We start from the raw sequence: 72,089 nt of genomic DNA on the forward strand, positions 1-72,089 counted from the left end.
TACAGTTTTTTAAAGTGGAACTAAACTCACTTTTTTGCTACTAAATTGTGTGTATGGTCTTTGAATACCATTATCTACTTTTCCTAGTCATTTGCTTTTGCCATAAAGTTGGCAATTTTTGTGCTAAGTAGGTACATGCACAGTTTTCAGGTCAAAAATGCCTAGATTTAAGTGTGTGCTGCCTTTGCAATTTCAAGTAGTTTGTGACATTTCACAGGATTACAGCCAGGTGTTTCTGATTTCAAACACCTGGCTGCAAGGATGGAGTTTTAAGTGTGAATAGGTAGGTTAGAGTAATGACGCTGTTCCTTATAACTCTAGACCCTAACCCCACCTCTCTTTTCTTTAGTTCTCCAGTTACTGCCCAGTTTAGCAACTCTATTTGAAATGTGGTTGTGGGTGGAATTTAGGTGTTAAGCCCAAGTTTAATGGCCAAAAAGTATCCTCTTACAACCTCGAAGCATATAAAATGATTTAAACCCCTTAATAAATGATCATTTGTGGTGTTTCTAATCACAGGCTAACTAACCCATTACTTAATACTTTCATGCCTGCGCAGCAGCTTGTATATCTGAAGTCTCAGGTCTCAGTTTGTTGGAGGTGTCACATGGAGCAGTTAGCGATTCCGTTTTGAACTCTTTAGAAGCGTTAGCCAAAATGTTCCGGACGACTTCATCCGTCTCTGTGGCTTTATCGTGAGCATAAATCATGGCATTAAGTAACGTGCCGGGCTTTCTGGGAGATTGGATGGTTTTTGGTTGCAGCAGTGTGTCTCGTGCGCTGTTACATGCTGTTTTACTCTGATCAAGGTGCGTGTACTTTCCCCGGTCATGATAGCGTGTTAGATTACCCGGTGAGGATCTGTTCAGATGTGATGGCACTCGGAGCAACTAATGCGCTTGAGTGAAGTGCTTTGGGACTGGCTGCAATACTGTCAAAGCAAACTGGAGCCAGGTGCACTCAGGGAGTAGGATTTCAATATACTCTGCTTTAAGATGTACAGTCAGTTGGTATAATTGATTAGGTGAATAATTAGCAAATACAATTATTTGAATTATGCAATGAGTAGGCAGTACAAAATTATAGCAGACAGTGAGAGTTGCCATGCTTATATTATAAAAAAAAAAAAAAAAACATACAGTAATAAACATTCAAAATGACTGTGGGATGCTATTGTATCCTATGAAGAATGAATTAAGTCCAAAACAGTGGGCACATACTGGTGGCAGTGAAAACGGGAGTTGACTAGCAAAATGGCGTCTTGAAAATAAGAGATTAAGCATTGCTCAAACATGCATTTGCCTGGCAAATCCAGAATTATATCAGTCAAACACAGTGTCCAATTACATTCGTTTATTTCAGTGACACATACGCTTGAAGGAGCTCATTGCCCATCATTTATCAACAAAATTATATTTATCGCGCTGCAGACTACATAGACATACCATGCGTGTCCCTAATTGGCTAATCTACCTGTCAATCATGCCCATTTGAATTTGGGAAGATTCAGAGCCCAGTCAACCACAGCCCCTTTGCTGTGCTCTGAAGGCCTCTGATCTCCTCTGTTTCCTGATACTCAGACGCTCTCTAATTAGATGCAGACAGCACAGAGTTGTCCCCAAAAGCTACATTTCGAATAATCTGTACTGTGGCAAGACACATTTTGTCCAACAACATGGTAAAAAAAAACAGGTACAGGCACTTTAACAAACTTGTTTTACCACTAAGCTTCCCTAAGACTCAAGATGCACACATACTGATTTATTTGAAATCAAAGAAAATTGTTTTGGTCCAAGCACTGATCCCTGAGGGACCTTTACACAAATATAAAACAACCAGCTCTTTGGCTTTACCTCAGAGCCAAACACAGGAGATCCATCTATCAGAGGAATGTGCTCACATACAAAGAACTGGTACACAGATACTCTCCTTTATCAGGAATACAGTGAGATTTTGAGGAGCGGAAACCTCTCAGCTTCAACTTTATCGAGCGGCGTTTTCACACGTCTTATCTTTTACCCAGCATTCTATCTTTGTTTGCGCGTAGGTCGATCCCTTGGCTATTCTGTGACAGAGGGATGTCGAGAGGCAAGAATCAATTACCGTGAGAGAGCAGAGGAAACCGACGCCTAGCGGGATGGCAAGGCGCGAGTGGAGGAGCAGGCACATCGATCGTCCAGCTTCAATACAGGCCCAATGCACTGCCAAGGAGCCATCTTATTCTTGTGTGAGAGATGTATGTATGTGTTGTGTTTAAAACGGCACAGATAAGGGTGCTTTATTGGTGGCGGTTAGAAGGGGTTAAGGGTGAAATAAAAAAGCAAGTCTGGCTTGAGAGGATTTTTTCAGAAATGACTTAACTGATATGACAACTATAATGGGGAAGAATCTCCACTAGTTTTTGCCAAAAACAAAAAGAACATTAAAATGACTTATAATAAATAAATAAATACATGAATAAATAATAAAAGTAAATAAATAATAATAAATATAAGGTGAATTTGTTTGTATATTTCCAAGCACTTATTTGGATGCACAGATTTGATATCCTTATGTAAAATTTTTGCCAAAGGAATATGCTGTTAACAGTTTAAGCTCAACAGATGACTGAGGTTCAGACCAAATATCAAGGTCAAATATACATATTACATTTATTAGACATTTTAGATTAAATACAAAATAAATAAAACAAACTTGTATGACTCTAAACATCCATTAAAGGTGCTGTATGTGTTTTTTACTGTTTTAAAATGACTGATTATTCACCACAATAAGCTTTTCAACACTTTCAGAGACCAGAGCAGATTTTTGCGGTGACAATAAAGCTAACAGCAACTAGCATGCTAACACAAACTTCCTGGTTATTATTACGAGGTGCATAATGTACATTTTAATTTAATCTCTGAAAATGAACATGTAATTAAAGGTAATAGTTGAAAATAAAACATTGCTCTTCACAGTTATCTATCAATATCTGTTTATCAGCTATACAAGCAGTAAAATGTAGAAGTATAGACCTAAAAAGGTCAGTTTTCTGGTTGGAGTGACAAACTTCCATGTGACCTCTTTCAACATTTTAAAGAATTCTCCTGGATGAAGGAACTTGCACAGATAATCAAAGAGTGGTGACCAAGCTAAGGTAGGTCCTATTTGTTTGCTTGTATACTGCTAACTAAAGACTTTTTTTTTGTGTGTGTGTGTGTGTTACTTTTCTGAAATAGTGTCATATCTCAGAGCTGGTGTATTTTTGTTGGCTGTTTTAATTCATACTGACACAGGTACACAGGTGCATATGCATGCACTTCTGTCATAACTTGTGTGTAGTTGTAGCCAAAATATGGCAATGTGGACCAAATTACTACCACATTACAAACAGGTAATGTGGACAGGTGTCAGTTGCTCAAGGACACATTCACCCGGGTCAGAGTCCGATGTACAATGAGACATTAAACCATGCAACATTATTATTTATAAGAAAATTCTGTTGACTTGAGAGTAGTGATGCCAAAAAATATTTGTTTAGGTTATGACTATTGACTATAAGAAACACCAGGAATTTAGAGTCAAACTGTGAAATCCCACACAGTGGCAAAGTAACTTTCAAAGCCTCCAAATACTTTTATTACAGTAAAAATCCATTGATGTACTAACCAATCTTACCAGGTGTTTTGGATTGTCAGACTTCCAAGAAGCAGATGAAAGATGGAATATTTGAGTATCTGATTAATCCAGTTATCTGATATTTATTGCCGTTAAAGGTGCTGTACCTGATCACTCAAAACTGTGAAAAAGTAACTAGTTCACTTTAAATGGGTTGCAGTAATAATAAAAGTAATACATTTTATTCATAAGCGCCTTTCAAAATACCCAAGGACACTGTACAGACCAAGCTAAAAACATGTAAAAAACAAAACAAACACATAATACAATGACAAAGTGGGTGACAGTGTGAATGGTTATGTGGTGTAGGATTATCTGAACAGGTATGTTTTGAGTCATGATTTGAAGAGAGGAAGAGACTCCAAAGTTATTCCTCACTTACCTTAAGCATTCTGAGCATCCTAATTGTTCACTGCCATGAGTTGATAAGCTCTTCTCACAACTCTCAGAGATTAGAGCAGAGTTGCTTCATAGGTGAAACTAACAACAAGCATGATAGTGTTCAGGATTTAGTTGGGAGAGTGTTCGTCCTTTGATCCAAAGGTTGGTGATTCAAATCCCACTCTTGACATAAAATAACCCAAAAAAACCCATCATTGGTTGAGCAGTCAGATCCATGACCCACAGGTTGGTGGTGTAATTCTCGTTCCCACAGATGAATACCATGATGTGTTTTGGGCAAGACACTTAACCCGCCTTGCCCCTAGCATCTGAGTAGTTCTTAATATGACATAGCTAGGGTATCTGACACTTAATCCTAGATTCAAAATTATATTATTATTATTATTACTACTACTACTACTACTACAACTACTACTACTACTACTACTACTACTACTACTACTACTACTACTACTACTAATAATAATAATAATAATAATAATAATAATAATAACCATTATTATTAGTAGTAGTAGTATTATCTTATTTTTATTTTTTTTGAGGAAATGTGACTTTCTTACTGCCCTGTTTACCACACACATGTAAACCAGCCTCCTGCAGCCAGACCAATGGGCTTCATTCATCAGATATTGTCATGGCCTCAATACATGGACACAATAATGGAGACAATGAAAAACTGTAATGATGTTTCAGCAAAGCCCTTTCACAAAACATTTACAAAGCATAAAGTGATTCACAATAGGAAACCTCTCAGGTTTGCTATTGTAAACAGTATTAGGATTGTCAACCATCAAAATGCGCCAGGGTTAGATTACGTTAAGGTAATAATGGCGGATCCAGAAATCTTTTAGCAGGGTGGCCAGCTATAGCTCAAACAGGGGTGGCACACTAAAATAAAATAAAACAAACCAACCAACAAACTCTGGTCGGTTTCGTAACAAAAGGATTTCTCCTGGGTGGGTTGGCCCTCCGCAGGATAGTCGGTTGATGGGACTGCCACCTTACAGCGTACCGACACGCTGGGGTCTATGTTCGTCTGGAACCTACCCTGGAGACCGGCCCGCCAAGGGTGACCCTACCAGGAGCAAGCTCCCGACGGTATCGCTCTCCAAGGTCCCGGGAACACACAAGCCCCCTCGCCACGTCAAGGCCAGACCCAAGAGGGGGCCAGACCTCAGAGCTCGCACGCTCCAGCCCAGAGCATCCTGCCTGGCTGTGCAACGCCACACCCGCTGGTTTGGCCATGTTCTCCGCCTTTCTGCTGACCATCCCACGAGAGCCATCCTCCAGTTTGACCCAAAGGCGGCAGGCTGGAAACGACCACGAGGCAAGCCCCGCACCCGATGGCTTGACGTCATTGCGGGCGACCTCCAACAACTTGGAGTCACCATAGAGGACGCAGAGCAGCTGGCCCTAGACCACCAGCGTTGGAAAAAAACTGGTTCACCTGGTCGGCTCAACGCGTGGGGACGGGATGCCCCCCTCCCCTTTGCTGGAGCCTTAGATAGATAGATAGATAGATAGATAGATAGATAGATAGAGAACCAACAAACAAACAAAAGCATATTATATTTACTTTTCTAAACATCCATTAAAGGTGCTAATTTTTTACTTCAACACTTTCAAAGTTTCAAAGTTTTGCCATAAGAATAAGGCTAACAGCAACGAGCATGTTAACACGGACTTCTTGATTATTATCAGGCGCATAATGTAAATTTAAATTTAATCTCTGGAAATTAGCATGTAATCACAGGTAATAGCTGAAAATAAACCATTACTGTTCAAATTTATCTTATATGCAGTGAAATGTAGAAGTATAGATGTAAAAATGTCCATTTCTGGTTGAAGTGAGTGCAGGGTTTGGGGAAAATTTGACATGAGATTTTCTGCTTTTTGGTGAATTTTAGCTGTCTGGCCAGGTTAATGGGAGTAATGGTAGAGCCACAAATATAAATATATATTAAATAAACATATACATATATAAATATAAATTCTTAGTTCTTAACTAATCATCCACAGCAGGATTCTACTCAAACAGAAGTCTCAGTGCAGCTCAACAGGTAGGGTGATCAGATCCAGTGTCAGGGCAGTTTGTGGGGATTAATAGGCCTCAGGACAACAGTGTTTCTTCTCTGTGTCTGGCAGCATCAGTGCAGTGTCCAGGGGGAGCTAGGTGAAGTCTGGACACACAACAAGAAAGCCTCTCCAAAGCTTCTCCTAAGCCTCTCACTTCGCACTGTTGTTGTGGTCAGTGATGATACGGGCCATTCCCTTGAAATGTTTCCACTGGAATGTCTTCTCCCATAATTCGTGTAGAAAGTCTGTTGCATTGTCATAAAAAGTCTGTAGCATTTCAGCTAGCTGGCTATAATAGCTATCTCCAATCAGGGGCATCATAGATACAGAAAAAAAACTGATCAAATCAAATAATTATCAACTTCTGTCCTTTGAACTGTGCATGCTGCACTTTTTAGTTGGTCAAAATCTGAAACTGTAACATAAAAATGTGCAGTCCAAAAACTGCTCAGTTATCCAGCCAGTCAGACACAAGAGCAGCCAAACACGACCATGACACCTGATATGCATGAATCGCAACCGTGCAACACCAGAAATCTTGACGTTAAATGCATTTGCTTTTGACTCAGATGCCAGTTTGATATGCAAATTGTGCATCTAAAACAAAACACCAAAAGGTTTACAACCACAGCAATAACTTTGAACTATAGGCTTAGACCTCATGCAAATGTGCTCGGTAGGGTGATATCATCTGAAACCTGCCTTTTTTGATGCCTAATGTGAAAACAGAATTGTTTTAGCCATTAGCTGGACACATAATTCAATCTGGTAATGACTGAGCTGCATGAAGTGGGTAAGTAATTATCCAATATCATTTGTTTATAAAGTGATACAATGTATAAAGATAATCCAGACGTTTTTCATTTAGTCTGTGATTGTGTGAGAAGAGGGTTAAATCCTCAGACAGGAGAATTGAGCACAAGTGATGCAGAGTGCTTTATAATGGAGATGTGCTGATATGGAAAATGCATTTTAGTCACAGACAGAGAAAGATGATTTAAAAATGCTTCTGTCGCAGTCTTCTGGCACTTACATCTGCATTGTCATTTTGACCATGTCATTTTATAATTGAAATGTCATTTGTATTATAAAATATTATTGTTACTTATTGACAATATTAAACATGATATATCATGCTACTACAAATACCTTCAAAACCCATGAGCATTCCTACCTAAGTGGCTTTTCCAGTATTAAGTTTAGTTTAGTCTAGATGATAGAGGTGTTCCAGAGCAGATTATAGCCAAAGAGCTAGCTAGTTTCCATCTGTGGCCCCTGATTTACAGATATAAATTATAAATTGCAATTACACAAAACAACAATAATAAGAACAATTCATAATGTTCAATCAATGACCCATAAACACTCACATGCAGTACATAGAGAAACAATCTGGGACATTTCAACATTTATAAGTTGCATTTATTGTTTTATATATTTTATTAAATTGCCCAGAATATATGAATAAAATCTACATCAATAATAGCTATATTTCTATCAAACATCTGTACTGTGTTCAGAAAACTACTGTGGCCAGTCAGATTTGGTGTTGTTGTGAGTGTTACATGTTCAGAAATTTCATTTGCTTGGTTTGCAGACAGCAAGCAGAGGGCCCTGGTGTTGAAACTGACCAATTAGATTCTTGCTTTGCAGTTGATTGACAGGCAGAAACCCGGTGCATTGGTATAGTCTCATCCACCGCTTCTCACAGGCCTGAGCTGCTCCAGTAATGACTGGAGTGGCCACCAGCTGGTGCGTCACTGTTTTACTTGTATTAAAAGTTATTTGATGGCCAGCATCACCAGCGAAATCCACCTGAAGTAGGTGAATAAACTTTTAAGTGAATTAAGGGTTCTAACGGCAAAATGTGGCGTCTCCACCTCCCATTACTTATGTAAATGAAAATTTACATTGACAACAAAGTGATGCAAATGCAACAAGTGTGGTGCTTGTTATGCCATGCTATGTCTCTGCAGTCATTAAGATTATAGTTAATGAGATAACATACAGGAAAAACATGTGCCACTAGAGTTGTGTTCAGTTGTTGATGTGTGTGTTCATTCTGATTCATGTGGTTATATCAATCAGCTGATGGTTTCTGATGGGGAAGTATGTGGAGACCAGTGCTGTGTTTCTGACATGGTTTTTATGCATTTAAGCAGTAAGACTGCCAGCGCAGTTTCATTTCTTCATCTTATGAAACATCTAGAACAGGGGTCACCAACCTTTTTTAACCTGAAAGCTACTTTATGGGCACTGAGTCATACGAAGGGCTACCAGTTTGAGACGCTCTTCTGAAATAACACATTTTCTCAGTTTGCCTTTAGTTATACATTATTAATAATGATAAATGATAATCATCTATGTGAACACATTGATAATGTTGCAAGACACTGATCACATTATCAACAATGAGCAAGGAGGGGAACAGATATCAGTATTCAGCACTTTAACTTTACTAATCTTAGTAATTGTTAAATTTCCAGATGACACTTCTAATAGGAAAAGTGCCCCATTTTCACTATCCATTGACAAACCTTTTTAACAAAACATAAATAATATACATTGCACCATGTTTCATAAAGTTATCAATTATGTAATGTTAAAGAAAAATAAGGTTACATATTTTTAAATAAATCTCAGTTGCGTTGTGTGACTTTTTCACCGGTGTCGTGAAAAAAGCCTGTTGTTTACTCAAAGCTGCATTTAGCTCTGGGCTTGTTCTGTCCATAGTGCGCGTCCCTGTGGGGAGTGCGCGTCCCCGTGGGGAGTGTGCGTCCCCGTGGGTAGTTAGTGTGGAGTTTTGTGAGACGTAGTGAAGTGTCCCTCCACATTGTGCCATTTTGCCGTCAACACAGTCGCTCCGCAGATGAGATACGCGCAGGTTTCTTTTACAGTCTTAAATCGTTGTGAAAGTGATCTCTTTATTTTCTACCATGTTTTGGAGTAAGAAACTGCATTCATCGCATCCTCACAGCTCTCGCGAGTGAAGCGCTGGTTTTGTCACGCGCACAATACTGACCTTTGAAGTGAGTAGGTCAAAGTTCACCTTAACTTATCTAAACTTCACATATAATGAACATATGTTTAAGATATTGTCATTTTTAAATCTATATAAACAAAGGTGATTAAAAAAAATAGCAACGGAATCAAATTAAATTTTAGATGCAGCTCATTAGTGAGTTGTGCTATTTTTAGAACCGGTCTGCGGGCGACTCATGTGGTGCTTGGGAGCGACATGGCGCCCGTGGGCACAGGGTTGGTGACCCCTGATCTAGAACCTACAATTTCTACATCCCACAGTAACATCAGTCCATAGATTAAAAATAAATAAATAAATAAATACAATAGATACATTCCAAATATTAAATACATTCCACAAATTTCACAGTGTGCAGTATTGTTATCAATCACATTTCTTCTATTACAGGTCTTTCCTTTACCTTGAAAAACATGCATTCTCACAGTGAGCAAGATTGCTTCTCCACAGATGTGACTTTAAACTAATAGTGTCTCCATGGTTTAATGACATGCTGTGGTATATTCAGTCAAAACAATAACCTCTGTGGAGACAAGCAGGTGGCAGACCCTATAACAGAAAAAGATACATAGTGCATCTTTAATATTACAAAACCAAAAGATCTAACTATATAAATCATGATAAAAAATAAATAAATAAAAAACATGAAATTTTTTACTTCTCATTTCACATACATAGGTTTGATGAAGAAATGTTAAATGTATAAAAGAAAGGACAAGGCAGGTATACAACTGCAGTTGTCCATGGTGCTAATCAGTCAAGCTGTTAGGGGTGAGTATTGTATGCATGTTAAAGAGGGGGTATTTTACTTCTGTGGGGTATTAACGGCTAACACATGACATTTAGATCACCATGTTACCTTTAATTGCTTTTACTGCTCTGAGTCTCCCCTCCTTTTGCTCCATGCATTAAGTCACTCCCCCTTCAGAGTGCTATCACAACATAATCAGTGTGCATCCTGCTAATAAAACTAATGCACATCACATCAGGTTTTGTCAAGTTGTTGTGTATAGTTTTGTAGTAGTAGTAGTAGTAGTTTTTAACCATATGAGTGCAAGCATTTCAATAAATATATGTATAGAAAAGAGTTTCAAATAGTCTATTAAGCACAAACAGAACACTTCACATGGATGGATCTTTCCAATAAGCTGACAAAATACACAAAAAATGAAGAATGACCCCAACATGTCTAAAACTGACGAGGTCCAAATATCCAAAAAAATATGTCATATATTTTATTATTTATCATACGTGTAAGTAAACTGCAGAAGTTTCAAATTGATATATCTAGGTGAATAGGAAACTTTTTTTCCCCCTATTCATCTGCCTTAAACTCCTCTAGAAGACAAAGACAGAAGCATTTCAGAGCATGTTTGTACAGATATAAACTACAGGGTTAGCAGTTTTTTGCAAAATAAGACAGGAGATTTTGTTGCTTGTGAAGGATATTATGGTACTTCATGAAAAAAGTCTTTGCACTTTGCTAATTGCTAAAATCGAGCAGCCCTAGTGATAACCATCAAACAGTAATTCATATGCAGTTATTATACGCAGATCATAAAGTGTCAACATTTTGAAGCTGTTTTTCCCCATGAATCAACTGGAGATTTAAAAATACCTGTAGTTTATGGTAAGACTTTATTTTCTGGTTTATGATGATTCTCAGCTCGTAACAGAGTAATAACAGCCGTTAAAGTGCAACCTTGTGTCAGCCCAAGCAATCGGCTCCTCAGACAGCGCTGCGTCAGCCAATCAGGCGTGCCCGCTCGATACTGATCTCATTGTTAAAGACTGTGGACAGGAAAAGCCGGAGCTTCACTCAGCCAAAGACTCATTTAGAACTCTTCTGAGCTCTGGGCCAAAAATATAACAACTTTATACTGATATGGAAATTATTTTTATTTTTACAGCATATTGTAATGCTGTTCCTTCATCAGAACCATGCCTGAAGAGGTTTTATGTCATCCATGCATGTTTGAGTATTTTAGAGATTTCTCCCCCTCTTTAAAGTTGATTTGTAGTTTGGGTTCATGTGACATTGCAGAATTGTACAATGACTAAGGGTTAACACCACTGTTCCCTCCAAGCTGCGCGCGTGCACAATTGCGCACTGCTGACACGGTCTCCGCGCACAGAAAATCTGTGCTGCGCACAAAAAAAAAATCGAACCAGAGTTGAAAATAAAATAAACACACGACAATTCATTCTGCGCTATTTTTCGATGAGAGTCAGTGAGTGTGACCAGCGACGAGCTGCTCCAGCCAATTATGTGATTCACATACGTATTTGCGCAGCTTATCAACGTCATGGACAGGCGTCCTCATGAGCCGCTACCAGTGTTTTAGCCGACGTGGCCGACGTAGAGTGAAGACTCGCTTAATGATGCTAAGTGCTGTTTAACCCCTTAACCCCCTTAACGTTCCGACGGCCCGCCCTCGGGCAAAGATCCGCAAATTTTACGCACTGTTTTGCACGACGAAATGGACAAAACAAAGGAAGTACGCGACCGAGGACACTGTGGATGTTTGTACGAGTTAAACTAGAAGCATCTCGGACCCCGAGCGGTTCGTGGAACTGAGTGACGATCTCATGATGGACTCAGGAGCAGAGGACCTTGTGTTTTGATGGACTGGATGCTGTTCCTGATCGGTAAGCATGGTTTATTCTGCCTTGTCATTTTCATTGTATAAGTGGCTAAAGCACTTAATTAAAAGTCTTATAACAGAAATGTAAATACGGTAATTTGATTCTTTTAATAAACCATTTAACTTGGATGGATGCGATGCAGCATGACCACAGTGCACAGGTCTGATGCTGCTCACAGTGGTCCATGGGACCGCTCAGGGAGTTTGTGTGTTTGCTCAGACCCGTGAAAAATTAGAGGGAACATTGGTCAACACACACATCTTGCATCTTCTATCAGATTGAAAACACTCTGTTCCACCTTGTGATGTCATGTGGTAATGTAGGAAGTGCTCCACTGTGGTTTTATACTCCATACACCTTCACTAGAATCATTTGGATAATTTCAGCCCTGAAATTGCTAGTCTCTATGAAATAAAAGACAAAAGGTAGCTGATAACTTGAAAACTACCCCTTCATGACATCACAAGGTGGAGCAAAGTATTTTGGGTTTTGGAGATGTAGACAGATTATTAATAAAATGATTACTGAAATGCCTGAATGAAACTAAATACAACTCCAGGTATGTTTTTGAGGAGGTAGCAATGTTGTAAAGTGGCTTAAAGCTCACAATTTAGCTTAATATAGGACCTATAGGAACCTGGGAATGCTGAATCAGAACATAGTGTTATGTTACTGAGGTTATAGTGGTAGAATTACTCAAATTTTCAGTTAAAACTGCTCCCTATAATTTGGGCCAATTCAGCACAAGGCCAAGTTTTGTTGGTTGCATTTGGTCCCCAGCCTAGTATGGACACCCGTGAGTAATTAAGGAGACACAAAACACAAAAAAATCTTCAGTTTTTGTTGTGTTTTGGTTAGTTTGGTCTTATAGTATATTCTTGTGCAAACAAACAAATGCTCCACTCTGCACTGAAATATGTTTTAATATTTTATTTAATACATTTGTTATCATATGGAACATTGTTATTTCAAAGTCTGCTTTCTCAAAATGCATTTTTCTCCACTTCTCCACTCCAGTGCTCCTAAGAGGTTGCCCTAGCAGCACTGGTTGAAGGATGGGTCAAATGCAGAGAATGAGTTCAAGACCTTGTTGACCACTGGGCCTATCCACATACATACATACATACATACATACATACATACATACATACATACATACATACATACATACATACATACATACATACATAAATAAAAAGTTTCAACATCTCTGTGAACACAAATAAATCATGAATTTTGGTAGCCAGGTTCTAATACTAAAACCAGTGAACAAGGGGGTAGTAATAAGGGTAGTAATAAGGGTAACATGTTCAAATCTCAACTGCCAATTGTGTCCTTTAGCAAAAGACCTACCCAAGTTGCCTTCACTACATAATACTTTAATTTTTATTTTAATAAACTCAACTCCACTATTTTCCACTCCACTTTTTTCACTACTTCACTGTGCATATGGTATTTTAATAACATTATCTACTGGTCCTAATCATTTTTTTCGCAACTTTAGTGCAAACTAGGTTTGGAGCTTTCTAGTCAAAAATATATAAATCTAAGTGTGTGCTGCCTCCAGTGGCCACTGCCATTTCAAGTACTATGTGACATCAAGCAAGACTGTTTGAAGTGTGGATATCTATTAGACCAATCACAATGTTCCCTATACCCTAGACCCCACCTTTCCTCTCCCACTTCACTCTCTTTTTTAATCCTCCAGGTACCGAACAGTTTAGCATCTCTATTTGAAATGCGGTTATTGTTTAATATTTTTGCATCTTTGACTGTACACAATTCAATTCATCTCAGAAATAAACTCCAGTTTTACCAGCTCTGATTCCAATTCTGTGTATAAAACAGCAGACTGTTCCCATAATTCCTTAAAAAAAACATTTCTATAATGAAATAAAAGTTGAAACCACTTGTAACACCAACATTTGAGCGTTTGTCAGATCCTTCATTAGCTCTCTCTGCTGCGGCTGCTGCCCGAGCCCTCCGCACTTGCACTTATTACCAATTGAATCAAATCCGTTCCTAGTGACAGTTCCCAGCTACTTCCTGCATTCATTTGGAGCCCATTTACACATAGATTGGATGGCTCCGCGCACACCCAATACAATCTGCTTGCATTGAACGCAGACGGGAAAGAGAGCATATTATTATTGTAACTAACCAATGGAACGGCAACATCAACAAGACGGCTTTTCCAGGCGAGAGATCTGGACGGTGAGAGAGAGGGGAGTTGATGAAAACGCGGTAATCAGCTTCTTTGGGGAGCGTGTCTCTGAGCGTGAGAGCAGAGAGCAGACGATTTGTCGAGGTTTTGCCGCTCGGATGAAGATGTTCTAGAGGAGAGGGAGGATCCCAGAGATTAATGGCCTCATCATTAGCTGTCTTTGATTGCGAGAAATATGGCTGGAGACCTCCACCCAAAGGACCTAACCTGCAAACCCCCAACCAGAGGACCCGAACCCGCAGAACTCCAATCAGAACACCCAGCCAGGAGATATCCACTTAGAGGACCCAGTCCACAGACCTCCAGCCAGAGCACCCACCCAGCACACCTCCAACCAGAGGACCCAACCCACAGACCTCCAGCCAGAACACCCAGCTAGCAGACCTCCACACAGAAGACACAACCCGTAGACCTCCACCGAGAGGACCCAGCCCACAACCTTCCACCCAGAATACCCAACCCACAGACCTCTACCCAGAGGACCCCCATGTGATGTACCTTCATTCACATGTCCTTAAAAGAAAACAAACAGCAGCCATGCCAAAATACCACCAAAGTCCAGCTAGTGTTTCCTGCTAGCTGTTTTTAACATAACTTTATAAAAGTTTACATTGTTTTACACCTAAGACAAGCCCAAACCATTTTCCTAACCTTAACCATTTGTGCCTAATCTTAAAGATTACATTATGCAAAATGGACTCTTGTGAGCTATTAGCCATGTTCTAATGTTGTTATCTCCTCACAAACATACCTTGAGTTGTGATTTGTTTCATTCATTTTGAATAACCATTTATTACTAGTCTGTATACATCTCCAAGACTCAAAATGTTCTGTTCCACCATTATCCAAATGAGTCTAGTGAAGGTGTATTGAGTTTAAAGACACAATGGAGCACTTTTGTTATCACAATGTGTTTTCTTCTTTGAGAAAATAACTTGTAAAGAGGATCTCCTAGCCTAAATATGCAGTGTTTGTGTGTTAAAAATGTGTGAATGGACAAAACTCTAGGTATGTTTTGGATGAGGAAACAACATTATAACATTGATTAGAAAAGAGAGCAATATGGGCCCTTTAACCTGACACAGGGCCTATGGCAACACATTATTGGGCAAGCTATATAATATGTATTTGCATTTATGCAGGCTACATGTTGACAGTTAAAATAAGTATTATAAGTTTCAGGCTAGTTTTAGACGCTATGAGTTTCTCCTCCCTTTGCTCCCCACGCTCTACATTTGAATATGTTGTAGAAGTAAAATAGCCCCTTTTTAAAATCACATACAAATAAACATAAATAATTTTAATAAAATTAACTAACGCAGAATAAAACCTTTCAGTCATATGCACAGCTAAACAGAACCATTTTGAGCCTGTGATTTAAACATTGTTAAAGTAGAGGTTTGTCTCACATCTTCAGGAAAACTGTTCCAGGTTTTAGCTGTGTAAAACTGAAATGCTGATTCCCCATGTTTAGTCCTGAAGCCAGAACTAAGTTTTGCTAGTCACTCAAACACTGTTCTGCCATGTTGACCCTCTCTAATCTATGTGTACAGCAGTACTTTTCCCTATGGCTGCGTTTCTTATGTAAATAGCTTGCTCATGATAGTCTTCAGATGCCTTCCATTATTTTCAGCACGTAGCTCTTCCCCATTCCGCGCCTGTCGTCGTCTCCTACATCTCTAATTGTGCAGGGACGTTAGCTTCTCCTCTCAGCACGCGCTTCTGTTTGGAGAGCACCGCGCTATCCTTGGCTGGCTAATGCTCTGATGAATGACCTGCAAGCTAACATACACTTTTATCAGCATCGGCCCCATTAACTTCAAATGGAACTCATCTGTCAGTCACAGTCAGGCTATTTTTCCCCACAGATCAGAGCTATCATACGATGCCTCTGCACGGAGCAGACAGGTTGTAAGAGTAAATATCACTGCTGTTATTATGGTCATGTGTTATACATCCTAAATAGCTGAAAGTTTAAACTTGAGGTAGGATAACCAGTATTTTGGGTATGCACTGGACCAGATTTTTAGAACTTAATTTTCAAACTTAATCCTCAACTTCTTAATACATTTCTACTACCCTATTTCAATGCAAAGAGTTTATAAGTGCATTTTACAACTTTCAGAGGCCAGAGCAGAGTTTTGCAGTCAAGGGAAAAGCTAACCAAGTAATTATCAGACAATAAAATGCTTTACAATTAAATGTAGCCAGCACACAATTGTGTTAAATTTACTTTAAGAGCTACTTCTACAATATGTGCTAAGGCCATAACGATTTTGCACAACTACATGGACATAATCAGGTATAGTCACTTACGGGTTCAGTGGCCATTCAAAACCATCTGGTTCTGCTCGATTTCAGAGAGGCATGATGGGCAGGAAGATTAACCAATCAGAGGAACGCGTGGTCCATTCATGTCAAAACAAACAGGGCAACTTACAAGTAAAAAAAAGTGAAAAAAAGCAAAAACAAAACACACACACAGAGAACTAAGAAACAGTATAACACATAAGACATAAACACATAAGATTGGTGCAATCTTATGTATCTCAGGTAAAACCAAAAACTTACATATTTTGTTCTGAATGATAGGAGGATTTGGAAAGGAGATGTCTTCTGCATTTAAGAAACATGTGATACAAATTAGCAGCTGTAGTCGGACCGTCTCAAGTTACGATTCACACTTTATGGTCTTGTTCCAGACCCTTTTGCATTTGAACAGAATGTAGAAGGGACTGGCTGGTCAGAATTATAAGACTTTTGTACTGGTGTATAGTTAATAGCTCTGTAATCTTAAAAAATCACAACAATCCTCCATATCCTGATTTTTAAAAAAGGCATTTCTTTGTAATGAGTACAGCAGAGCATCCTCTACATCAATAGACATTCTCTGCTCATATTATGGAAGAAGTTTAGAAGTTCTGCTCTAGACAGTGTGAGTTTGGCTGGAGCTCTCAGTGCTTGCTGTATTTGCATCAGCAGAACAGTAAAGGGAGACAGACAAATGTGGCTAACGGCAGCTGTTACTATTTATTCTGATGGTGCGTTGGGTTTTAAAAGAGAGGAGCTTTTTCAATTAAAGGAACAGTATGTACCCTGCACTCACTCTCTCTCTCTCTCTCTCTCTCTCTCTCTCTCTCTCTCTCTCTCTCTCTCTCTCTCTCTCTCTCTCTCTCTCTCTCTCTCTCTCTCTCTCTCTCTCTCTCTCTCTCTCTCTCTCTCTCTCTCTCTCTCTCTCTCTCTATATATATATATATATATATATATATATATATATATATATATATATATATACATATACAATTACAATCACAACTGAACCTGGGTTGCCAGTGCCTTAACCTGTAGATAGAGGACACGTACAAATTTTTTTTTGTTCATTCTCAGTATAGGGACAGGCCTCGTGTGAAAGCTCAGAACCTCCAGAAATGAACTCAGCACAGGCTGCACTAGCACTGATTAATGATTGGCTGCAGATGCTGGAGTTTAGACAATGAGGATTCAGATCAGAGAGAGTCCTTTTAAGTTTGAACCAACTGTATTCAGTTCACAGTTTTTGGTAGAAATCTTTAGTTGCAGATGGCCAGACATTGGGTTAAACTTTCAAGCTGCACTTAACTAGAGTTAACTAGTGAGAGCTTATCGAGCATTCCTGTCTGAGTCATCAATGTGGCCTTGACATTTGGGCGTCTAACAGAAAAACAGACCAATCAGTAGGAGATTAACCTTTCATTGCTTTAGACATCTCCATTACAGATTAGTACTTAATGAGACCTTATGAGAGACCAGAAACACCAACAAGTTAGTCAGTAGAAAAATATAGAGAATCAACTTGCTTATTGCTACCAAAACAAAAATAAATAAATAAATAAATAATGAATAAAAATGGAATTCTGGGTACTGTGTAATTTTTCTGGTATGGTCTGCCATTTGCTTCACATCTCTACAAACGCAGTTACTTCGACTAGTAGTACCTTTGCTTGTTATCTGCATTAAATCTCATGCTGTGGAACATTCCAGACAAAGGAATGTTAATAACATCTCCATAAAATGTTAACCCCCGAGATTGCAAACCCTATACCAGAAACGTTTAAGAACTTGGATCTATAGCCCCCACTTGTACTTTGTGTTAGTTTTTTGTCTCTGTTTAATTGAATGTCACAAAATGTATACATTTATTTCTCCTTAAAGTGATAGTATGTAATTTTTTTGAAGGTGGAAAGTCAACTGCATGATTCCATGGAAGTAGAAAGTTAAAACATTGCTTCGGAACATCCTCCATGGAGATAGATCAATTTTAAGCCATACTCTGGAACTATAGTGAAAACAACAACATGTGAATGGAAACAAGCAGAAAAAGGCCATCCTTCAGGTCAAATATGAATCATAATAAGGTTTGTGAAGATGCAAGCCTGCGCACAGTAAGGACATGTTTTGGCAAAAAAAAAAAAAAAAAAAAAAAAAAAAAAAAAAAATATATATATATATATATATATATAATATATATATATATATATATATAGCTTTAAATGCTATATACCAGCAACCAATTGATGAAAAACACAAAAAAATGTTAAAGCCTGTGGTATGCCCTGCTTCCTATGCCCATAGCCTCACAGTAGTGCAGCATGTTCTGACTGATGACTCACTGGTAATACTCAGGTTCACAGTTAGTTCACATGCTCCTCTTGGCGCAGGGGCAGGTCTGTATGTGACTGCTCCATCAGATCATGTCTTCAATCCTAACATCAGGATTATTGTCCATTACACACAGAATTAAGAGGTCTTAAGGAGTCTTATTTAATGTGTTGTTTGGGATTTTAAACTATGTATTGGTTGCCAGGGATCCAGAATACACACTTATTCAATAGTTTATGAAGATGTGAGTCTTGTCACCAGTGAATCTTCCCAAATTCAGTTGTGAGGCGTGATTGACATTGATTGATTAGCAAATCAGGGACACGCATGGTCCAACAGTATCAAAACAAATAGGGCTGCTTATCAGTAAAAAAGAAAGTAAAATATATCACAGGGGCCTATCAAAAATGTCTGCAGATCTGGGGTGAGAGAAATCATTTTGTTAATAAATTATGGGTGACCAATGAACTCCTTTGCTTCACAAGCCTCACAAAACAAATCTGATTGCATGATCACTCTTGGTCAGACTCGTGATGCAATGGAGGGAGTGGTGACCAGACTGATATCAATCTGTATAAAAAATGCAGTCAGTCAGTCTGGATTTGCAAATCTCTTGGTCTTGTCATTCCATCTTTAAAATAATTGTATTTGCATTGAAATTGGAAAAGAAGTAATAAGGAAGACATTCCTGTTTCCAGCAGATGGTACAAGGACTCGTCCTCTGCTACAACACTTAGGCCCACTGCACTAGAGGATTAGAAAAAAAACAAAAAAAACATAAGAACATAAGGCGATGATTATTTTTCTCACACTTGTATCAAGGACAGTGAACCACACACTTGATGTTTTCAGGAAACATGAGAGGTGAGTGGCCATGTTGTTCTTATTTAGAGCTAAAATGAAACAAAAAGCAGAGCAGTGTATTCCCTCCGCAGTGTGATCTGGAGGTAAGGGGCCCATTAAGCTTACAGTTTGTGTCCTCCGCTATTTCTGTTGACACCACCAGGCAACTGTTTCTGGTGCAAACTGGCTGCTATCATTTACTGTTTTAAAGCTGATCACAAATACATATAAAAATGTTACCTTGCAATTTGGGGTTTTGGAGCTGTGGCACGCCAAATGTTGCTATCATAGAAGTTTCATTTAGCATTAACATCAAACCAGTGGAGATTTTAAGTTACTAAATACTAAACTTGGCGTTTATTCATAAGTATACTGACATAATAAATTGATAGATGAATTTACCAGTAGTGACCCAGCAGCTTATTGCGTTGTTCCACTGCACTTTTGTTTACTTTTTAATGTTGTTTTGGCTAATGCATCTCTATGGACGTTTTGCTGTACTGCCAGAGACGCATTTCAATGGAAACTGACATTTTTTGGCACTCCATCCCGAGCTCTATAAAACCGAAAGAGCCTTATGATATGATGTGTCCTAGCCAGCACTTCTCTTTATAGAGTTACTGCATTTTATTTTGGATTAAACAATGCTAATGTTATTTCTTTGTTACTGCATTTGACTGCTTATGTCTGTGTTGTATTTTCAAAGAGCTGCCACAGTCTTTAAAGTGGGTTAAGGTCATAGCACGGCGTTTAAAAAAAGCCTTGATTCACTTGTGCAGCTGGGCCTCCAGCTGCCCATCATCTCTGTGACAGCCCTGACAGTCACGCATGACCACAGAACCCCAGGCCCCTCCACCAAAATATCTACAAGCTCTCAAATAGTCCCTGCCTCCCCAGGGGCCACTGCAGCTGTGAGAGCCAGAGAGAGGCTGGCCCCCAGGAGAAGACAGGCTTCAAATCTGTGTACTAGTGCTTATTATGACAAGGACCACACTACTGACTGGTCTGCTTATTTTTTATGCTAATTGTTTGTTTGGATCTAACTGAAACTGATAGGGAATAATGTGGCATTTTTAGCTATATGAGTTTATATGTTATATGGTGATGGAATTATAAGTATATAATACTAATAATACTACTACTAATAATACTGATAACAATAATAATAACCTAAAGGTGTATGTGTGTGTATATATATATATATATATATATATATATATATATATATATATATATATATATATATATATATATATATATATATATATATATATATATATATACATATATATATCCTCCTCACCCTCCACGGGTGGTCTCATCCCCTTTTTTCTGCACAGTACTGTACTGTGCGGAACCCTCTGTACTGTCCTAGTACTGTTCTTTTCTGGACTGAGATGTCTGATGTTTTTCCTGGGATCTGCTGTAGCCACTCCTCCAGTTTGGGGGTTACTGCCCCGAGTGCTCTGATGACCACTGGCACCACTGATACCTTCACCTTCCAGGCCTTCTTCAGCTCTTCTTTGAGCCCCTGCTACTTCTCTAGTTTCTCATGTTTCTTATTCCTGATGTTCCCATCACTTGGTACTGCGATGTCCACCACAACGGCTTTGCTCTGTTGTTCGCCATCACCATTCTGTCAATCTGTATCTGGAAGTCCCACAGGATCTTGGCTCGATCATTCTCCACTGCCTCTGGAGGTGTTTCCCACCTTGACCACTGGGTTTCCAGTCCGTACTCTGCACAGATGTTTCTGTACACTATGCCCACCACTTGGTTATGCCGCTTCATGCATGCTTTCCCTGCCAGCATCTTACACCCTGCAGTTATGTGCTGGATTTGGCCTCTTTGCACAGTCTACACCTTGGGTCTTGTCTGGTATTGTAGATCTGGACCTCTCTCGCTCTGGTGCTCAAGGCCTGCTCCTGTGCAGCCAGGATGAGTGCCTCTGTGCTGTCCTTCAGTCCAGCTCTCTCAAGCCATTGGTAGGATTTCTTTACATCAGCCACTTCAGTTATGTTCCCGTGGTACATCCCATGCAAGGGCTTGTCCTTCCATGATGGTTCCTCCAGCACCTCTTCCTTTGCACTCCACTGTCTGACACATTCACTGAGCACATCATCTGTTGGGGCCTTGTCCTTGATATATTTATGGATCTTGGATGTTTCATCCTGGACTGTGGCTCTCACACTCACTAGTCCTTGGCCTCCTTCCCTACGGCTCACGCACAGGCTCAGGGTGCTGGATTTGGGATGGAACTCGCCATGCATGGTCAGGAGCTTTTGGGTCTTAACATCTGTGGTCTGTATCTCCTCCTTTGGCCAGCTTATGATTCCTGCTGGGTATCTGATTAATGGCAGGGCATAGCTGTTTATTGGCTGGGTCTTGTTCTTTCCATTGAGCTGACTTCTTAGGACTTGCCTTACTCATCTGAGGTATTTGGCCATGGCTGATTTCCTTGTTTCCTCTTCAAGGTTGCCATTTGCTTGTGGGATACCAAGATACATGTAATTGTCCTCAATTTCTGCTGTTGTCCCTTCGTATCTTTGCCAATGCCCTTCTGCGCTGTGCTCATGTATTGATCCATGTGCCCACTTATCTTAGCCGCGATGCCTTGTGGAGAGACAGGTTATTGGCCGATAGTTGGATGGGGCTGTACCCTTTGAGGGATCCTTCTGGATCAGGATCATATGCCTTTTGGTTAGCCATTCAGGGTGAGTCCCAACCAGCAGCTAGTTCATTTGTGCTACCAGGCACTCATGGAGAGCAGTGAGTTTCTTTAGCCAGTAGGCGTATTTTGAGGTATTTGAGGTATTTTGAAGGTGTATGAAGTTTAAAAACACAGTGGAGCACTTCCTATGTCACCACATCACATCACAAGGTGGAACAGATAAATTAGCCTAAATATGCAGGGTTTATGCGTTTAACACATATGAAAGAAACAAAACATAATTCCAGGAATGTTTTTGATGAGGAAACAATACTATAACATAAAGTGGGACTGCCAATCTGCAGCATCAGCCCCTCTGACCATCACCAATCATTGTATGGACTTATCACATTCCCAGGTGGGTGAAGTGTTTTCCCTAAGGACACAACAATAGAACTCGATCCTAGCCGGAATCGATCCTCCATCCAGGTTGGTAACTGAGTGCTCTAACCACTGAGCCACTTTTCCTATTCTAATCATTGCCTGGCATTTAATGCATTTTGTTGAGGTGATACTTTTCTCTAAAAATGTCTTGACAAGCTGTACTATTCAATTCAAAAGATGAATTAAAAATACAAACTTTTTGATATTATTTCTTCCTGTGTGCGTGTGTATGTGTCTGCGTGTGTGCGCCACAATATTCATCTTTGTGACGGATTTAGTTTTAAGTGGTTAGGCCAAGCAATTACATAGATATAATACATAATCATAAATCTTGATTTTGATCAGATGTACGTGCCCTCAATCTAATTTTTGAAGTATAGGCTCTTATGACGTTATCTGCTGCAGCAAAACATTTTACTTAATTAAAACACAAACCCACAACACGATTTTTGTTATGCTGATAGAAAAAAAAAACTTGAAAAACATGCAATCACACTTTAAGTGGCTCGCCGCTTCCACTGGAGACAGCATTTCCAGTGTTTTTATGAAACCATTTTTCTTTTTTTCTTTCTTTTTTTTTTTTGTTGCACAAGGGTTGACAAAAAAGTACTGAAAATCAGTAAGACCACAAAGATAAGTATACACCCATGGACCATGATGGAACCTCTCTGGTCCACTGAAGGATTACACAGATATAAGGCCACATGAGAATAGAAAACAAAATACCACCATTTAATGTTGAACATCACATGCTATTGTCTATTTAATGATTGTATGTGTGTATGTTTTTCTTTTTATTATTATTATTATTATGGTATCAGAATTGGTATAGAGTCTATTCCTTAGCATCTATAATCATCCATAGTATAGCTTTAAGTGAACCTATCCCACAGTACATGAGAGTAGCGGAGTGTGACGGCATTAAAGCTAACATAAGGTCAGACCATCAGTAGAAGCCACAGAGAGAGTAGCTTGTATGTGCTAGCGAAGGCGTTAGCTGGTCGTAGCCCTGGACTCTGATTGGTCAAACGGAGCGTGCAGCAATACCACAGGCGCCGCTGGTCAATTACTGTCATATATACTACATGCATGAATGTATGGTATTAATATCCTTTTCACAATATTACTGTCCAGCTGGTATTAAGCGAATGAGTTATGGACATTTTAGAGGAGCCCCGTCATCAAGCACGTGTTAAGGCCAAGTCCACAGGGAGACATCCATCAGAGAAAGCCACATTCAGGGTCAATGTATGGATGTGGAATCGATGAAGCACACTTCACACAGTATTACGACAAAGTATGCGCTACTACTACTACCACTACCACCACTAAAAATTCATGCTATTGAGACCCAAGGACAAGAATTATTTAAAACAACAGCACACAGTAACAACCATAGACTGCATGTATACGTGGACATAGCTAGCTCATTTGTCACTGTGTTCCAAATAGGAAGTGTGCATAGTCGCAATTCGATTCCATCACCTTTGGCTCCAATTCACTTTCTATTGAAAAAGACATTGCCCCTGTATCTGTAACTGTGTCTGTCAGGCTTCTCATTCTGACCTTAAAATGTTTGCTTTAACCTGCTCTACATGATCCTGATGTATTTTGTGTGCTAATGATCACAGATGAATCTGTTGGCTTCTTACACAAAAGTTGGCCACAGATAGCGTTATTTTGATAAACAACTACCATGCCTTTAATAAGTGACAGTCCCCCTGCCGAACAAGCAATGCAATGGGAAGAGGCGCGCATCTTCAACAAACTTGCTCCTGATTGGCTCTTTATTTGCTAAATTATGTCAATTTCACTCTTAAGCCTCTTACACAATTTCTGATCACATCGAGTGCAGATGTGATTTGCCTCTGCTTCTGAGGCTAAACTGAGACAGATTTTTTCAATCTGATTTGTTCATTTCAGACACATGGAAACAGAGGAGTTCATCGGTCATCTATTGTTTTGTCACCAACAGAAGACTTTAGACCTTCACTTATCCATTCTGGACAAGTTTGGAAAGTAACTCTTGTAGAAAAAAAATAATAATAATAATAATATTAATAAAAAAGGGTAATTTCCATCTATTTATTTAATGATATAATAATAATAATAATAATAATAATAATAATAATAATAATAATAACAATACTAATAATAATAACATTAGCGGTGTTCCTTTAGCAATAAAAGCAAAACCTTATTTTATTTTTCATAATATAGTAAACACATTTTTTTTTTCCTATACCAGAGGATGTACACCTGGTTTGTAGCCCCAGCAGGTGCTGTGAGCATAAACATGAGGATCCATGTTTGCATGTTACAGATGGACAGCAGTGGTGAAAGACCAACATGACAATTTTATTATTTTAGTTAAAGTATGGATACAGTAGAAAAAAAAGGAAAAGTATCAAAGTAAAAATATTAAGCTAGACATTTATAAATGTACTTAAAGACTAAAAAGTAAAAGTTTTTCGCACAGATTTTGAGATCTAATAAATCTTCAAATGTTTGATTTTGGCAAAGATTTGTGCAGAATTTTGAAGCAACTGAATCAAGTTTTTATTTGTGCATTTTTGTTTGTTCAAACTATGAACTTGGTTTAAAAATAAACCCCTCAACCTTTTCAGCAGGTACAGTACATACTCTCAAATGTAGCAACGTAAAAGTAAAAAGTATCCACTGAAAAATGTATTCATTGATCAGTGGGTTTGTAGTTGCACTTAGTATGTTTCTTTCTTTTTTTGTTTTTTATGTATTTATTTATTTTTTGTTATTTATTTTTTTACATTTACTTTACCAGGCAAAACTTTTTTTTTTTTTTATTATTATTATTATTATTACTCATTCAGTCTGGGTGGTATATTTAAGACCAACTCCGGCTCCTCTTTCCTAACTTTTGGCTTTTTTCTCACTAAGAAAGCCAATGTGGTTGCTCAAATCACAACACATTTTTCATTTTGGAATAAATTCCCTTGGAGTTTATGGCAGCTCTTTTAAAGTATATATACTGTAAATGTCCATCGATTGTACTCCAAAACTGGAATCCTTTACCTCTTTTGAGGGTTCATATTGTGCTTGTATCTGTTTTATTGTTTTAATCTATCACACCTGTGGATTATAATTTGCACATTTTAAATTGCAATATTGATCTAAAATTACTTAATAAAAGAAGCAAGTCAGCTGCATTCCACAAAAGAAAACTGCAGTGCCCAGTGAGAACTGGCATCGTCGTAAGTTTCATCACAACAAAGAGCCCTGAAGTTGTCGACACCTCCAATGAACAGCTGTAGATCACACTAGCGAAATGCAGATTATATTATTATTTATTATATTTTATTTTATTTTCATTTTTACGAAAATGACTACGCAATTCTGCAGAATCCTACATGTATCACAAATTCAATTGAATTGAAGGATATATTGACTACAGGAGTGTAAAGATTACTCAAACATGCATAACTAACTAAATACATTTTTATTGGGTAAATGAAAAGGAGAAACAACCATACCATGGTTAAACGCTGTAAAAAGTCGATTTTGCAGAGTAGGTCTGCCCTAAAGTCTTTTCTTGCCAGGTAAAGACATTACAGTAAATGAGTCCAACAGTCCTAATAAGACTATAGTATATCAGCAGATTCCTTTAACAAAGATCATTTATTCTCCCATCATACCTTCTCTGAGTACAGCCTGGAGCTATTGCAGAGTCATTTAGGAAAATCACATTATTACCTCTTGTTCCTCTCTGTTTGTTTGAATTATTAACACAATGGTCAAATATTCCACTCCTCTAAATGAGTTCACTGCTGCTGTGAATTGGATCCAACAATTGGCACTTCACACCGCACAATCACCCATAATCAAAGGGCATTAGGTGGCTTTACAAAAACATCATGGTGTTATGTGGAACCAGTGTCATTACTCTAGCTGCCAAACTATTACTGTATGTGAGAATGACTCAAATCATGTGTTTTAAAAAGTGTTTTGTTTTAACAAGCTTGATAGATGTTTCAGTTACACTTGATTATAGTATGTATTTGGCATTGCAGATTATTGCATTATTTTCAGCAGCATTTAAAGAAGGTGTGTGTGTGTGTGTGTATATATATATATATATATATATATATATATATATATATATATATATATATATATATATATATATATATATATATATATATAATACTTTTGGGGGTAATTTTTCATTACCATACCAATACTCGATTATGGTCTAATCTTATAGTTGAAGACATTTAAATAAATATATGTAAATCAAAAAGGTTTTAAATAGGCTATAAAGGACAAAACAGCTGCTGGTTAAGATGTTTGACACAAAACAATGAAAACACGGCCCTAACATGGCTAAAATTAATCCCAGAGTAAAAAATTACGTATGCTAATTAGTAGCAACAACATCTGTTGAAAACATGTCTTCCAATGTGTAATTTTTAGAATTCTAAGTCAAGTCTCTCAGCTTGCTCTCTTTAGATTACAAGCTAACCAACAATCCTATGGTCCTTTAAACAGCAAACGCTACATTTCTTAAGTGGAACAGTCTGAGAAACAAGTCCATTTTGGGCAAAAAATCGGCTCATAGCAATGCAGCTGAAAGCACAATTAAACGGAATCAAGGGGCCATTTGACGTCCTCACAAAAACAGACATGTTTTTCTCTGGAGCTAGTGTTATTATAGAAGTGACAAGCAATTATATGAAAATGAGACCATTCCACAAAAGAGAATTAAAAATGGCTTTCACTTATTTCAGGGCAGAAAAAAGCTGATCTGTGCGAGAGCAGAAAACAAATCTCTCCCGTGCGACTGGAAATGCAAAAAAGTCTTTATTTGTTCAGGACTGTCTGCAGTTAAAACACGAAATGTGTTAAAGGGAGCTTTGCGTTGTCTCTCCAAATAAATCTCACTTACTTTTAACACAACAGGGCAAATTAACCTTTACTATGCAATGTGAATTTTAAAAAGGGTTGAAATTGATTGATAAAATTGATTTTCCGCTAGTTAATATTAACAAAGGGTTGTCAGATGAGAGTGACAGAGTGGTGCAAATCTGCTCTAGCCATGTGATCAGACTAATGTGTAAGACAGAGATGAGAAATAAATAAAGCCTTGAACAGTGCAGAGGGGCAATCTGTCATTAAAAGGAATTACATTTAAGAACATGGGTATAAATCTTGATAAAGGTGAGAATTAGGAAATGGTTAAGGTTTGGAAATGGTTAGGATTACGTAATGGTTCAAATTAGGATTAAGGAATGGTTAAAGTTAGGGTTATGAAATGGTTAAGGTTAGGATTTGGAAAGGGTTAAGGTTAGGGTTAGGAAATGGTTAAAGTTAGGCATAGAAATGGTTAAAAGATTATGCAATGGTTAGGGTTAGGAAATAGTTTAAATTAGGATTAAGAAATGGTTAAGGTTAGGATTTGGTTAAGGTTGGAGCAGGGTTAGAAATTTGACTCTGTGCTCAATAATGCTGTCATATATTAAAAAAACAAAACAAAAAAACACACCAAATATTGAATAAATTCAGATGAACACAGACATGTCTTTTCAAGAAGCTTTTTAGGCGATTTGATGTATGACGTTTGGTTGTGGCTGGAGATGCGACAGAAGGTGCGGGGATCAGACTCATATCCCTTTGTATAAAAAATAGTCTGGACAGTCTGGCAGGCAAGGAGAGGATAGGATTAGTGGGCAGAGATAAGAACTACAGCTACAGCAGGTGGAGATTAATGTATTGTAAAGAGAATCAGAGACTTGTTTGTGAAAATATCTCCCCCAGGGCCTCAGCACTGGTGGTGTGAAAAAGAGAAGATGGAGAGGCTGAGGAGGCTGCAGTGATCATCCAACTGACAGAAGTTAAAGAGGGGAGAAAAACGTCTGTAATCCCTCAGTCGTCCAGGTAGGTTCCACACATAGACTGTATATATATACAGACACAACTAACCTGCTAGCCAACATGTTCAAAATAGGAAGTGATCATGGGTGTGCTTCCAGCTCCATCGACGCTTGCTCTAATTCACTTTCTATTGAAAAGCTATCGCTCCTCTCAGCACAACTGCCGATGTGAGCTTCGTCATGTTGGTTTTAAAATGTTCATATTAACCTGATCTACATAATCCAGGTATTATTATTTTGCTATTTTGTTCGTGAATCAACATATGAACATTATTGGGCATTACCTTCAACAGTTTCACTCTGGATTGGTTCTTTAGTTGGTCCAAATTCATCTCTATAACTGCTAGCAACGATGAGCTTCATTTGGCCGGAGCCGATTGCTATGGGTGACGTAACACTCACTCAGTCCACTTCTTTATACAGTCTATGGTTCCATTACAAAAGAAAACTTGTCAGAATTCAATTTTCTTCTGTGAGGGGTAAGAGAGCATCTGAATGGCAAGATAAAAGTAGCATGCTGAGATTGCCGCAATTCAGCTCATTATCTTGGAAAACACAAAATGATAATGTGTCCGACATAATCTTTAAACCAGTATGCATCTGCACAGGACTGTTAGTGGGTCGTAATAGCAATATATGCACGGAATAATCCATTTTCTAATCCCATGCTTGGTTACACATGCATTACTTATAAGAAGTGCAGTGGAACATTACTCTTTCATAATATTTGAAACATTCATAATACAGCTGTGATAACATTAGTCAGCACACTCCAAACTTCTAATCATTTCAGCCCAACAATCCCTCCGTTCGAGTGCGTTTTGTGATTCCGGATGTGTTTGTCTCCGGTCCCATCTCCACCCGCATCACGTCGAATCACCGCTGGTTGCCAGAGTGGATGGCGCGCTCCAATAGAGGCGAGTTATTACAAGAGGAAGCACAGGGCTGTCTGAGGAGCCCATGATTATCTCTGCATGCGATTGGAGCATTGTGAGTGTGGCAGCGGCAATAGCACAAATATATCTGTTTTATCTTCCATCAGGCGGTGGTCAATAGAAGCGGGGCTGATGCAGGGGGAATGAAGGCGTAATGAACCAGGGATGAAGCGGCGGTTGCTTAGTTTGTGTTTGCACGGCCATTTTGATTTATGTGCTTTATAGACTTGTATAATAAAATACTGTAAGCACGGGCTCATAGAAGTTGGTGAGGTATATTTGCAAGGAATGCTGGTGGGTGGACACTACAAGGAACCATATGTAGTGTGCACGCTTACGGTTATTAAAAAAACCAAAAACAACTGAACCTAGGTTGCCAGCGCCTTAACCCACAAATTAAGGACACATACAATTTTTTTTCCTCATTCTCAGTATATGGACAGACAATGCCTCATGTGGGTAGATCAGAACATCCAGAATTCACTCACCGAGCTTCAGAGGCTGAACTAGCACTGATTCATGATTGGCTGCAGGTACTGAGGTTTAGGGAGTGACCATTCAGACCAGAGAGAGTCATTTTACGATTAAACCAACTGGATTTCAGCATTGAAACTGGCAACCCAAATGAGAGCCTCATTTAAGCCCCACTCTGCTTTCTGATTGAACATAAATCAATGGGACATCATGCCCAATGTGTTTGCATTACAATTGTTATCAGTGAAATCTATATTTGATTTGAACATATCTACCTCATATCTGGGGGAAACAGGTAGATCAAGTTTATGGAATTTAAAACAAAAATCTTACAGTTCCCTTAACTCAATGTCTTGTTTAAAAGAGCGCTAAACACTTCAAATTAGACATTTTTGAAATCTTTTGCATCTTTTTTCCCCTCCTTTTCTTTTACACAAATGTACCCAAAATTAACTCAAGAACATACAGTAGCAACAAGTGAGCAGAGCAGGCAGCAAGAATAAGTGTTTTCCACGAAAAAATACTTTGCATCTTATTTAGATACCACATTATTTCAAAAACTAAACATGGTCCCACCTTCAAATATAGATGATTTTAAACTAATCTTAGCGTTCTTCATTTCTTCAGGCACATAGTTATTGGGAAAAAAATAGGCATCAGAGTGTCAAACTAGCAAATTTTAAAATGTATATCTCATTTTACTAACTGCTACTACTTCTACTGACTACAGATGCTCAAGGTCACTTTACAATTTGGTGCATTGTAAAAGTAAAAGTTAAATCTGTCAACTGGAAATAAAAAGTTTTCACTCCTACAACTTGTTGTCCAGTTGACAAATTTAACTTTGGCTTTTACTATGGATCAGACCTGGGCGAGGGATTAGACCTACAACTTGTTGCATTATTCATTCACTCCACACTCGGTGGTGGTAAGCTACTATTATAGCCACAGCTGCCCTAAGGTTAACCTAAGTGAGGCTGCCAATCTGCGCCATCAGCCCCTCCAACCACTACCAACACTAACACACACACTACAATCATACTAGACAATGTCGCGGAGGATAAAAACTGTTTTATATGTAGAAGCAGACAGCACACAATAGTCTTGTTTTGGCCCTAGGAGATGCTTTTAGAATACATCTGTACTAGGGAAAAAGAAATTGTACTTTATTATTGGAAAAAAAAATACCAGATAAGAAGGGAAGTTTATCAGGTGAAGAAGCCCTTAACTACTTTTGTTTCTAAAGCAAAGAGTTTGGATTGAATTAACACGTATTGACTGGTTACTCTGTGATTGTTCTGTCTTCACATACTGCACTGTGGCATCTTTAGCTTTGCAAAGCAGACATTTCCTGTTAGTGGCTGTGGCCCTGGTTTGAACAGTGACACATTGAGATCCAATAGTGTGGCTTTGAACTGTCAAGTTTGTGGACAGACATATACTCATTTATTTGACCTCACTCAGGAGACAGTAAAAGGTGTCACTGTGTCAGTCACTGCAGATACAGCGTCTTTTGAATGTTTTGTTAGTTTTTTTTGTTTTTGTTTTTTTCCACATGACTTACACAGACTTATAAGAGGCTGTTATCAATGTAAACAATGGAAGCTCAAAACATGTTGAAAACTTAATTCATATTTAGTGTATTTAGTACAGCTCTGTTTCATATACTTGCCAGACATACTTCAGGTGTTAGGATAATTTTTAGGATGTTTTCACACTTAAAACCTTTGGTCTGTACTTTTGGACATTCCTCTTTGGTTTGGTCCAAAGTCCTGGTAACTACAGTAAAGTTACATATTGTGCTGCTTTATCACAGTGGAGAGCTGCAAAGACTCTTGGTTTCATCAAGTGTCACATTAGTAAAGTTAGGCTTCCAGATAAAATAACTGCAAACCACTCTGCCAAAATACAGCCTGCTGCTTGAGAGAAAAAATAAGCCTTATCTGTCCTAAAATCACCAAATGCATCACAATTAGTGTCAGTTAAGCTATTCTCCTTCCCAACCACAACAACAACGTAGTGCAAACTGTCACATCAGATAAAGCAAAATGTTCCATTTACCAAACGCACTCTTAAATGAGAACATATCGAACACATGCGCTCTAAATGACAGTGCTTACTCACTTATAGTGTAGGATGCCCCACTGAAATCACTGTACGCATGATGTAAGCTGACTTTAAGGTGTGACTCAGCCCTTAGAGTCCATTATATGTGACCTGTATGCTAATCAAAAATGCTAATCATTCCTTAGCAATTAATAAACATCTTGCTGCAAAGAAAGCAAATGTGTGTTTTAAAATGCAACTGTACTTTCGTACAGTGCCATTTATTATTGCATAAATACCTGCACCACAGCTGACAGTAAAGATTAGAACTCGGATATTTGAGCGTTTTATGTAGAAACTTGATTGTTCTGTCTTCACACACTTTTCCGCTAATAATAACTTTAACTTTACTAATAACAGCTTTATGTGTGCATAGCTCTATCTATACATTACATTATTCCATATCTGACCCTTATTTATGATGATTTAATAAATGACTCTCTTTAGGTCACTGTGAGTGAAAATAATAATAGTAAAAATAGATTACCAATTTAGTAGGTACTCATATTACCCTCATCTTATAATGGTCTGTCTGTGCTGGATATATGAAACTGTGTAACATTTGAAATCTATACCGAGGTCAATAACTGTTGAGTTGCTCCTGCTCCTGGTTCAGTGCACACAGTTAGCAGTGAGGCAGCAGTGATGGAGCTTCAAGTGGAACATGGAAGTTCTATGGATTAGCCCAGGGAAGGCGTAACAAGCATTGATTTGAAATTAATCATGCAGACAATTCCTTTCTGCGCTCAAAGCCAGATTGTACTACTACTACTACTACTACTACTATTATTATTATTATTATTATTATTATTATTATTATTATTATTATTATTATTATTATTATTATTATTATTAGTAGTAGTAGTAGTAGTAGTAGTAGTAGTAGTATATAGTATATATCGTATAGTATAGTATAGTACAGGGGTGCTCAGACTTTTTCAGTATGTGAGCTACTTTTAAAATGATCGTGTCTGAAAGATCTACCACCTAATACAAAAATGTTAAACATATATTTATTTGTAAATGTATTATGAATTCTTACATGTACAGTGCATTTTGATGTACCTTGCACAACGTCATGAGATAATACAGCACAGCACAACTGAACTTCTTACATGTTCATAATTACTTGAATGATGATTACTGCTCTGATGACTTGCACTGAATGGAATCAGTGAGGGATGCATAGTTCGGGCAGTAGCTTCTGACAGCCAGCCAGGAGGAAAATAGCATTTTTCGTTTGAAAGCGATAACAGAGCTAATCATGTTAATTACGGTTTTGTCTTTTTTTTATAGCCATAAAAATCATGCTAAACGAAGTATCCGAATTTACTGCATTTTTTCACACAACTACTTCTATTTTACACATCCATCTGTATTTTTTTATTTTACGCATCGAATAAATAACTGGGAAAATCCTCGCAGCACCCGCGCTCTCATTCCTCACCTTCGAGGGACAACAGAGGCAGATTACCGTAATGACGGTAACATATTTAAATAGCCCCATGTCTCCGCTTTGACACGCCGTTTGAATTTGAATGAGAGCACGACTAGTTGCGGAGTTACGCTGCTGGAAAGTCTGCAACCGCGCTCTATCGGCGACGATAGGATCCGACGCTATAGGGTTAAACTAACTCGCGCTTGTTTATGCGTGTGCAGCACCCATGATGTGACCTAGAGTCAGGTGTAATCTGACTGGTTGTCCTGTATATTAGTCATGTGACTGGATGGATGACGGGACGTGATCTACCCAAAATGCCTTCATCGACGTAATGAACACCCCTGGTATAGTATATAGTATAGTATATATCTTTATTGTCATTGCAACATGCCACATGTACAACGAAATTTTAAAAAGTGTCGAGCAGTTTAAGGTGCTAGGAAAACAGACCCCCTCACACATACATCATACATATCCCACCTATTACACAATCTCATACAAATAATAAATATATAAATATATACATATATTTAGTAAGTGCGGGTATGTTTATTAAGTGTGGTTACGATGGTAGGATAAAAACTGTCCTTCAACCTATTTGTCCTTGCTCTGATCAATCTGTATTTCCGACCCGACGGTAACAGTTCCAACAGAGAGTGCCCCGGGTGTGAGGTGTCCCCAAGGATGTGTTGGCCCTTTTTGAGACAGAACGAGCATTGAGCCGCAGCGACTATGCGCGCCGCCATGACATAGAATATATAAGTAGTGAATTAATTGATTTTACTATTGTGTCTTGAATACAAATATGCCCAGCCCTTTCATGGGACCATTGACAAAATGCAATAGGCCAGTTGCCAGACGTGCGTGTAACAAACACAAATGTACTCATTTAAACAAACTGCTGCTGCTTCTTCCAAGCTGTACAGAGAAATTATGCCAACTTCTAAACATTAGAATTAAACGGCCATTTCAACTTGTTGTCATGGTTACACCAGAACATATCACGGTATTGGATGCACATTGGATACACATCATGAAAAGGGCAATACCACAAAAAGTCACACAAACCATAGAGTCTGCCTTCTTCAGAGGTTAGAAAAATAAATAAAATAACCTCCCAGTTTCTAAGGAAGAATTCTTGTGTGCAGCTGGGCAATTAATAATCTTTGATTCCTGGTCATATTTGCTCTGACATAAAATTCAGTCTTTGATGTGTATTTTAATTGAATATATGTGCACAAGTTGGATTTAGCCAAGATCACATTCAGCCTCAGCTCTTCATGATCTGTAGGGATGTACCAATCCAGCTTTTTTCAATTCCAATACCGATTTCCATACTGTAGCTTTAAGTAACTGCCACTATCAACTGACATCAGTGCAGATGCAGAAAACAAAAATAAAATAAGACATAACTACTCGAAATGTGTTATATAACTTATATCTATTCTTCATGTAACGACAGAACAGCTTTCTATAGTAAAAAGTTAAAACATTATGAGACTGTCTGGGCCAACTATGGCCAGTAAACAGTGTTATTACATCAATTTATATGTCCAACCAGGATATTGCCTGAATCGATATTTGGAAGCCGATACCTGATCCAGCTAATTTTTTCGCCACAGATATTCTGTAACAGTATCGGATCGGTGCATTCCTAATAATTGGACACCAGTTTTGCTCTTATTCTGCTGATGCTGCATGCCAAACTGTTGGCATGAAATGTATTCTAAAGTTGCACTTCAGCAAAATGTCACACTTTCTTTGGATTGAGCCAGGGATCCAGCCTATGACCCTGCGCTGCCAAAACTGTAGTAGTAGTTTGCTGTTCATGTATTTTAAACTAGCATGGCCCTGTGCAATCATCACCTATAATTGTCTAATAAGAAAAAAAAGATGAATGTCCCTAAAAAAGTAGATCCAATCAGGAGTGAAGTTATTGAAGGCACATGCCTCTGCTAGTTTGAGAGGGCAAGAATTTAGCAATGAAGTGATCATTGCATAATCAGGCGTTGAAAATTCTCGATAAAAAGCCCAGACGTTACCGTCATTGCTACATATTGGACAAATTTAAAATATTAAGCTTTGACAACTTGATCAGGTTCTCTGATATTCGCCTGGTACATAAAATCTTGCATGACGCAGCCCCACCCCCACTAAAGACCTATGTACAGCCTCGCTCTCAACTAACTAGCAGAGTGTTAAGGTCTGTGTATAGGGGTGACTGCAATGTTCCTATAAGAAAGTCCGCTTTTTCTCAATCTGCCTTCTCTTTTAAAGCCATCAAGGAATGGAACGGGCTTCCAGAAAATCTTAAGAACATAGCAGATTATCACAGTTTTTCAGGGGCTCTTAAAAACTGGCTTCTTGACCATCAGTCCTGCTCACACTAACAATACCAGACGGGTATTCGGCCATCAGATGTTACCCTCGTGGGTACCATCTGATGGCCACTAGATTACCAGATCATGAGTGTTATTGTACTGTTTTAGTGTCATTTTACTGTCTTGTTTACATTCACAATACCAATAAGGTACAGCGCTATCAGATGCTACCCTCGTGGGTATCATCTGATAGCGACTACACTGTATTTATTCTGTTATTTGTTGTTTATGTCCTGCACTTTAGTTCCTGTATTGTATTATATTGCTTATATTTTATATTGTATTGTATTTTTTACCTGTTCAGGGACTACAGACGGAAACTACCTTCGGCTTTAATCTGGTGCAAAGCATCTATTAATGTTTTTTTGCACACTGTCCCTTCAAATAAACTAATAATAATAAATAAATAAAGCTGTCGATCCACCTGTTGATAACATCAGCAGGTGCAACTTCTGGGAAAGCAGGCACCAGATAGGTGCCTATCTTGCTGTTTAATGTTCATATCTTCATTTAAAATAATAAAGTAAAAAACAAGTAAAAGTAAAGGTAGCAGGCCAGCTATGTCCATTTATAGATTCATTCTATGGGGTCAATGCATGTTGGTGAGTGGTGGCATTGTTTTATCCAGTGATATCCAAGTTGGGATGTAGGCATACCTAACACTATTTGTTTTTAGCTTTGCCATGCAGTTTAGCGTGAGGGTCGACTGTGAGTTCTGAGTGCGCCAGTGGCCTGCTGCAAACTCCGTAACTAATGAACTTATCCTATGTTGCCACGTTTCCTTAATCTTTCACGTATCTTTGTTATCTGTTTGTTATCTAATTGACTTATTGACTGTCAGGCTCCTGTGGTGGGCCTCTCTTTTCCCTGGATCTCTGTTTCTTCCCTCTCGTGGCTCAACAGGCTGCTGCAGCTGTAGATAGTGGATGGGGCGAGTGGGAGTGAAGTGGCAGAAGGATTCTGCCCCTGGCTAAACTGGACGAAGTGGTAGCTCTTAGTTCTTTTTAGGACATTTGTCTGCTTATTGTGTAATCTATATGGACATACAACTTTACAAATGTGCTGTAAAGAACACAATTTAAAGTGGAGGTATTATGTACATTTTTATTTTATTTTTTTTGTACCATGTTACACTGTTGTTCCCTCATCAAAAACATGTCTGAAGAGGTTTTAGATGTCATTCATGCATGTTTGATTATTTTAGTGATCTCTCCTGGGCCCAATTCAAAGCCCCCTCCCACACACCAATTATCCATAAATACACAAAAACATGGTACAAAACTGTGATGTGCAGTAGTTTCATTAGCAGGATGCTCTCTGATAGTGTGGTGATCGTGTCCTGAAGGGGCGACTTAATGTGGAGAACAAAGGGGGAGGGGATTCGAAGTATCCAAAATGAAAGTGAAGTGAAAGTCAAACATGTTAATATGGTGATTTCAGCAAATATAGCATTTTCAAAAGAATAAAAGAAAACATGGTGTTCTAATTTTTTTTTTGTGTGTGTGTGTGTGTGTGTTTGCGGTTAATACCCCATAAAAGTAAAATACCTCCTCTTTAAATTAAAAATAAATGTTGCTTTACTCTACTCTCTCTACAGTCCAAAGAAACTGTGTGTCCTTAACCTTCTGTGTGTGTGAGTGGATAGGGTAGAAAAATACACACACGCATACAATTTTTCTACCCTAGCCACCCACTTACACAAACAAACTCTTCCCTGTAATGTGTTCACAAGACAAACACAGTCAACATGTCTTCTTCCATAGGGTCTACCAGAGCTTTCTCTTTGGGGGACTAGCACTTAACCACTGCGCTGACAATCAATCAAGTTCTGTTTAACCTTTAAGTAGCCTACCCCTCCCAGTACCATTCCTCTGTATAGCCTATAAAATGACTCCATTCTTCTTCTTTGACACAAAAAATCATTCATTACTTTTGTCCAGTGGCATAATGGCTTGACTCTCCCCTATAGCAACAAGATCTCATGTTCAAGACTCAGACTGTGTGAATATGCATGTACCCCCTCCCAATATGTTTACTTTTTATCTGCTAAAACAGATCAAGCATAATTCAATAAATCCAACACGGACATGTTTAAAGAGGGGGTATAAATGCCAACACATAACATATGTAAATCACCATGTTACCTTTAACTGTTTTAAAAATGCTACATACACTGAAAACAACATATTGACAATTTTCATTTTGAGACTCTGAGCCTCCTCTTTACTCCCCCTTCAGAGTACAGTTGCACAGTTGTACAGTTTTGTATGAGGATTTTGTATATTTCTGGAGAATAGTCATGTGGATGATGTAGGCTTGTGGGCGGAGCATTGCACAAAATGTTACAGTTAACCATAAAGAGTGGTATAGGTTCAAGGGGAGATCGCTAAAAATTGATGAAGTAGCATTATAACATATTTTGCATAACACCCCTCTTTAATGACTGTGGAAAATTCAAGGACAAAAATATAAATAAATAAATAAATAAATAACAAAAACAAAACCATAACACCTGAGACCGGCAACTGGCAGACCCCTCCCTGTCAGAAAAGTTATGCACTGTACCTTTAAGAAAACTCTTTCATAGCATTGGGATTGTTCATAAAAGAACCTTGACCATAGCCTTAGTAAGCATAAAGCACTAAAGCAGAAGCAAGTTTGTAAGGAACTGTAGAGCAGTGTGCATTCTCCAGGCTCACTCCTCACGGCTCTTTGGCTAATCGAGGCTTCTCAAAGGTTAGCAGCGCGAGATGGACTGTCACCATAACTTGGCCATTTTATCTGCCGCCTGTCTGGAGCACATCCGGAGGGCTCTGAGAGGACTGATGCAACATTAGCCCAGCACACCGGCACTCTGCAACGCTCCATATGTAACACAATAAGGGAACGCTAAAGCACCAGTCGCGGCCAATTTCCCCTGACCTTTGGTGTGGCGGCATGCAGCCAGCTTTAGGGTCTATAATAGCGAGTGCTGCAGGAATAACAAAGCACCGCGGGGTCACTGCTCTGCCTGATCGTGCCCGGAGCAGAGCGGTTAGCAAACACGCACACCTCATTCACAACGAGGAAATGAGTACACGCTAACCTGGATGACTTCTCTGTAGGCTGGTTGGCTGCAGTTTTGTTAGGAGACTGCCAAACAGGTTTTTTAGACAGGTTTACCTTGAGAGGAAAGGCCCAGACACAGACGAAGTGCAATTGTTGAGTCACTGTATTTACACCATGGACAATCAATATCCAATTTACTAAACTTACTTTAAAGGAGCAACACACAAGTTAACACTTTGCTTTTTGAGTGGTTAAGAATGTTATTTAAGTCATTTTTGCACTCTCAATTCAACGCTATTCATATTTAAAGCCACATTATGTAAAATTCACGCAAAAAAAAAAAATACACCAAAATAAAAGGATGTTTTTCATTTAGGTTGTGTGTATTACACTAACAAAACGTGTGTCCTTACTGTGAATGGGCTTGCGTCTTCACAAACCTGGCTCTTATTTGGCCAGGTGTAGGGCCTACAGCTGATTGTTTCCATCAAAATGTTGTTCCTTTAGCTATAGTTTTCCAAATTATTGCATAACACCTATCTATGCCCATGGACAATGTTCTTAAGTATGGTTTTATCTTTCAAAAAAAAAAAACATATTTTGAAGTAAGTCAAACCTTAAAGTGGACATATTAGGTTAGACATTTTTTTCTGAGGTTTTAACCGTGTAATAATGGTGTTCATTATTAGTCCACCCAAAGTTGTATTTTGAATGATTCATGTGTGTTTGAGTAATCCTATATTTTAGGTTTGAGTTCTCAGATAATGTCCCCGCCCACAGCCTTGTTCTTACATTTTGCATACGTGTAGTACCATGTAAATGTAGTAACATTCCAGGCAAAGTAACAACATCATGGAGACTGTGATGTACAGTTCACTTCTATAGTGAACCTTTATCAGGTTGATGAGGTGTAACACAGTATCTTTACCGGCCTGTACCTGATTGATCTTGGCCCAGTACATACATATTGTATATGCAACTCTTGAGGTATAAATAAGACCCCTGTGTTCTGTCTACATGTTATTATAAAGCATTGTATTCTCCAATAATGAGAAAGAGTGCACTGCTAGTATGCTAATTGTTGCTAAGCTGACCATCATGGTAAACTTAGCTGTGGAAAGTGTTTATAAACTCACCAAGGTAAAATTATTAATAATAATAATAAAAATGAATTAATACTATATATATATATATATATATATATATATATATATATATATATATATATATATATATGGTGCTCTGAATGCATATGGTAAGTGTGGAATAACTTTAAACCAGTGCACATCATTTCAAATGAACTAATTTTGTTTTTCAGCGCCTTGAAAACTCATTTTCACTTTTTTACGGTTCATAAGAAATTTCATAAACGTTTTATGATAGGTCTATTGTAGATGAAACTTCTCATTTTTCCAAGTTAATCAAACCAGACCAAAATGTACAAATTATGTGTTTTTGACAAAATGTTCTGAACTTGTAATGTCACTCCTTTTTGCATTCTGTTTTATTAGTCCAGCTTTAAGCTCACAGTGGTTTTGTGTCATAGATTATAACTATATAGCAGATGCACAATATGTCTTCTTTAAAGTGAATCTGGTATTTTCGAAGGATGGACACTAAAATGAGACAAAGTAAATCATATCTGAAAGAGCGGTGCAAGAAACACAAATGTTCAACTCATTTCATATGGTCAACATAAAGCTTTTGTCACTTGTAGACTTACTATGAAAATATTACTAAAGTAAGGGTAAAATTATGCTGCTAGACAAGTACGCTGAAAAGTACCATTTGTTTCAAAAGTTTTTCCTATAAATGTAACTGAGTACTACCCACCTCTGCTGATTGGCTCTAATGTATTCTCCACTACGCTTGTGTATGCTGTGACAGGCCAGTTGAAACTAATGAAGACTGACACAAGATGGCCGACGTGATCAACTGTCAGCTGTGCTAGAGTGAATCCTGTCCACGGCGTAGAGCAGGTTTTCTCTGTTTTCTCTCATAATGATGGTGTGGAGCGTGGTGCGCCTTTGTTCCACTGACAGCCACGCTCTTTGTAGCATAACCTTCTGAGCACAGCAATCGTGTGAGTAATTAAAAGATCCTCCATCAGGTGTTCAGAGACGTGTCATTTTTCTATAGGCAACAGCAGAGAAAACACAGGAAAGCACATACGCGGTATCATTGAACTACAATGGGGTTTTCAAATTTTAATTAGTTGTGGGTCAATGGATCTGACCGCTCAACCAATTATGTTTACGTCGAGAGCAGGATTTGAACCTGAAAAGTTCGGATCAGTGGACGAACACCAACATTTGTTTGTTATCCGAATGCTGTAAATTTGTATGTCCATGTTTTAGAGTGTATTAGTGTGAGACGTCAGCATGTGGCAGTTGTTTTTTTTGGATTTTGTCATTTTGTTTCATGAATTGCGTGGTTGTTGTGTGGCTGGTCTTGGCCTCACAGGGGACTAAGGATGGAACTGAGCTTCAGCTACAATCCTGCATATTTACAAGTATTTTTTTTTTTTTTTTTTTTTGTGTTGAATATGCATCATCTCTTTAATAAATGCATACAAAAAATACATAAAATATATGCAAATACCCTCTTCGCGTACATGTCAATGGTGCCATTATTAGCGTGTAGCCTTGTATACAAACCCAATCCTCATTAGGCCCCATACATCAGGCCCAGCTCCTGCTCCTATTACCGCACTTCCTGTCGGTGCCTGCAGGGGATTGTGGGAGTTGTATTGAAGTATCGAGCGGCAGATTCCCTCGGCTGCACAGGCTCGGTGTCAGGAGTGTTAAATGTCACATGTGGAGGTTGACAAATGAAGCTGGAATCAGCATCAATCCAGTGCGGTGCATTCAGGGACCTGCCGAATAATGACACTCACAACAACATCTGCTGGATTAGCTGCACAATAAGGTCATACTTACAAACCCAAAGTATGTAATGAAAAAAGAAAACTAGTTTAAGCTTACATACAAAATGATGCCAGTATATATTAAGTACTCTGTAATTAGCATTTATAAAGCGTGAATAAAAACGTAAAGTGCACATGATAGGGTTAGACTACAAATTTCACTAAAACACACATACACACATAACATTTGTTTAATGTTATCTAGTTTTATAATTTCTTGATAAATTTCTAGTTTTACTTCCTGGCAGCATAAATAACAAGATCTTTATTTTGTTAAATGGGGTTTTAAATTTTCAGAAAAATGTCTTCCTTGTGCATAAACTGTCTCTGCATTTTAGATGGCATTTTTAGTGTTTAGTGTTTTTTTGTTTTTTTTTCTCACAAATTGCCACTTAACTTAAAACTATGATAAATGTTGACCACAGATACTGTCCTGTCAAGCCAAGTCATAATTAGAAAAACATGAAAACCTGCCATATGCATTTGAGTAGGGAGTTAGGAGTTAGGGTTAGGATATTAATTAAGTCGTTTCCAAGCCTGAAACATTCTTAATGGAGTTCAACAGTCTCATCCTCTTTGAAGTCTACTCTGGTTCCGGAAGTAAATTTTCTATTCATTTTTTTCCATGGACTTTTCGAAAAATTCAAATATTAATAGTTCAAAGATATCATGGAGGCTAACCAGCTATGTGCTGACTAATATCCATAACACGGTTGTTTTAAGTTCAAAAGGCACATTTAAAATGCAAGATTCTGCAAAATGTTTTAATAACTTAGCAGTTTATGAAGTTTCAGAAACAGATTTTACATAAAATTATAGGTCTTTTGGTAATTTGTCACTGCACAGCTGATAAGCCCTGAGCAAGCTTTCAAACTTTTAATATAAATCTTTTTTGGAAAGTCTATGGGGGGAAAAAAAGAACAGGAAATTTACTTCCGGACCTAGGGGGCAGGCAGTCAAAGTTGAGCTCCATAAACCAATTGTTCATTATGAATTAAGTCTTTGGTCATGCTATATTAAGACTATTAAAAGTGTAGTTATAAAGTTTTACCAAAAAAAGCAACAAATTCAAAGTCGACAAAAGCAGCCACTGAGTACTATTGCACATCCAAGCATGAAGGGAAAACGCACCACCAAATAGCTTGACATTGAGTGGTTACTCTGAAATGATACTGAAGCCACAGAATACCATGGTAACCTCTTTGTATGGAATAAGAGCAGACTTGGCCTTGGGCTGGCCTGGCACTAGCCCCAAAGAGGTACAGTGTATTGACCTGATAACCCATCCATCTTCACCCACTTATCTGTGTCCGTGTGCTGCAGGCAAAAGCGCCCTGACCTCTCTCTCCTCGGCTCCTCTGCTCCTCATGTGTGATAGACTTTAAAGGAAACATCTTGTGTCTGCTATATAGTTATACTCTATGACACCCGTGGATCATTATGTTACAATTTGAATATTTTAAATCCCTATATTCATCTAACACGACTTAATAAAAGAAACAAGTCCATTTTCTTCTGAGTTAGAAAACTGCCGTGCCCAATGGACGCTAATGTTAAGGTAAATAACAAAGTCCATGCAGCTGTCGGCACGTTCTATGGATAACTGCATCATGATAGCGAGCTGCTGATTTAAAAAAAAAAATAAATAAATAAAAAATGAAGAAAAATGACTACACAACCGTGCTGGAAAAAAAGAACTAATTAATTTTAAACCGCAGTGGTCCGTGATAATTTATAAGCATGTTTCACAACTTTTAGAGGCCAGAGCGGAGTTTTTCTGTAATGCTAACAACACCTAGCATGCTAACACACACTTCCTGTGCAGACAATAAAACACTTTATATTTACAAGCAGTTCACAGTACACAGCAGACTTCTTATGACCTTTTGACCTTGTTACCTGTACTGGGGCTAGACACATTTTGATCCAATACATGGAAAAAGAAATTGAGTACAGGAACATAGATAACTGTTAATAATTGAAACAGATCCATTCACTTCCTGTTCAAAACTCCAAAGCTGGTATATCCTGCCTTCTTCATAGTGGCACTTCATTTATGGATTTCAGTATATGCAGACTGATTTCTCTGTATTTTTAAAACAGAGGGATATCAGTCTGGTCCCCATGACCTCTGTTAACCCCTCAAGCCGGGACAAACATGATTGCGCAGTCGGATTTGTTTTATTTCAGTGATATGTGAAATGAAGGAGCTCATTGGTCTCCTATGATTTACAAATAAAATAAAATTTCTCTCACCTCAGATTAACAGTCTGAGTCTAGTGCTTCGCTCATTGATTCTGCAAAAAATCTTCAGTGTTTTTCAGCCCCTTGTGATATTATTTTCCTTTATTTTTCAGCTAATCCACCTGTCAATCACGCCCACTTGAAAACAGGGAGACTCACCGTTGACCAGACTCACATCTTCCTAAAGTATTGAAGAAATGTGTATTCTGGATCCCAGGCAATTCTAAAGTGAATTAATGATTGAAACAGTTACTTTGACTTCCTGTTTGAAACTGCAAAGCTTGTAGGTCCCGCCTCTTCATAGTGGCATATCACTGTTACAAGCAGCAGATTTTCTACAGGTTTGACCTGGAGTCTGAATTATTTTAAATGATCACTAGTTCAAAGCAGTGGGTGGAGATAATATTCAGAGCACTCAAGCCGTGAATACTCAAACATGCATAAATCACTCAAAATCATCTCTGCGTAAATTTATGAGGGAACTGTTATATCATGGTTAAAAGCTCATAAAAAGTTAATTTTATACAAAGTGTCCCCTTTAACACTAGATTATTTACCCTAAACTCCCACTCTCTCCCACACTTCCATCAGTATGCACACTCCCTCTGGGCTATTCAGTCACAGCATAATGGCAAAGCTGACGACAACAATGCAACAACTGGAAACCTGAGCGATAGCCAGTTGTACTGAAATCAATTTTATGCAAATACAGAGCAATAACACCATGGGAACAGCCAGTGACAGAGCACCTTTCCGCAGACTCTTGACAGGGATTGGTTGAGACAGAAAAGTTGCTAGTAATTATTTCTGACCTTTGTTAATGTCCCATAGAGGGCTAGCAACACCACTAGTGTGGACTGTGCTCAGAAAAAGGTTTTTGTGGCTCTTGGTCTGAAAATACATAACTTAAAGGAACTGTATGTAACCTGCATTCTTACAGTTTAAAAAAAGGCACTACAATCACAACTGAACCTGTGGTGCCAGTGCCTTAACCTGCAGATAGAGGACACTTACAAGTTTTTCTCTCATTCTCAGCAAATGGACAGGCCTCATGTAAAAGCTCAGAACCTCCAGAATTCACTCACTGAGCTGCAGAGGTTGCACTAGCACTGATTTATAATTGGCTGCAGGTGTTGGGGTTTAGATAAGATCAGAAATAATCATTTTAGAAATAAACAAACTGGATTTCAGCTTTGTACCTGGCAACCCAAATGAGAGTATCATGTGAGGCTCATTCTGCTTTCTCATTAGATAATCATCTTGAGAACCAAAACACCAAATTTTAAGATAAACAACTTGGACATCATGTCCTACGTTGTTGTAATCAAGAATGAATCAGCATTAGAATTGTTACCAGTAAAAACTATATTTGACTTGAACATGCTTTCCTCATATCTGGACACTAGGCTTACTAGGTCATGATACAAAAAATTTCAAACCTGATTTTCATACACTCTTTATTTAGATAATAGAATGTGATTTTCAACATTAAATGACAGGACTTTATTTTATATTACCATGTGGCCTTATATCTGTGTAATCCCTCAATCATCCAGCTACGTTCCATAGTGGTCCATGGGTGTATACTAGTGTATGTGTCTTATACTTGCTCTGATACGGGTCAAGATCATTCTAAAGCTATTCAGGAAAGGTTCATTTCTGTCCTGAGAATGTTAATTTTTTAGAATCAATACTTGCTCAAATCTTTTCTATACTAGTTTTAATATCGGTCCGTATCTTATTTTCCATACTTTTCACAACCCTGCTGGGGAGACAGTTAGGTCCTGTTTATGAAATTTAAACCCAAAATCTTACATCTAGTTCCATTAGTCTGCCTCACATGTGCTAAACTCACTTTACACGTCAAGTCATATATAGTACATGTAAAGTCATATCACATGTGTTAGTTATTGCTCTCACATTGCCTGTCCCTTTGCCAAAGCCTCTCACCTCCAATCAAAGCAAATGAGTTTGGCTGCAGACCTTCATCCATAAGACCCTACCCCTCAGACCTCCACCAGGATGCACCTCCACCGACATGCTGCTACTCCCTCATTATCTTATTCTTTATAGGTGATTTAATTGCATTAGTTTATTATTAAATGAGTAAACACTCTAAAGAGATACAGCGATAATTTCTTCTTTTTGCGCTTATATTAACACTTAGTCCAGAAATGTAATATCCCCTTCTTTAAATGATCTCCTGAATTGGCCCTGTTCAACGTTTGCTATTTCACAGTGGGACATTGATTTGGCAGGTTTACGAGTGGGCATAACACTGGTTGGACACAGGCAGGCCAGGTGCACTTCAGGAGGGTGTGTGTGTGGGACATCAGCCTCATGCATTTGACTGTGGAGCAGTGAGTCACGGAGCCGGTGGAGTGCCCCTCACATCTGCTCATTCACCCAACAAGAGTCCTGTATTCAAATGAGATCAGCCTCCAGAAAGCTCCTCATAGGTGGGCCGCAATACAAAACACATCCATCATGACACCTGACACTTCACCCGCCACTTCACCTGCCACTTTTGTACTGCCTCGAACTGGGACCAGAATGAGAGGATGCAAGCAGCCTATATTTAGTCAACGATCCAAATTTAACTGCAAGAGGTTTGGTGAAGAGATTTTGACCTCTGCAGGTGGATACAATGATGAAGCAAAAGCCAGATTAATATTATTATGTAGCAATCCCAAACTTAGCTCAACATTAAAGCAGACCTATTATGCAAAATCGACCCTCAGCATTTAGCCTCTCAAAGTTGTATTACACCTAGTCATTTTGGTACAAATGAAAAAAGTAAAAGGTGTGATGTGCTTATGGTGACATCGGCTCCCATTGCGCACCGCAGTTTTCTAAGTCAGAGAACAGAGCATTTCTTTTACTAAGTCATTTTAGATGAATATTGCAATTTAAAATGTCCAATTTATAACATAATGATCCGGGTGTCATAAATTATAACTATATATCAGACACAAGCACAGCAGGTCTTCTTTAAAGGTGCAGTATGCAACTTTTATTGTGCAATTGGTCCTTTTAACTAAGTTATACTGTTCCCCTCTCATCAAAAACATATCTGGAGTATTTTTGTTTCATCTTTTTCTCTAATAGGATAGCATTCATAGGGACCAGGGCTTCATTTGATTGTTTTCTGGTCGTTCACTCCTGTTGCTGACAGCACAGGGAGCATCGACGCCTAAACTCCACTGAGGACTGGAAATATATAGTATAATGTCCAAATGCCGACATTCTTTTAAGTTAGAAAATGTGAAATACTTATTCCAAGGCAACCAAAAGCATGTTTCAAAGAGAATTAAAGCCACAAGAATATGATAATATATCATACTTTTGTTTAATTACAGATGTATAAAGAATTATTATAGATTAAATAACATGTATTCTTACTATGAGCTGGGTCAACTCTACCACCAGGCACTCAACTTGACTTGTTAATGATGAGGAAATTGTTGAAAGATAATTTTATTTGAGTGATATTGAAAATATTTCTTCTTTAACCTGTATTCACCAATATTCAAATGCCAATAAATGGCATGATTGTTCTAGTTACTTGAAAATTCATCAACTGTTTTGTTTTAAATTAACTTTTAAGAAATTTTTGCAGGCAAGAGTCACAAGCGCTGCACCACATTGTCCCAGTTATTCATTAAACTGTTAATGGATACCTATTGTGCAAAATTGACTTTTTAAGAACTTTAAAACATGTTATTATGGTTTTCCCTTCACATTTACCCTGTTGAAATTATATTCATTGTGATTCATTCATGTTTGAGTAACCTCATAATACTCTTGTATTCAAGAAGTCATTGCTCCGATCAACTCGTGTTTATACTACCTGTTTATACCACCACAGCACACGGCCACTGAAGGAAGGCACCGGGAGAACAAAGTGTGCACAGAAAGGACCTCCTTTTTGGGGGGAGGGGGGGGTTTAAAGTCGGTCTCCTCTCAGGCAGCAGGTTTGCAAAAGGAAGCCATGGGGCCCTCACCCCGATGCTAGTGCTTGGTTCAGCAGTTGTGTTCAAAAGGACACCTCATAATGAACAGTACACAGGGTCTATTCTGCTCGAGATTGATTAAACTAATACTAACAGTGCTTCTTTCCAGACACAATACAACTTTAGTTTGTCTGCTACAGTCTACATTGCTACACACTGGTACCTCTGCAAACATCTGTACTCAGGTAGGTTATTTTCAAATGCAGTTTTGTGAAAGTTTTTGACCATAAGACTTTACTAAGCATCTCTGCAGTATTGGCTCTGATCCTAATCTCATAACCATACCATAACTCTAAAACACACTACTACACTGCAAACATCTGGTGGCTGCCCAGCGTTCAGGAGAAGTAGTGTGGTCGCGCGTACCAAGTGAGCGCTCTGGCCAATCAGAGCCAGAGTAGCTAGAGAGAAGCAGATTTAAAAAAACAAACAAACAAATAAACAAACAAAAAACTTATTTTTAAGACGACTGAAGAATTTTGGACAGAGAAAAAATGTATGATCTGTAAATAGCTTCAAATAGTCACAAATCCGATCTTTGTGAAAGCTGTAAGTCTCTGTCAGCTGATCAAGAGCAGTTTGTGTTTACATTCCACAATTCCAGACTTGTGACAGGTTTAAGATAGCAATTAAAAGAAATGGATAGGGTGTTGCTAACTTAGAACTGTCTCGAGTTGGAAAAAGAGTGCAATGCAATCACAAACTGTTCATGTTCAGCTGACAGTCCATCAACAGCTTTCAAAAATGTCAAAGTTTGTGACAATTTGTACCTATTTTCAGATCATAAACTTTTTCTCAGCTTAAAATCTTTCAGTTGTCTTTAAAACTTAATCGTTAGCTTTGGCTCCACTCTAGCTCCGCTCTAGCTACTCTCATTCTCACTGCTCCCATTAATGTGCATGGTCGGTAGGCAGGAGAGCCCTATTTGATATGTGTAGAACACAATTCAGAGTCCTACACATATCAGTCAGGGCTCAATCTGGGATGGGTCTCGTTGAATGGAATCAGAAAAGGTGGAACGTCATGGCAATTATCTGAATCTGATTGGGTGAAGAATCACAACAGCGAAACAAGCAGAAAAATCAAACTGTTGTTCCATTCAGTTGAAAGAAGAGTATCTTCCCTGTCCACAAATGCAAGTCCTTACCTTCTGCACATTTTTCCCAAGCAAAACCGTCTGTATTTTCTGTCTGTCGAGTTGCCGTGTTTGTTTTGGTTTATTTGGGTGCTTCGCATTAGGCTTCCACACAACCTCAATGCTGCTCTGTGATTGGTCTATCCACCAACTTAACCTTACAGCAGGAGTCTCTCAACATGGATTCTCGTGAGTTTGTGAACGCGCTGATATTGCTGTGCAAGGTTAGCTAGCAATACTCTATCTACTTATTCTTACAGATCTATGGTGCTAGAGTTGTTGTTACCTTAACTGTGATGATAAAAGCTCTGGTCTATGAAAGTTGTGAAACGTACTCACAAACTCATTGCAGTGAGGTCTTGGGATGCTACGAATTAGGGACAAATCTGTAATGGTTAAGGTTAGGAGAGGAGTCACTGTCAACCTTTCTTAATGTTACGTTGAAAACAGTGTCCTCTGGGTGGTCTTCAGCCAGATCTCTCTAATAATATTAGTAATCAAGTAATAAGTACAAACTAAAACAGCATCAGAAAGTCTTCTTTATAGACTAAAAAAAAAGTTGCTGAACTTCATGGACCACAGTAGCTGGTCTTGTGTATCCTGAGGGCAGAAGCTCCATGGGGTTCTTGGACTGAGTTAGTCTGAACATGACCCTTAGCCGGGAATCATTCAGCTCTGCAGTCCCCTGTGCCTCCTGCGGCCTCCAGCCAAGTCTGCATATGGATATTTTTATAAACATATATTTTATCAGGCAAATGGGACCAGCTACACAACCCACACAAGCAAGGAGCACTCTGTAAATAAAATGTTGTGGCTGTTCATCTTAATGGCGATTTGTAGTAACTTTATAAAGCCCAGGTATTGTGAAATAGTGTCAGATAACATGAATAGCACTTAATGTCTTATTATTGTTATTTTTTTCAATACATTTTCATTAAGTGGCCTGTAATTTTTCCCCATGTATTTATAATGTGTCTTTCCCCAGTACAGATATATGTATCTGTATAAGCATCTCACGGGGTCAAAATAGTCTGATGTGTACTGGCTACATCTAAGGCAAAACTTCACTCTGGTCTCTAAATGTTGTGAAAAGAGCTTATAAACTAATTGAGGTAAATAATTAGGATGCTCTGAACACATAAGGTAAAGAGGAATAACTCTGGACCACTGCAAACCATTTAAAATGATCTAGTTCTGTTTCTCATAACTGTCAGATTGTCATTATTCTGATGAATGGTCTGACACCTGCTTATCTCCATGGAGATGTTATTCCTTTCTAGTGATGTGCATTCATTGAGATAAAAAAAGATGGCACAAACAGACCAAGATACAGGTCAGTTCTGTGGAGAGGCTACCTCACTGAGAGAAATTGTAAGTCATTGCATTATTGTTATTATTATTATTATTATTATTATTATTATTATTATTATTATTATTATTATTATTATTATTATTATTATTATTATTATTATTATTGTTATTATTGTAAGCTTTAAATACACAAAAGACATTTGGTTGTGTTTATTGCAAAAAACAAAACAAAACCAAAAAACATGTTTTTTCCCTCTGAGCGGGCTTGTACAACGGAGTATAAGGGTCACTTAAATAAAACAAAAAAAAAGTCGAAGCCAGAAAAAGTCGTGATATTACGAGAATAAAGTCATAATACTACGAGAATAAAGTCGTATTTTTGTGAAAATAAAGGCTGCTGTGTGTGAATGAGTGACCAGTGCATTTTGAAGAATTTGGAGCATTTTGTTCAGATATAGCAATTTCTTCCAAATCTGTCTGATTCCTTCGACTAAACAAACTCAAATGCTTGCAGTGTCCCTTCAGAGTACTTATACTAATAATAGTGTGGTGATGGTGGGCTAAAAGACACAGTATTTCATCATGCGTAAACCCCAGTTGAAAGTTTATCTGAACAAAATGCTCCAAATTCTCCATAATGCATAACGCACTGGTCACTCATTCACGTACAGCAGCCTATATTTTCACAAAAATACGACTTTATTCTCGTAATATTACAATTTTTTTCTCATAATATTATGCCTTTTTTCTCGTATCGTCCGCATATTTTTTATTTTACTTAAGTGACCCTTATACTCCGTCATAGGCTTGCATCTCCCCAAACTGAGTCTTAATTAGCCTCCTCCTGTTTGTTTCCATGGAAATGATGTTTCTTTGGCTACAGTCTTCCACAGTACGGTGTAAAATGTATATAGTAGTATGTAGAAGTATGATTTTAACTTTGTATGGAATCATTCAGGTGATGTGCCACCCCCAGAAAGTTTCAATGAGAAAACTTGGACAAAAGTGTATATAACTTATAATGTAAAACAAAAAAATCCCCTCTGTTTTACTTACTTTGTTGTCCCCACCATGAAAGTTGTCTTCTACATTTGACTCATTGTTCAGCCAGTACCAACCTGTCAGGAGCAGTGGGTGATTGCAGTGCAGTACATCAAAACTACTTGGGTAGCCAGGGTCTTCTTCAGGAGTATCAAGCTGTGCGCGTTTAGGTTGATGGGGGACCTGGAGTACCCCAAATCACCCAGACACAATGAGAACATGCAAACTCCTCACAGATGAAAAACGCTGAAAACTCAAAACAATACAAAATTATACTGAAATGTTTAAAATCTAAATCAATTATTCTAAATTCCGCTGTTCCAGTGTACAAAACCAAGAACAACCCAACCAAAAGCTAGCAAAAGCGTTCACCTTTTAACCTACCCCTAACATGTTTTTCTTTTCTGCCTCTTTGTGCTATGTGGCCTCAGAATCCTGTCACTGCCTGATGTTCTCCAGTGTAGCAGAAAACATGGCTATGTACATTCCTGTCTGCACCTGTCTGAACCCAAAAACAGCTTCCCTCCCCCCTCCGTGTGGACATGTCCTGCACGTGCGTGGACATGTGTGGACACCCGCTCCGTCCCGTGTCCCCCCTCAAGGTCAGCGGTCCATCTGGGGCTGATTTATCTGTGAGCACACAAGGTGACACAGGAGGCAGCAGCCGCGGATCACCCAGGCCTATATTTACCCTGAGCAGCCCAGTGTGAAGGCTCCTGTCTGGGCTTTATCAAGTGATCGGACAGGCGGGGACACGCCATGGAGACCTTATTTTTTATGGTGTAAAATATAACATAATATGGGTCATTATTCTACATTTTGTTAGTTGTCAACTGCAATAGTGAGCTAAAATGGCTTTGTCCATGTATTTAAGCAAACTGTGTCTGTCATCTCCAACATATTAGTGTCATATGAACCATGATGCACTCTGAGGACTTCAGGAACTGACCTCCTGCTGGTGCCCAAAGTCAGGACTAAATATGAGGAATCAGCTTTTCAGCTTTCTGCAGCTAAAACCTGTAACATTCTTCCTGAAGCTGTGAGACAGGCCTCTACTTTGACAATGTTTAAATCCAGGCTCAAAATAGTTCTGTTTAGCTGTGCAAATGAACAAAAAGGTTTTTATTCTGCACTCTTCTCTTTTAATGTTAATTTTATAATGATGATTATTTGTGATTATTTATGCTTTGATTAGTTTGTATTGTGATTTTAATGACTTTCTTATTCTGTAAAGCACTTTGAATTACTTTGTGTATGGATTGTGCTTTACAGATAAACTTGCCTTGCCTCTGTCTCTTGTCTCTTGTCTGTACAGATATATTGTATAAATAGCTCTTGAGGTCAAAATAAGTCCACTGTGTGCTATCTGTGTCTATATAGAAAGCTTTTTATTCTCTAGTGTGATGGAACTCCTCTCTGGCCTCTGAAAGTTGTGAAAAGAGCTTATATATGTATCGTGATGAATAATTAGGATGCTCATGTAGAATTTTTTTTTTTTTTTTTTTCGTGAACATTCTCAACACCTTACAGTAATGGACAGTTCTATTTTTCTTTAAGGTTCACAAAGGTTCCACTGTTGTGCGGGGGCCGTAATTAGTGTGACACCCTGCTGTACACATGCACAGCTGCCTCTGTCCCATCAGAACAGAGCAGCCTGTGTGCTGGTGAGTTGTGCTCCACATTGTCACCCTGAAAAATAGAGCTCGCACTTGTTTTGCTGAAATGATGCAAATATAAAGTTTAATTGACAATTATGTTACTATCAAAATGAATAATTATTTTTAGCCTATAAAAAACTTTTTTTTTTCCAATGCTGATTTTATTTTTGTCTTCATAGAGAATCCAAATCTTTTGCTATTGTTTTAAAGGTCATTAAATTTGCAAAAAAGAATCCTATCTCCTGTGACCGTTCTTTCTAAGTTACACTAAGAACACATAAGGTAAGTTAAAAAAAAAAAAAAAAAAAAAAAAAAAAAAATTTACATAATTGAAGAAAACATCCACGATTATGAATTACTTAGGCTTAATTAAATAAAATATGCATGATCACTGAAACATGTGAATGAAACAGTTTCAATTTAGTTTTAATCTTTTTGATGAAAACTATCTCAAAATATAAAAATCTTTTTATTTGATGAAATTAGCATGGGAATGAAACAAAAGACAAATCTGGTACCCAGAGTGAAAAGTGACTTTGAACCATTTAGGCTTGTTTGTTGTTACTAGTCCATTCTTAACAAGACAGATGGGAATTACAACTGAATCAAAACCACAGTTTTAACAAAAATTGAAACTTGAAAGGCCACAATTAAAAGATTACAAAAGCTTCCCATTGAAACCTTTTCTTTTGAAAGTTTTCTTTTTCCAGAGTGAAAAACAAACCCTGGAACAACCCTTTGTAACCTTTTGTTCAGCCATCACTCCACTATGTTTTCTGTGTGAGATGTGGCTTTAGACTCCTGTCAGTGGAAAAATGGCTCAAATGTAGCAGAAAAAAGCGCTGTGCATGCTCCCGAGTGACTTTAGAAAGTGACAGGATAAAACACAAATGCGGCAAAAAGGTCATATTTACATAGAATTAATGCTGATGGAATTCATGATGTTACTGGACTCCTTAACTTGTTTTGATACATTTTATGTTTTATTAGATCTAAATAAATGGGGACATATTTTGCTGTTGGCTCACTGTCCCAACTAGACTATCATCTAATTACACACATACTTAAAGCTTGAGATTTCATTAAGGATGGGTGATATATCGGTTCCAGTATCATATCGGCCAATATCTGTATTTGATACAAATATTTTTCCATTGCCCCATTCTCTATGTGTTATTACCAGTTTGTAATGATTTGTCTTTTTGAACAGACCCATGAGTAAAAATGGAAATAGAAAAAGGTTATATGGCTGTTGTTTACAATGTTTACACAACATCTAACTAATTATTGTATAATTAAATAAAATAAAAAAAAAAAAAATGTACAAATAAATACAGTTTATACTATTTTTAATTTTACTTCAACTTAATATACATTTGTCGACCTTATTATGGATTTTATAAGATAAATAATGGTACTGACAAATATCAGTTATCAGTCACAACAGCAGGCCACATATCAGCGTCAGCTCAAAAAATCCCTAGTTTTCATGTTAATGGCGCTATATTATTCTAAATCGACTCTTGTGAGCTTTAAGCCATGTTATAATGTTGTTACCTCATCAAAAACACATAACTCCAGGTTGTGTTTTATTTCATTCAGACATGTTTGAGTCACCTTTTATTAGTTTGTCTACATCTTCAAAGCTCAAAATGTTCTGTGATGTCATGAAGCGGTAGCTTTCAAGTTAACAGCTACCCTTTACTTTTAGATCAATAGAGATCTCTGTGTTATCCCTCAGTCGTGCAGGCCTGATCCTTAGTAAAAAACAAAAGTAAAGTCTGTCAATTTCGCTGCTCATCCAAGCCACTTCTTCAGTTCTTCAATCTGATCAGAACTGAAGAAGCAGCTTGGATGAGCAGCAAAAACATCTTCATTCCTACAACTTTTTGTTTAGTTGACAGACTTTACTTTTGGCTTTTACTATCAGTAGAGATCATCCAGGGATGAAAATATTCAAATGATTCTAGTGAAGGAGTATGGAGTTTAAAAACACAGTGGAACATGACATCACAGAGTGTCTTCTGTTTGAGAGAAGAACTCAGCCTGAATATGCAGGGTCTGTGTGCTAAATATGTGTGAATGAAACAAAACACAGCTCTGGCTGTTTTTGATGAGGAAACAGCATCATAACAGATAAAATATAACGTAACATGGGCCCTTGAAGAGAACCTTTACTTGTCCCACAATAGAGAAATGCCATTATAAATTCATGTTAGAAGTTGTCGCAGTATGTCAGGGTTACATCAGGTATTACCTATTGTTAAACAGTGCAGTGTGGATTGGTACAAGGCATCAAGTGCAGTATATATATATATATATATATATATATATATATATATATATATATATATATATATATATATATATATATATATATATATATATATATATATATATATATATATATAATATATATATATATATATATATATATATATATATATATATATATATATATATATATATATATATATTCATTTAGATTTTTTTTTCTTCAATATACAGTTGAAACCAGAAGTTTAGATACACTATATAAAAATACACGTATCCTTTTCTCACTGTCTGACATGAAATTAGACTAAACTTTTCCTGTTTTAAGGCAGTTAGGATTTGTGAGTTTCATGAGTACAGAATAAAAACCTTTCAGTCATATGCACAGCTAAAAATAACTGTTTTGAGCCTGGATTTAAACATTGTCAAAGTACAGGCCTGTCTCACATCTTCAGAGCTGCTTAAAGTCTATTCTCTGAACCACAGGAGCCAGTGCAGAGACCTGAGCACAGGAATTTGGAGGAAAAAGGGGGAAGCTTGCAAACCTGAGAACACCATCCCAACTGTGAAATATGGGGGTGGCAGCATCATGTTGTGGAGTTGTTTTGTTGGAGGAGGGACTGGTGCACTTCACAAAGTAGATGGCATTGAGGAAAGAACATTATGTGGAATTACTGAAGCAACATCTCAAGACATCAGCCAGGAAGTTAAAGCTAGGGCGCAAACAAGTCTTGGACAATAACCCAAAGCTTAGTGACAAAATGGTTATGAAGTGGCTTAAAGATAACAAAGTCAATGTTTTGGAGTTTTGGAGCCACCATAAATTTATAGGCAGACCTGAAAAGGCATGTGCGGGTAAGGTGGCCTACAAACGTGGCTTAGTTACACCAGTTCTGTAAGGAAGAGTGGGCCAAAATTCCTGCCAACTATTGTTAGAAGCTTGTGGAAGGATATCCAAAACATTTGATCCAACTTATACAGTTTAAAGGCAATGATACCAAATACTAATGAAATTTATGTAAACTTCTGACTTCTGAATTAATGAATTCTCTCATTATTCTGGCATTTGGCAAATAGAAATAATTTTGGCCATCTTAATTGACCTAAAAGAGGAAAGTTTAGTCTGATTTCATGTCAGACAGTCAGAAAAAAACAAAACATATGTGTCTTTTTACAAGTTAATAAGTACAAGTTATCTTCCTTGTATTTATTAATTTTGGCTATCTCAAATAGCAGGTTCAAAAATACCTTAAAAACATCTTAATTGTATGTTTGCTTATCTCTCCACAGATCTCGCCTGTATTTTGTACTAGTAGCGCCACCTTCTTGTCTCCATGGGAATAAATGCTTAATGCCATGCTGTGAAACATTACACACAAAGCAGTAACAACATATGCAGAAGACTTTTTGATGCAAAATACTTACCTTTAATCTTTCTATCATATCATAACATCAAAATCATGCCTGAAGAGGTTTTAGATGTCATCCATGCATGATACAAAGCTGTACACAATAACCTCACAAACCTGATATGTTGTGTAGTAGTTTCATTAGATGCATGCCGATTGTATTGTGATAGTGCTTTGAAGGGGAAGTGACTCAGCGCAGAGAGCAAAGGCAGGGAGACTCAGAGCATCAGAAACAAAAGTGAAACTTATAAAAGATGTTAATACGTTGTTTTCAGCAAATATAACATTTTTAAAACAATGAAAGGTAACATGTTGATCTACTAAATATGTTATGTGTTAGCAGTCAATACCACACAGTAAGTAAATGTACAATCCATTTTTTGGTGACCCAATTCTGGTAAGTATTAATAGGTAAAATGTGATGTACAAAATGTTGTTTGTCTTTTTTTTTTTAAGAAATGTAGCCCATTAGCAGTTAAAGTATTTAATTGTTGGCCCTTCTAGAAAGTTACTAACAAGTTGACTTTGTCTTTGTGTGGCTTGCAGTTTTTCCTCATGATGTGAATGTGTTGCACTCAGCAGTACTGTGGTATGACCTGATTACCATAAAAACACAGAGTAAAGTCAGTACCACTCCTGCAGAGGCTGTGTTTGCTTTGATTACGTGCACTACACGAGCAGCAGGTAGTGCAGTGTGAGAGTGGGGTCAAGGCTAATCCGCTAAGCTAACCCAGTGTGCTCCAGCAGCAGTAGAAGCCTCTGTTTAGGAGTTGTTCGGAGTAATGACCTTGGTGAACAAAGCCATCACGTTCCCCAGACAAAGATAGGCTGCTGTCTCTGAGATCTAAATGGGAGTCAAACATATTAGCTCTGCTTTTATGCATACAAACTACTAAAGACATGTTCAAGGTCCTTATGGAGAAGCTACTGTCGTAATGGCAGGTGCAGGTGCGGACCAAAGAGTGCAGACTCGGGGCAAGTTCACAGCGTTTATTCACAATTTGTGAAGAAATATAAGTCAATAGTTCATAAGTCACAAACGGGGAGCAGGGAGCGGGAGGCAGACCAGGCGGGTGTAGTGCAGAGCGGGGACGGGAAGCCAGGATCGGAGCGAGGACAGGAGCGGAACGAGACCAGGGCGAGCCGAGCAGGAGTAATCCAGAGAGCGGGACCCAGGGCGGGAGACGAGGAGCAAGCCGGAGACCAAGACGGGGCAGGAGGCGAAGACAAAGGGTGGACTGTACCGGAGCTGGGGTGCAATGAGCGGGAGAGCAGGAACCTGGAGAGTAGCAAAAATCCAATGAGCATCGAAAAGGTCACAATGATAAAATGCAAAAACGAAGCAGGAGTAGTCACGTTGACACGCGGACGGTCTGGCACCGAGTGTCTGAAGCTCGTCCATCTTAAGCTCCGCAGCAGGTGGAGGTGATTGCGCTGATGTGCTCCAGGTTACTATGGAACTTCTGGTGGTACTTTGGCTGGTAATTATACTGATACGTAGCGGTACCTTGGCTGGTACTTATATTGATACTTACTGATACATATTGTATAACTAATAGTGGTACTTTGTGGTACTTACAGTGGTACTTATAGTGGTACCAGAAGTGATACTTAGACTAATAACTACTGGTACTAGTACTGGTACTTACTGCAAATGTCATGTGAAGTGAATGGTATTAAAGAATATGGTGTTATTAGGCATATGAATCTTTGATTTCATTATAAGTTCATAGAAAATACACAAGGCAAAACATTGTGAAAACACAAACACTTTATTATGACAAATTTCACATTAATACAACAATCAGATTGAAAAGAAATTTCCAATAATGACAATAACAAATAAATTCTACGTTTTAAATGAACATGACAGTGATACATAACTATACTATTTAAAGCTTCCATAAACGTGTTACCGAGTAAGCTGCAAGTTTTGTTTACAGCCAAAGAGAGAACATACAATCTTAGAGAATATGAGAAATTCAAATTGCCTAAAGTTAGAACTACTCGAAAAAGTTTCTGTGTATCGGTGTGTGGTGTTAAACTTTGGAACAGTCTGGATATACACATCAAGCAATGCCATAGTATCAGTACTTTCAAGCATCGATATAAAAATATGATCTGGTCGCAGTATCTAGAGGAAGAGTCTTAATATAATTTCAGTAATCTTGTAATGCTGGCTTGTATCTGCCATTTCTCTACCATTGTTGGTATCTGTTGTCCATTACCATTGTTGGTATCTGTTGTCCATTACCATTGTTGGCATTTGTTGTCCATTACCATTGTTGGTATTGTTGTCCATTACCATTGTTGTATTTTGCTGTCCATTACTATTGTCGTATTTATTGTCCATTACTATTGCTGTATTGCTGTTCATTACCATTGTTGGTATTTACTGTCCGTTACCATTGTTGGTATTAATAACTTTCCTTACCATTGTTGGCACCTTATCCAATATGATGTAACACATAAGTTGCATGAGTTTAACTCATAGTCCCCAATGTAATCATGTAATACAATCATGAAAAGGAAGTAAAGTATGCTAAAATTAAGAAATAATAGCAGAGGGGGTGGGATTAAATAAGTTTTCTTCTTCCCACTCCTTTTTGGGCAATCGGAGATACTCTTTTTTTTGGTGTGTGTTTTGCTGTCTGTTTTTGTTTATTTTTCCTTGTCTCTTGTATCATGTTGATTGACATCGATTGTGGCTGCATAGGCTATGCAAGAGAAAAGATGTCTATTTGCCCAAGACAAATAAAAAAAAAAAAAAAATAAAAATAAAAAAAAACATACTGGTAACTATCAATACTTTAACTGCTATTTTAAAGTGAGACATTATGGTACTGGCACTAGTAATTAATGGTACTTACTGTAGTTTATACTGGTAATTACTGGAACTTTCCGTGGTACTTACTGCTGTATGTACTGGTAATTATCATAGTAGTTACCAGTGAGATCGGACTGTATTTTAAAGTAAGACATTATGGTAGTTGTGCTGGTAAATACTGGTACTATCTATAGTACTTACTGTAGTTTGTACTAGTAATTACTGGTACATTCCATAGTAGTTACTACTGTATGTACTGGTAATTACCCTAGTAGTTACCAGTGAGACCGGACTGTATTTTAAAGCGAGACATTATGGTAGTTACACTAGTAATTACTGGTACTTTCTGTTGTACTTACTACTATTTGTACTGGTAATTACCGTAGTAGTTACCAGTGAGACCGGACATATATTATATATATATATAAAGTCTATGTAATTGTTGTCATAAATCACCTTATTCACCTTATCACTTTATTTTGTCTCGAGCCTCTCTCTGATCCCCCATATCCACAAAGTGCCTATGTGTTCCAAAGGAAAAGCTAATTACCGTATTCTATTAAGAAGGAAGCCCAGACATCAAGAGCCTCTCTTCCACTCGATTACATTAGGATCTATAGCTTACTTCTCTTTTCAATTGTATATATATATAATTTTTTGTTTTCTGTCTTAACTTGATTAATTATTATTACTATAAATATTACTTAGACCAAAACTTTCAAACTGCTCACAGTTTTAAGCATCCTGTCTTTGCAGTAAACTCATGGTTCTCTATGTATAGCGCCCTGTGTCTTTCTCACCTTGTTTGCGTTTTCCTTGGCCTTATTTCTCTCAGATGTCCTCTCCTCCGCTCCATGTGTGGTCGGTCTGCAGAGGTAATCGGCTCGGAGCGGTCATTAAAGCTGCTCCCACCCCCACACCACACGGAGCACCCAGCTAACAGGCCGTGTCAGGCGCAGGAAGTGGGTGACACCAATGAGTCACCCAAGGGACCCCAGCGCGCTCCTCCTCTGCATGTCCGATACAGCTACATAAACAACGGCCCCCATCGCAGTTCCACATCAGAGGAATACAATAGGAATAGCTATGTTTGCATGAGTTGTTTTGATTGATGTTGTAAGACTGTGCAGTGTGGCATATTTCTATAGCATATTTGCTCCTGGCATTTTTTACATTACCCGTCAAGCATAAATGCATGACCTTGGTGTGTGACTTCATACCATTGTCCCAGTCTTATATCAGTTTAGGGCTTTGAACAATCTATATGTACAATAACTGGAGAACACATATTATGCAAATTGACTTTTTTCATCTTTTAACCATATAATTGTTAAAAGGCCAATATTACATTATGTTTTGATGCTATAATGTTGTTTCCTCATCAAAAACATACTAGGGGTTTTGTTTCATTCACAAACGCTGCATATTTCAAATAGAAAGCACTGTTCCACTTTTGTAATATCAAGTGGTATTACAGGTAGTGCTCCACTATGTTCTTAAACTCCATACACCTTCACTAAAATCGATTGGATGATTTTAGCCTTGGAACTGGTAATCTCTCCTGAACATAAGGTAAAAGGTAACTGTTAACTTAACTAAGCTACTATTACATGACATCACAAGGTGGAACAGAGCTTTTGAGATGTGAACAGACTAATAATAAAGGGTTGCTCAAACGTGTGAATGAAAGAAAACGCAACTTGAGACATATTTTTGAGGAGGTAACAACATTATAGCTTAAAGCCCACAGAAGTCAATTATGTGTAATACAGGACCTTTAAAGTGTTGTTTCCTCATCAAAAACAAAGTCGCAGTTGTATGTTTTCTTCATTCTGGCTTGTTTCATTAATCCATTCATCTAAAGTTGTCTTCTCTGAGCACTCAAAAATGCTCCATTCACATTTTACCCATGCAGTTGTGTCACAGATAAAACTCATTCCTTTTCCTATGTAATTTTTATGTCATAAAGCATCACCGGACTCATTCTATAGTCAAATTGTGTTCACAACAAAACATAACCCTATTAGCATAGCATTCATAGGGGATAAGTACCCAGTGTGTTTACTTTGCCACAGTTCATTCCTATCGCTGACAGCTGATCCAAATAATTGGATAAATAATATGTAATTTGTAAAGTATGTTTTCCGAATTCAGAGATTATTTTAAGTTAGAAAATGTTAAACACTCATCCCAAGGTAAACAGGAGCATGTTTAAAAAGGGAATAAAGCCACACGAATGGTATAATAGCCTAAGTGTAAACCAGAGTTGTGGCTGGTGTATTTGTGCATTCCTGGTCTCACATTTTATTATTTTATTACACCACCTTGGTCCGCTACATGAGTATAAAACGTGCAGTTTTTCACTTTCCCCATAATTTAAGTCCTCAGGAATGATGTGTGTCCACTAAGTGATTTTACTATACAGTATTTCCTCGCTATATCACGGTTCACTTTTCGCAGACTCACTGTTTCGCTGATTTTTTTTGTGTGCAATTTTGCATGCTTTTTTTTTTTTTTTTTTTTACAACGTATGAACGCGCATTCTGTTCTGTGTCCTGATTGACTATTAGACGTGCCCTGTCTCCTGTACAGTATAGAATGCGTTCAGCCAAATTTACATAAATGTTCAATGCTAGCAGTGTGACTCTGAAACACCGGGGCATCAAGAAGGCGTTGGATGCCTCCAAATTGGATACCTTTACATTTGAAGGCAGATGCCTCCGACGCACGTCACGGACATTCTGGACTCGCGTTGTGATCTGCGAGTGCCTTTGGATGTTTTGTTTTCCCTGTGTCTTTGTGAACGCTGCAGCCCAGGGTGAGAGAGTTACTTTAATGTATTTATTACATAAAACCTATCAACGGAGGTGATCAGCTCTGTGGCGGCGGGTCTGGGTCTGTGACTAGCCTTTACGCTAGCAGGTGCACCCAGGATAATTAAGTTGCTGCTAGTTTGTGGCTGATGTCTTTCTACTTGTTCCGGATAATGATGTTGCTTTGCCACTGGAGCACAGTCTCTGATTGGTTGACGCTGCGCGTCGAACGCCAAAAAGTTCAGCTTTTTCAACTTTTGGACGCGCAAACAAAGCGTCTGATGCCTGAACGCTCAAGACGCGCCACGTCAGCACCAGATTTGCACCACTCTGACACTTGAAGACACGAGTCCACTAGAGACTTTGCATGGAAAACTCAACATAAAGAAGGAGGAAAATAACATAAGGATGACATCAGCAATAAGTTTTAATAAGGATGCAAAAAGGGTTGTAACCATCGTGCGGATGGAGTCTGCTTTAGCTTTGTGGATCAGTGACTGCAGGAAAACGAACATTACGGGACATTACAGCGGAGCAACGAAGAGGCGTGTTTGTTTTTTCTGGTTATTTTTGGAACATAACTCCCGCAATAAACGAGGGAACACTGTATTCTGTGCCACTTCATTTTAATCTCCAAACCTCCAACAGCCCTTGGATCCAGCCATTTTGCCATCAGTAGAACTGGTGAGTTGATGAACATGTACTTTTACATTACTGATTTACTTTTTACCAAACAAATCACAGCACTGATCCTCGAGTACACCAGCATGCACAGGATACAGACTGTCTCAGACTGGAGGTACATAGATGCCCCCACAGTTACTTTGGGCTTCTCCTGTTGGCCCCTGTTTATATGTCCCGCTGCGAAGTGACACACAGCCTATGGGATGAGCAGACAGGATATCTTCTAAGCAACCATGGGCATCAAAACCTTCAAGTCTATTATTAGAGTCCTGGCTTTCACGATGACCTCTCACTGATGAGGTGGCAGCTGAAATGTGGAATCTTTGCATGGATTGAATCTTGTTGATGTATGTGAATGAGAAATTTGCCATTTCAGGGATAATGTAATTCACATTGCCTCAACAATAAGCCAGCAATCTAGAGTCTTCATGACACCATTGGTGTAGTTGATGTGCAAATTTGATTTCTGCCAAATGAATGGAACTGACTGAGAGTGCAGTGCCATCAATCGCCAGGTGAGGGTAGTGCATTCTCTAGAGAGCAGTGTCTCAGCATGTTGAATACAAAGAAGAAGAAATTACTACACATTTTTAAAATGTATGAAATCTGAAGTTTGGATCAGCAAATTTGAATATGAAGGACTCTCTGGAGATTGATTGAGAAGACAAAGTACACATTGACAGGCAACTTTTACATGTTTAGCACCGTCAAATGTTTTTTTTTTTTTTTTTATTTTTTTTTTTTTTACCATTTACAGTCTTAATTTCCTCATATGCCCTTGTGAGGTATACACATTATTTGTATTATGCAATTCCCACATAAGTCTGCACTGAGACTTCTGATTTCAAATGGACCTGGGGTGTGCTTTATTGGTGTGGGTCTGGTTTGGCTTGGCGTTTGTATCTGCACAAATGAAGCTTACTTAGCAGAACATTCACCAGAGTTTTAATCAGATCACGTGTGAATGGTAAATGGTCACATTGATATCTAGTCAAAGCGCTTTACATCAAGGAATCACTCATTCATTTGCACTCACATTCATACACTAATGTATGCTATAGACTGGATAAAAAAGTGGACTAAGTGAGTGTGACGTCACCCATAGTGTTTAGCTCGAGTCAAATGAAGCTCTTCGAGGCTAGAGATTGTAGGTGTGAATTTGTAGCCGAGTTCCATATTTGGAATTCCGACCGCGAGTATCATAGCAACCAAAGAACCAATCTGGAGCAAGGCTGTTATAGGCAATGCTCCTTCCACCGCTTGTTTGGCAGGGGGCAGGCTTAGCAACCTTGTTACCAAACCTGTTTCTAACGCTAGTGGGAGCAACCTCAGGGGAAGAAGGTAGCTGATTTGTCTCATATTAATGTTCATATTTTGAGTTACGGACACAACATAAAAAAAAGGGATCATGTAGAGCGGTTTAATACGGACATTTTAAGATCAAAATGATGAGACTGACAGCAGCAGTTACAGAGAGAGGGGTGACCATTTTCAAATGTAAAGTGAATTGGAGCCAGAGTCTATGGCAGGCATACCCAATGTCCGGCCCGGGGGCCAATTGCAGCCCGTGTACAAATTTCCACTGGCCCGCGGCCTCTGGAATAAAAATAATTATGTGTGGCCCGTTGCACTGTTGACCAACGTAAAATACATTTACAAGCAATATTATATTTCACCAAGGATGGCAGCAGATCCGGGCCGTGCTCCGAGGTCACACTCTTCCTGACTTTTAACGGCAATTGGATAAAGACAGGTTTAAAGAAATTTGAACATTTGCTAAGAAAATGCCGAGTTTGTTTAGTTCTCACCTGTTTTGCGTGTCCAAACCACCATCTTTGAGCCGGACCAGGCCTATTTACTACAGTCCAGATCTCAGTTTCAGTCCGGTCTCAGTTTGTTTGGTGAATAAATTTGAAAATCTCAGTGAATTAATTTGATTGTGATAATCAAAACCACAGATTAAATGTTCACTTTTTCATATTTATAATCTGTCTATAATTCATTTTGTTTTTGAAAGGTGAAAGCCAGTTGCAATAAAAAGTAAAAAAAAAAAAAATTAAATAGTTCATGTGCATTTAATATTAATGGTTCAAAGAATGATCAGGGTGAATGGTCGCCCCCGCACCTTTTCACCTCACCAAATCTGGCCCTCATTGCAAAAAGTTTGGACACCCCTGGTCTATGGAGTCGAAAGCGCGCCCATGATCACTTCCTATTTGGAATGCGGCGGGTAGCAGGTTAGCTATGTTCATGTATAAACAGACTGTGGCGTACGCAGACACTGGGGTGAGGTGTGTAACGTGTCTTGCCCAAGGATACAACAACAGCATTCATCTGTGGCAGCTGGAATCACACCACCAACCTGTGGGTCAGTGAATCTGACAGCTCAACCAATGTTTATGTTTATTTTCAAACCACTAACCTTCAGATCAGTGGACAAACGCTCTATCAACTGAGCTACTGTCACAGCCAAAGTCACACGTAATGTGCCAACATCTTACGCACTTTAGGTCTTCAGTGTAAACTGGATGTGCACCAGGTGAGGATGCTGAGAGTAAACAAGGACAGAGGGTTGTTTTGAAAATGACAGAGTAGCTGAGAGAAGTGACCGTGACGTGAAACAACTTATTATCCTCCTTCAGCCTGGCAGAGGAGCTGAGTCAAATATCCTTGATGGTTAAGTTAATGGAACTTAAAATGCAATGTTTCTGTCATTAAAGGGGGCATATCACACTATTTTCTGATCGATGTTATAAAGGAGTTTTTAACATCACAAACATACCTGGAGTTGTGTTTTGTTTCATTCACACATGTTTAACACACAAATCCTGCATATTTAGGCTATGTTCTTCTCTCAAACTGAAAACACTCTGCTCCACCTTGTGATGTCATGTGGTAATACATGAAGTGCTCTATTGTGTTTTTAAACTCCATATGCCTTCAATAGAATTATTATAATATTCAGCTCTGGAATTGACAGCTCTACTAAGCAAAAGTTAAAAGGGAGCTGTTAACTTAACTAAAACTACAACTTCATGACATCACAAGGTGGAACAGAGCATTTTGAGCTTTGGAGATGTAGACAGCCTAATACTGAAGAGTTACTCAAACATGTGTAAATGAAACAAAACACTACTCCAGGTATGTTTTTGAGGCGATATCTACACTATAGCATGGCTAAAAGCTCACGAGCTTTACCTTTAAATGGGGGCCACCATATTCGCTTGTATTAATGGGAAACACTCATTTATATCATGTGGAATGGCAGAAAATGAAGTACGCTTGATACATTGGACTGAGGACTGTTATTAAATGTTGCCCCAAAATCAAGATGAAAGTGAGACTGGTCATTCATTTTGGGAGTGCCACATAAATCCGCAAAGACAGAATAAGATTGTCATGGCAGCTAGCCGAAGGTAAGCTAAAGTGCATTGATAAAGTGAAAGTGCAAGAAATCAAGACAATGGACCTATCCATATCCCGCAGCCCTGTTTTCTCACATTTAAAGGATTTTTTTTTTTTTTTTTTTTTTTTTTAAGTGAATCGATAACCCTACCTTCATCACGGTCCTAACCTATAACCTGACAAATGTGGGAACATAACACTGAAATTCATTATGGCTTTGCCTGAAATTTTTCACCATATAGCATCAAACTTAGCTTTCTTGTGTTGAGTTATTAAAAAAAAGTAAACAGATAAATATGTATTGTTACTGGAATCACCTCTCCACAGTTCTGACTTGTAGTTTGGCCTGGTAGTGTCACTTCCTTGTCTCCATTAAGAGAGATCAGTCTAATGCTATACTGTGGAACATTGCAAGCAAAACATCATCATTGAAACAAGCAGGTAATGGAAACCCCACCAGAAAAGTATCACACCTTTAAAAATGCATTTTGTCTCTCTTTTGTAAAACACTAAAAAAGACTCTAATTAAAAAGTATACTACCACTCCTTGTATCACTAACAAAACACTACCATTGTCATTCCACTACACCCATAAGTCCCTGGGTGCAAAACTACTCCTTAAAACTCCAATTAAACAGCAGATGGCCTCGCATACTTTTCTTTTGGACATTCTCAGATAAGAATTATGAACATGATAACTTCCCCAAAATAACGTGCTCCCTAAGTTGTTTGCCATGTCAGCTCTGCATGCAGGCCCTGCTCATGCTGCGCACTATCTTGGAGGTTAGCGGCACAGTGCTTAACAAGCTCCGAGGTCACAAAAAATGCTTAGATTGCTGAGAGAGCCAGATGCTATGGGCTTTGGAGCTTTACAATGGAAGACAAAAACATGTCTTGGTCTCCATGGGCTAAACAAATATGCTAAATGACAAGCCAGTGCCAATGGGCTATTGACTGCAAGCGTACACAAAGGGCCTGGTGCTGTTGGAAGCATGTGCGGGACATAATGATTTTCATATCCACATGTTATGGCTGTCAGCTAATCCACTCAATAAGGCGCGTTTAAAGGGATATTGGATCATATGTAGCGGCTTCTGGTGGTATAGGCATGAGGGAAATCAATGTATCGCCATGGAAGAACACAAGGGGCCATTCACGGTCAGCACCCCGCAAATATACTGCAAGTATTTTTAATCAGGGGTGGATAGTAATGGTAGACCGTATATAAATGCTCATATCTAACCCACCAACCATGTTGTAAAAGTGAGTGTTGGCGCAATTTGGCTCAAAATGGTGGCCCCTCTTTCTGTAACTGCTGTTGACAGGCTTACCATTCTGATCTGAAAAGGCCCTATATAACGTAAAATTGACTAATGTAAGCTTTTAGCCATGTTGAAATTTTGTTTCCTCATCAAAATGTTGTGTTTTATTTCATTCACACATGTTTGAGTCAGCCTGTATTATTAGTCTACATCTCCAAAATTCTCTGTTCCACCTTGTGATGTCATGAAGTGATTTTTCAAGTTCACAGCTACGTTTTACCTTTTGTTCAGCAGAGACAGGCAATTCCAGGGCTGAAATTATCTAAATGATTTTAGTAAAGGTGTATGGAGTTTAAAAACACAGTGGGTTCTTCTATTGGGCCCATAGTGAGCAGTAGACTACACAGGACAACTGCAGGATTAGAGACTCTTGATTTGAAAAATAGTTAGACAAAATAATATCCTAATCCTATTTTTGAATGTAGACATGAGGAAAATAATAAAATAAGCTAATATTGAGCCTTTTGATATTATTTGGACTTTGTTTAAAAAAAAAAAAAAAAATCTAAGTCAAAACAGCACACCACTGTGTGAAAACAATACTATATTTAGGCGTATATGGTAAAATAAAGAGCTATTTTGTAGTAAAAAAACAACACAATTATTTTTTGTGTGCAATGTCATTAACATTTTTCATCTTGATTAGGCATGCGATTAATTAAAAATGTTAATCACTCACCAGCTCTAATTTGACTACAAATCAGACATTATTGGATCATAATTGCAATACTTGCCATGACATTTAATGAAATCAAATTTTTTTGTAATCACACTTCATTCCTGTGTACAGTACACACCATGAGTCTGACTATGCCCTCTGTCTAATAAGTCTAATAAGGGACAGTAACAGTAACTATCACTTAAGGAACAAATATTATGTGTTTTATGACATTCCGAAACATGTACTGTATGTATGGTGTATAATACTTGTAATATTATTCTATGGTCTTAATTTCTCAGAATTTGTGCTCCAGTGCTCCATCTCAGACACTTGCTCAGAGCACTGACTGCAAATGACTCGTTTTGCGCTGGCTCCTTTAACTGCAAATCAGATACTTCACACCCCACTCCCCTCCTGGTACCTGTGAGTGTTTCTATACCTGCCCCCGGCAGCCATTGTTGTAGTCCCATAGATAAGGGAATCACACGCTGTGGAGGTTTTGCTGAAATTTGATTGCTTTTTAACTACGGATTAAAAATGGCATAACACGAAGACTTTACCGTCCAGTCCTACATGTTTGAACCAGAATCTGACCTGGAACACAAAGATGTTGAACAAGATGAACCTTTGGAATCTAGAATGAGCACTTCTTAATGGTGAGTTGGTTAACTAGTAATTATACACTAAGAAAGGAATCATCTGTGAAGCTTGGTCATGTGTTTTTAAACCTATTCACATGCTTGTCTTCTATGATAAAGAAATTGAGCAAAAGTATAATTTGCTTGGCTATATAATAGTGTTAAATCAAACCCAACTAAAAATACATTTATAAAACTCCTTCATGAACCACATGTGTATACATAGTTTGTTTACAAGTGCGTACCTCACTGCAGAGCCTTCAGAATGTGGAAACAGAACATTTGATGTTATTTGCGGATCAAGCATGTCGTTTTGGCTCACGTGTGCAATTGCTGTAGTTCATTTTGTTTATATCGCGTCTTTGGGTGTGACACACGTGGCAACTGCGCTACAATGCTGAAATTAAAGTGGAAAACGGATGCTGTCAAGAAACCCCTGAAGTGAGTTTTCATTTACTGTATATTATGCACACTCACGTTATTGATAATACATTTGGTAGGTGCGCGCAAGAATGGAAGAAGTCCCCAGCCAACCCACATGTATGTCTAAATATATACTCCCTTCAAAATGCCATTAACGTGTACAAAGCACTGTGTGGACCATTACAGTTGAGGGGAATTGTGTGACTTTTTGATTATGGTGCCAATTTATCATCAAACACTAAAAGTTACATTGGAAGTACAATCACATAAAAAAAAAAAAAAAAAAAAAAAAAAAAAAAAAAAAAAAAAAAAAAAAAAAAATTATATATATGATAAAAAGCACACTATATCAATAAATATTTTTACTTTAACACTGCAGACACAGACATGCAAAAGTCTTTAAATAAGTATTGCACACTGTAACTACTTTGATCTCAGAGCAAACATACCAAATAAACAACTTTAAAAACACACATAGATGAAGTATTGCACACTGTATATATAGATTTTTACTTTAGTCTCACTGCAAGCACAACTCTAGAAAGACATAATTAAAAACACAAATAAATAAGCTATTGCATGCTGTATAACCTCTCATTTTTGTTTCACTGCAAGCACACCCATAACACAACTTAAAAAAAACAAACATAAATAAATAGAATACATCATAATTATTGCACGCTGTATAATCAGTTATATGTGCTTCAGTGGTTATAGATACTGTGCCTATAGAAGTTTCGTGTCATGGTGCTGGGGATGGTTGGGTCGGAGAGTTTGCGTGGTTCTGCCATATTGTGTCGTCCTTCGAATATGCCAAGAGTTCCCAGATGAAGAGGTGCAGTATGTGGGCTTCGGACCAGCTCTGAATTAAAGCGGGAGGTAAAAGCAGAGACGACAGTTGCCTTGTCTGGACAGGAGTGCTGAGTGAACGGTGGAGGTGGAATGGGGATCTGTAGCATCTCCTGGACAAATGGAGCTGGGTCTGGAAACAACTCTTCAAAGATCAGCTCCAGGATGTCATCAACATAATCTGTAATAATAGACAATTATCTGTTAGTTTTTTCCAGTTTATTGAAAGTTTAAAATATTCAGTTTATAATGTGTCTGTATTTACTGTATATTGTATTATAGAGGTTAATTGTGTTTGTGGTATAGAGATTATTTATTAATACTTTATAAGTCATTTGTGATGTTTGATATTTGTTATTTTGCACAGCTTTCATTAAAGTACAGCAAATATGGGAGAGTACTGTATAGTTTCTGATGGTAATTTTTTTGCATGCAAAATTGTTTTAGGCAGAGATGTGTTGACTGTCTATGTACAAAGTCAGCAGTGGACATACCAAAACCAACATATGTACACCGTGGGGTTGTCTGAGTTCCTATGTAAAAAAAATAAATAAATAAACAAACAACAACAAAGAAACACTGATATTAGCCTTACAGTTCTTTCAGCCCAGGGTCTATGCTCCAAATTCATATAAGAAAATAGGGTACTATTAATCTCTTTACCACTTACCATAGTATAAATGTTTACATACATATACTCCTAAAATGAGGCTGCAGCATTTTGTTAGAGAGCTCTGTCCCTGTTGTTGGGGATATTGCACCTTGTTATTATTTCTGTGTGGCAGCCCGTTGTAGCAAACAATGGCTGGTCTGCACTCGAAGTCCCCTAAACAGCAATAACATGCTAATTGTGCAATATGTAATGAGTCAATAAGTAATAGTCCTTCAGTGGTCATTAGGTATTCTGCTTTAAAGTTAGAAGTGTTCGTTATCCACTAAATTTAGGTAAACACATCCTAACATCAAAACAGGAATAAAGTGACCTTTGCCTGTCTATGCTGTTATTATTAGATGCTAAATGTGACTCCGAGCGAGCTAAATAAAGTATTTGAGCGAAACATATGATAAAGCAGCTTATGTTTTCTTACAGCTCACGTGTGGGCACTTGGTTGTCATTTGTAAAGACACATCACGAATATTTACACATTTGTGTATCTAGTAGCGTTACCATCTCCTCCATTGAAAATGCATTGGATGTTTTCCACGTAGCCTGTGATAATGGGACTGGCTCCTAAAGACCACAGTGTTTATTCTTCCTTGTGGTTTGAACATAATGTTACACAATAAAACTAGTGTTAAACACCAAATACCACCCAAATCCACCTCTGACCAACACGTAGCCTGCGTGCATTTAAAACAAGTGATTAGCCTAGTGAGCTACAAGCTACAGCTAACTCACGTTTTAGCATTTACAGGTGGAAGATAATGAAATGAAAACGCAAAAGGCGCAGTTATCAATTCCATAATGAATATAAAAATAACAAGAGTGACTAGACGCAGACAGATATACAAACAACACAATCACGTTATTAACATTATCTT

The sequence above is a fragment of the Periophthalmus magnuspinnatus genome, chromosome 10 (assembly GCF_009829125.3).
Source record: "Periophthalmus magnuspinnatus isolate fPerMag1 chromosome 10, fPerMag1.2.pri, whole genome shotgun sequence".
NCBI lineage: Eukaryota > Metazoa > Chordata > Actinopteri > Gobiiformes > Gobiidae > Periophthalmus > Periophthalmus magnuspinnatus.